Below are 72,089 nucleotides of genomic sequence, written 5' to 3' on the forward strand. Positions count from 1 at the left end.
CCCTCTCTGGTTTGTCACTGTCCATGTTGTGGGACTATTTATGTACTTCTAGCAAGTATTTGGTGGCTGCAAATATGACCTGAAGGTTTTTCAGGTTCGCCTGCCATTAACGGGAGTCTGTCACCTCCATATCGCCATATACAGTGCTTACATTGTCCTATAGCACACCTATACATGAATGTAATGGTATCTTTGTTATTTTCTTTACACTTGCAGAAGGTGGAAAAACAAAGCTTAATTTATATGCAAATGAGCACTCGCAAGTACCCGGGGGCGGCGTTCACTGTGTTGGAGCCCAGGCTGCTCTGCCTTATTTTATTGTTTCCCTGCCCACCCTCCTATTCCCTTGCATCATCCTTCCGAGATCCCGCGCCTGCGCACTGCCTCGCCGGGCCGGGGCATGCACACTGCGATGCCCATTGTTGGCACGGCATCGCTTTAACTACTGCACATGTGCCGGCGAACGCAATGTGGCGTTTGCCAGTGCATGCGCAGTAGTTAAAGCGATGCCGTGCCCACAATGGGCATCGCTGTGCGCATGCTCCAGCCCGGCGAGGCAGTGCACAGTGCAGAATCTCGGCCGGACCGAAGTATGACGCAAGGGAATAGGATGGCGGGCAGAGGCTGGGGCGAGGAAACAATGAAAAAAGGCAGAGCAGCCTGGGCTCCAACACACTGAACACCGCCCCCGGGCACTTGCGAGTCATCATTTGCATATGAATTAAACTTTTTTCCACCTAAACGTTTTTCCACCTTCTGCAAGTGTAAAGAAAATAACAAAGGTACCATTACATTCATGTATAGGTGTGCTATAGGACAATGTAAGCACTGTATATGGCCATATGGAGGTGACAGACTCCCTTTAAAGTGAATGGGGCCCACCGCCATTGCGCGGTTCGCGAACATTTGATCACGAAATGTCCCGGCTGATGTTCGTCCATCACTAGTGACTACCTCAACTACTTATACCGGTCTAGTGTTACGTGAGAAGAAAATGTTTATCCTGCCACCCCTGTGAAGGGAAAGGGTGAAAAATAAGTAAACGATGACTGGAAATTTGGAAGGATCCCACTAGGAGTCGCTCCTTTTTAGGAAGGTATACCCTATAAGTTACCGTTTTCCACGCCTCTCATTTATAACTCGAGTTACAGCGTGAACAGTAAAGCAAGAATATCGGGTTTGATGAAGATTATTCTACTGCATTATACTGAGACGTCTCCATTGCCTGGTAAGTTCTTCTGAGCTTAGAGCCGAGTTCTTCCCAGTCACCCCGTGTCGTGAAGTCGCCTAGAACCCAGTTAGTGGTTCGTCTCTTTCTGCTCTGATCATTTTTAGCTGCTGCTCTCATGTCTGGGAGCAGAAGTGAAGGATCTCTGCAGGTTCTTCATGACTCCTGGCATTATAAAGGTTTCTGCTCCCATCTGTCTGGGAGGGGGCGCAGGAGCTGTATTTTTAAGAACATGTACATGGCGTATCTTCATGTTCTTCCTTGTTAATCTTCTTCTTTAGGGGTTTCCGGAGTCCCCACTTGAGTGGACTTGAGCTCTAGACGAACACTTAATCTTTGAGGAGGAAATAAACATCTCTGAATTATTGAAGAAACTATTCATCCCCAGATTATGGCGGCCGGATCAATGAATGTAAATCCCGGCTTTTAAGTAAACAGCATTTAAAGACATTTCCAGCAGTACTGGGAATAAGTCACATCTATTACCTTCATGTATGAGCTCTACAAGAAAACGCAGACCGCTCACTGCTCTGCCATTGTGTTCTGTCCACGGAGACAGAGAACTAGGGTGATAAGGGACCGAACACCCAAAGGGGCCCAACTCCGCTCAGACATAACATGCAGTTAGAGATGACTAGTGATGACCTCAGTCCGAATTTCAGAATAAATTTCATTAGCCACAAAGCTGAATTTTTCTCGTGCTTCACGGTAGCGAATCTATTTAATCTGAAAAAGTGTAAAAAACAAAAAAAGAATACTTAGCTGATCCATTTGCTAGCAACGGGCCAGACATATGACACCACTACCACTCCGGCCGGCATCTCGGGACATACAGAATTTCTCACCAGATCTTCAAGCAAGATGGTGGCGGCCGGCTCATCGCAAACAAATGGAGCAGATAAGCATTATTTATTTATTTATGTTAATTTTCACTGTATTATTCCTATCAGATGCCGCTCTCTGTCATTGCACCCAATGAACTTTAGGACAAAGTAATTCATCACAAAGCGGATTTTCTTTTAAAATTCGGCAAAGCAGCCAAATCGAATTTTAAAAAACTTCACTCATCTCTAGAGATGACTATAAAAAAGGGAAAATGTCACAGGTAACCACCCATAAAACTTAACTTTTAATATCTATCTAAAATAGCTACAAATCCTCCAACACAAACCCCATAACAGTAAAATAAGAAAACAAGATGGAAGATATCATTAGGTTGATGCTTAGCTTTAGGGCTAGGAATGGCAGAGATTGGGCCGAATATATAGCTATGGGCTCTCTCCCTGTAGCTGACCCTCTCGCTATTTGTGCCCTGCCTACAAACGGAATGGCCACCCCCGATAGGGGGATCCCGTATCAGGAACCCCCTGAATGCCCGTGGATGGCCCTGAGTCGGGATGTCCCTGGTAGCTATTGTATGCTAACCTATTAGTTAATCGTTATTGTAATAGCTAACGACTAAGGTACAAAAAACTAATATACCATAAAAAGTAATGAAAGTTTAGAGACAGATCATGAGATGATTAGTCTATCTCCTGCTTATACCTGTAGATACATACTATTAGTTGTCAGATAGCACATAATCCGATTTTCTAGTTAAACAGAATGTTTGACATAACCTACAGTTGGTGGCATCAATATCCCTTTATTTCATAGATATTATGATTAGTGTTGAGCGAACTTCTGTTTTAAGTTCGGCGTCTAAAGTTCGGCTTCCGGTTAGCGGAGAATCCTGATATGGATTCCGAATTCCGTTGTGGTCCGTGGTAGCGGAATCAATAATCGGCCATTATTGATTCCGCTACCACGGACCAGAACGGAATTCGTAATCCATATCGGGATTCTTCGCTAACCGGAAGCCGAACTTTAGAAGCCGAACTTAAAACAGAAGTTCACTCAACACTAATTATAATGCCATCTAAGTTGATGACACCATTGTCCCGACGCGTTTCACCCTTACTGTACTCGGGTTCATCAGCAAACCAAATTGTATTCAGAAACAGGGGTATTAATAGTGCCTTATTATCTAAATGATATTTAAATTGGTAGTTATGACATTGATAAATATTTGTCTACTTGAGTATCACGGATGAGGGCGTTATACCTAATATCTCCATGTAGTAGCAGCCACCTGGTTATGGTTGGCTTTATGAGTTGTAACATGCAGAAAGATGTGTCTGTATTGCCGTGTGCAGTACTGACTAATTGCTGGGGTCCAGTAATCAGAAGGATTTAATAGTACTTCAGTGGTGTCTCCGCTGACCTTTTAGATGGTAAATCTACGGGGCCCAGTTCATGTATGATAACTCTTAACCAGTGACACTGCCGTCTTTAAAGCAGTGTTTTCTGTCAGCGTGCGGCGTCCGATGGCCTCCCGGCGTCTGCAACATTACAGAGGGAGCCAGGGGTGTAACTAGAAGTGACTGGGCCCCACAGCAAATATTTGTAAGGGCCCCTCCAGCGCGCTTCGCACCTCCCTCCTCCTGTGTAAACCCCACTCCTTTGGCACAGTGTAGCAGCGGTATACTGTATATTGTGTGGCACAGTGTAGAGGTATACTGTATATTGTGTGGCACAGTGTAGAGGTATACTGTATATTGTGTGGCACAGTGTAGAGGTATACTGTATATTGTGTGGCACAGTGTAGAGGTATACTGTATATTGTGTGGCACAGTGTAGAGGTATACTGTATATTGTGTGGCACAGTGTAGAGGTATACTGTATATTGTGGGGCACAGTGTAGAGGTATACTGTATATTGTGGGGCACAGTGTAGCGGTATACTGTATATTGTGGGGCACAGTGTAGAGGTATACTGTATATTGTGGGGCACAGTGTAGCGGTATACTGTATATTGTGGGGCACAGTGGATGCTATATGTGTATAACATAAACATATTTCATATGAAAACTTACAGTTACTTGACCCTTGGGGATCTCGGACACCACTTCAACACTTGGCCGGGGGCTCGGCGGAGCTGATGTTGTGCTTTATCCTAATGAGAAAGATTTCATAATAAGGATTTGGAGAAGGGGCAGAGGGATAGCAGAGCAGGGAGAGGCTGGTACTGCTACTAGGGGGTCATACCATGGGGGAGTAATAAAGCCCACCATAATGCCCCCCCCAGTAGTAATAATTCTCCTTATAATGTGACAGTGCAAAAATACTCCTTGTAATCCCCCCAGTTGAGCTAATGTCCCCATAGTGCCCCCATAATGTCCCAGTATAAAATACCCCAATATAGTGCCCCCAGTAAATTCCCCCATAGTGCTCCTCTCCCCCCTTCCTGCTAGTGCCCCCCATAATGTACCAGTATAAAATGCCATATATATAGTGCCCCAGTAGATGCCCCTCAGTGTCCGGCCTCTGATAGGCTGCCGGCCTAGTGTCCCCCATAATGCCCCCCAATAATGTGCCAGTAAGTGTCCCCATAGATGCCCCCCATCATGTGCCAGTATCAAGTGCCTCTCTCCCCCCCCCCACATGTCCCAGTATCATAGTGCCATCTCCCCCCCCCAATGTGCCAGTATCAATTGCCTCTCTCCTTCCCACCCCCCATGTGCCAGTATCATAGTGCCAAACCCCCCCATGTGCCAGTATCAAGTGCCTCTATCTCCCCTCCCATGTCCCAGTATCATAGTGCCATCCCCCCCCCCAAAAAAGTGCCAGTATCAAGTGCCTCTCTCCCCCCCATGTGCCAGTATCATAGTGCCAAACCCACCCATGTGCCAGTATCAAGTGCCAAACCCCCCCCCCCACATGCCAGTATCAAGTGCCTCTCTCCTCCCCCCCATGTCCCAGTATCATAGTGCCATCTCCCCCCCACAAAAAAAGTGCCAGTATCAAGTGCCTCTCTCCCTCCCCCCATGTGCCAGTATCAGGTGCCAACCCCTCTCCCCCCCATGTGCCAGTATCAGGTGCATCTCCCCCCCAGGTGCCAGTATCAGGTGCCAACCCCCCCCAGGTGCCAGTATCAGGTGCCTCTCTCCCCCCCATGGGCCAGTATCAGGTGCCAACCCCCCCTCCCCCCAGGTGTCAGTATCAAGTGCCTCTATCTCCCCTCCCATGTCCCAGTATCATAGTGCCATCTCCCCCCCACAAAAAAAGTGCCAGTATCAAGTGCCTCTCTCCCCCCCCCATGAGCCAGTATCAGGTGCCAACCCCCCTCCCCCCAGTTGCCAGTATCAGGTGCCAACCCCCCCTCCCCCCAAGTTGCCAGTATCAGGTGCCAACCCCTCTCCCCCCCCAAGTGCCAGTATCCGGTGCCTCTCTCCCCCCCTTGTGCCAGTATCAGGTGTCAACCCCCCCAGGTGCCAGTATCAGGTGCCAACCCCCCTCCCCCCATGTGCCAGTATCAAGTGTCCCCCGCTCCCCCCATGGCAGTAACAGTCGGGTATTAAAAAAAAATAATAAACACTTCTACTTACCTCCATGTCAGCGATGCGATGCAGCCTCTTCCTGTGTCCCGCCCTGTATGTCCATATATGGAGTCAGTGCTTGTATTTCAGAAAAGTTTCTGATGGGATTCGAACCCACGATCTTCTGTATCAGAGGCAAAGCACCTAACCACAAGACCATAAGAGCTGCCTTACTGCTGACTGAAAAAATATGAGACTTCTACTGTTATAGCTGGCTAAGTGTACATCTATACACATGACAGCTGCTCATATATAGAGATATAGCAGAGCTGAGTGTGCTGGAACAGCTGTCATATATAGATATAGCAGTGCTGGGTGTGTTGGGGCAGCTGTCATGTCTATAGATGTACACTTAGCCAGCTATAACAGTAGAAGTCTCATATTGTTTCAATCAGTTGCAATGCAGCCTTTATGGCTGTGAGGGTAAATGCTTTGCCTCTGATACATTGGAGGTTGTTGTGGGTTTAAATCCCAGACAAATCAGGAGACTTCAGGATACAGTAAGATTAGATCACATTAGCGAGGGGGCCTGGTCAGCCGTTGCTGCTGTGAAGGGGCCCTGAACAGTAAGACAAGAATCGATATTTAACTAACTTGAAAATAAACTGTCACACACGCTGCCGGGGCGCCGGGCCCCGAAGCCGCTGCTTCCCCGGTAGTTACGCCACTGCCTGGCTGCCTGTGTGTAGTGTCTGTGTGTGTTAATAAAAAATAAAAAAAAACTGAATGCGGTCCGGACTAGCCACTGCCATGGTTGCTATGGTGATCCCTACGCCACTGGAGGGAGCATTACCTTTTGGATTATCTGTTTTCTGTGACATCATGTGTCCATTATGCTGCATGGGGACATCATTTAACTTTTTTCTATTCTGTGCTATGATGTCAAAATACACACATTGTACTTTATATCTCTGTGACATCACTATGCTTATTATCCCTGTACTGTGACATCCTTGTGTTTATTATCCCTGTACTGTGACATCACTGTGTTTATTATCTCTGTACTGTGACATCACTGTGTTTATTATCCCTGTACTGTGACATCACTGTGTTTATTATACCTGTACTGTGACATCACTGTGTTTATTATCCCTGTACTGTGACATCACTGTGTTTATTACCTCTGTACTGTGACATCGCTGTGTTTATTATCCTTGTACTGTGACATCACTGTGTTTATTATCTCTGTACTGTGACATCACTGTGTTTTTTATCTTTTTGCTGTGACATCACTGTGTTTATTATCTCTGTACTGTGACATCACTGTGTTTATTATCCCTGTACTGTGACATCACTGTGCTTATTATCTCTGTACTGTGACATCACTGTGTTTATTATCTCTGTACTGTGACATCACTGTGTTTATTATCCCTGTACTGTGACATCACTGTGTTTATTACCTCTGCACTGTGACATCACTGTGTTTATTATCCCTGTACTGTGACATCACTGTGTTTATTACCTCTGTACTGTGACATCACTGTGTTTATTACCTCTGTACTGTGACATCACTGTGCTTATTATCCCTGTACTGTGACATCACTTTGTGTATTATCCTTGTACTGTGACATCACTGTGTGTATTATCTCTGTAATGTGACAGCATCTCTTGTATAGCATGCTCCATATCACTATATACAAGAAGATGTATAACTTATACCAGTACATGTACATATATAATTATATACTGGAGATACTCAGGTTATACTAGCTGTACATATATACAATGCCTTGCAAAAGTATTCACCCCCCTTGACTTTTTTTGTATTTTGGTGCCTCACAACCTGGAATTAACATGGATTGTTTGAGGATTTGCATAATGTAATTTACAGAACATGCACGCAACTTTGAAGATGCTTTGAAGAAGCAAACAACAAATATGACAAAATAACAGAAAAGTCAATGTGCAGAACTATTCACCCCCCTAAAGTCAATACTTTGTAGAGCCGCCTTTTGTGGCAATCACAGCTCCAAGTCGCTTTGGATAAGTCTCTATGAGCAGTTGCCACATCTTACCACTGGGATTTCTGCCCATTCCTCCTTGCAAATCTGCTCCAGCTCCTTCAGGTTGGATGTTTGTGCTTGTGAACAGCAATCTTTACGTCTGACCACAGATTTTCTATTGGATTGAGATCTGGGCTGTGACTCGGCCATTCCAACACATTTACATGTTTCCCCTTAAACCCCTCAAGTGTTGCTTTAGCCGTGTGTTTGGGGTCATTGTCCTGCTGGAAGGTGAGCCTCCGTCCTAGCCTCAGATCACGCACAGAGTGGGACAGGTTCTGCTGAAGGATATCCCTGTATTTAGCACCATCCATCTTTCCCTCAGCTCTGACCAGTTTCCCAGTCCCATCCCCCCAGCATGATGCCTCCACCACCATGTCTCACTGTGGGGATGGTGTTCTTTGGGAGATGTGGTGTGTTGGGTTTGCGCCAGACATAGCGTTTTCTTTGATGGCCAAAAAGTTCAATTTTAGGGCTCTTTCACACTTGCGTTGTTTTGTTCCGGCATAGAGTTCCGTCGTCGGGGCTCTATGCCGGAAGAATCCTGATCAGTTTTATCCTAATGCATTCTGAATGGAGAGAAATCCATTCAGGATGCATCAGGATGTCTTCAGTTCCGGACCGGAACGTTTTTTTGGCCGGAGAAAATACCGCAGCATGCTGCGCTTTTTGCTCCGGCCAAAAATCCTGAACACTTGCCGCAATTCCAGATCCGGAATTAATGCCCATTGAAAGGCATTAATCCGGATTCGGCCTTAAGCTAAACGTCGTTTCGGCGCATTACCGGATCCGACGTTTAGCTTTTTCTGAATGGTTACCATGGCTGCCAGGACGCTAAAGTCCTGTTTGCCATGGTAAAGTGTAGTGGGGAGCGGGGGAGCAGTGTACTTACCGTCTGTGTGGCTCCCGGGGCGCTTAAGAGTGACGTCAGGGCGCCCCACGCGCATGGATGGGTGATCACATGGATCACGTCATCCATGTGCATGGGGCGCTCTGACGTCATTCTGGAGCGCCCCGGGAGCCGCACGGACGGTAAGTATACCGCTCCCCCGCTCCCCACTACTACTATAGCAACCAGGACTTTAATAGCGTCCTGGCTGCCATAGTAACACTGAAAGCATTTTGAAGACGGATCCGTCTTCAAATGCTTTCAGTTCACTTGCGGTGTTACGGATCCGGCGGGCACCTCCAGCAAGTGGAGTACATGCCGGATCCGGACAACGCAAGTGTGAAAGAGGCCTTAGTCTCCTCAGACCAGAGCCCCTTCCTTCATACATTTTGGAAGTCTCCCACAGGCCTTTTCGCAAACTCACAACGTGCCTTTTTGTTTTTAGCTGAAAGTAATGGCTTTCTTCTGGCCGCTCTGCCATAAAGCCCAACTCTATGGAGCGTACGGCTTATTGTCGTCCTATGTACAGATCCTCCAGTCTCTGCTGTGAAACTCTGCAGCTCCTCCAGGGTTACCTCAGGTCTCTGCGCTGCCTCTCTGATTAATGCCCTCCTTGCCCGGTCCGTGAGTTTTGGTGGGCGGCCGTCTCTTGGCAGGTTTGCTGTTGTGCCATGTTCTTTCCATTTGGTTATGATAGATTTGATGGTGCTCCTGGGGATCATCAATTACTAGGATATTTTTTTATAACCTAACCCTGACTTGTACTTCTCAACAACATTGTCCCTTACTTGTTTGGAGAGTTCCTTGGTCTTCATGGCAGTGTTTGGTTAGTGATGCCTCTTGCTTAGGTGTTGCAGCCTCTGGGACCTTTCAAAAAAGGTGTGTATTTGTAATGACAGATCATGTCACACTTAGATTGCACACAGGTGACATCATGTCACTAATTATGTGACTTCTGAAGGTAATTGGTTGCACCAGAGCTTTTTATGGGCTTCCTAACAAAGGGGGTGAATACATACGCACGGGACAATTTTCTGTTTTCTATTTCAAACAATAGTTTTATTTATATATTTTCTCATTTCTCTTCACCGACTTAGACTGTTGTGTTCTGATCCATCACATGAAATTCTGATCAACAAAACATTGAATTTAAGGCTGTAATGTAACAAAGCACAAAAAAAAGTCAAGGGGGTGAATACTTTTGCAAGGCACTGTACACCAGTGATACTTTGAAGCATGGTGATATTACTGAGTATGGTCTCTGGAGCACACAAGAGGTTGAACACGTGTGTCGTCCGCCATTACCGCCAGGGTATTGGCATCATTAAAATTCTCCAATTAAATAAACGCTCTGTGTATATTTGGGAGATATATGTCGGGCTGCACATTGAGCAGGAGATTATCGGGGAGTGATGTGTGACTTCCCCGCTTTGTGTCAGATGTGCTTCGTTGGCATCCACTACACTGAGATGTTGCAGGGATTTTTTCCGTCCTTGCTGCCAGATGGACCCCTCTGTAGCTGCCAGTTTGAGAGATATTTCGGAGAGCCGGCTTTCCATTTACATCTGACAGAGATCCTTCAGGAAGAAAGAGTGGGAGGGATTCTGCAAACCTTGCACAGCGGGGCGCCCGACTCCCTAACTTGCATCTTTCTGTGCAGACAGTACCTGGTATTTATAGAGCTGAGAAAGTTTTAGAACACCTGAAACATAAAATACGACTGCGGAGCGTTGAGCGCTCAGCCCCGAATCTTCCATTCAACAGTTAATAGATGGGAATTTTGTGAGTTAGCGCTCGGATATCAGGAATGGGTAAGTACATAGAGATATAAGAAAGGACGGAGGCTCCGTGGGACTGACGCAATCCGATCCTCCATAGATTCTGACCCTTCAACCTCTTTTCCATTAATATCAGCAATGCTTTGTTTGTGCCCTATCCGTATGTCCTGTTAAAGGAGACATTATCTAGCTGATCGCAGTATCCAGGGACGGACTGGGAACTTAGGGCTCATGCACATGAGTATGTATTTTGCGGTCTGTAAAAAACAGATCCGCAAGAAATGCGGATGACGTCCGTATTCATTCAGTTTTTTGCTGAATGGAACAGCTGGCCCCTAATAGAACAGTCCTATCCTTGTCTGTAATGTGGACAATAATAGGACATGTTCTATTTTTTTGCTGAATGGACATAAGACAGAGTAACTTTGTTTTTTTTCCGTATCTCATTGAATGAATAGTTCGGCATACGGTCCAAAAAAAAACAAAAAAAACAGAACAGACACGAAAATAAAATAAGTTTTTGTGCATGAGCCCTTAAAGAAACCCTGGAAAAAATACTAAAGGTGGCCGTATTTTGTAGCGGGTCCAAATTAATGGAAGGCAGGGCAGGCAATATCATATTGTGGCACATTATACCCCCCAACACAGCCAAATACCACAGTCCATCACAATATACTGCCAGCAGCAAAAAATACATTGCCAAAAACTACTACTGGCCGCCTGAGAGGAGGACTCAGGCGGCCCCCTGGGCATCGACCAACCAGGAAATTTCCCTCTAAGGTCTATGGCCAATCCACCTCTGGCAATATCCTCATTTTATAGCATCCGCAGCCACAACAAGACAATCAGATGGGCAGTGGCCGGGGCTAAAAATAAGCTCCAGCACACAAACCCCACCATCCCACACAGGGGCGTAGCTATAGGCTCATGGGCCCTGGTGCAAGAGTTCAATTTGGGCCCCCCCTACTCCACAGCAGAAGTATATGCCAATCGTTCACCAGCAAGGCAGTTGGCACTGGGATCTCCATGTTATTGGTCAGTTAATACATCAGGGACCCCCTGGCATGGGGCCTGGGCATAGCTAAGTGCAAACTGGGTGATGCATAGGCAGGACCGGGTGGCTGCCCTCATCCACCAGCCCGTCCCTAGGAAATCTCTCATCAGATGTGAGAGCAGCAGCGATCGATCAGCAAGGATTAATGTGCACAGTGGGAGGCCCCCCCTTAGGCAAATCACAAACTGCCCCCCCCCCCTCATTCTTAGGCAAGTGACAAACTCAGCCTGCTACATCTACAATGAGCAACTACAACAAATGTAATGCCAAACTGCAGTTCCTCTATGTGATGCCTGGGATAGCTTCCACTGGACTCACAGGCTGTGGGTCCAGTGGAAGCTATCTGAGGCATCACAAGGAACTGCAGTTTGGCATTACATTTGTTGTAGTTGCTCATTGTAGATGTAGCAGAGATGAGTTTGTCACTTGCCTAAGATTGAGGGTGGGGGGGGGGGGCAGTTTGTCACTTGCCCAAGACTGAGGGGGGGCAGTTTGTCACTTGCCTAAGGGGGGCCTCCCAGGCTGTGCACATTAATCCTGGCTGATCGATCGCTGCCTGCTGCAGTCACATGATGCATGATGAGAATACTGAGATTTCCTAAAGGGTGTATTGACTGGTCTGGTCCTATTATCACAATCTCACCGGCGCTCCCACCAGGCGGGTCAGAGCCCGGATTCACTCAGGACAGACACAGAGTCGCAGTCACTCACTCACTGGACCGACCGGACCAGGACCCTCACCTCAGTAAGTCAGTCAGGTCAGTCAGTGTGTCTCGCAGTCACACTCACAGGATAGGAGAGCAGTGGCGTAGCGTGGTTTGCCTGCACCCGGGGCAAGCCAAAAATGGTGCCCCTACCCCGGGCACGCCCCTTTTAACAAATACTGTAGTAGATCACTAGCAGTCCTATGTAACACAGTGATAACTCTCTGAGTACAGATAATGTTGTAGATGGGTGTGAGGCCCCAGAATTCAGAACACAGTGTGACCTGAAGTCTGGGGCCGGATGCGGCAGTGTGGGTCAAATTCTATATACCCCTTACCCTACCGAGAAACAGATATGTGCATGGGTAATATTATTACAGGAGAATGCCGCACCATACCTGTTACATCCAGTGACGTCTCCTGTGATGTAGACTTTTCTCAACGTCCTTATCCAGAGATAAGACCGCCATGACACCTTCTTTCAGCCGCTTCTCATCTCTGCAGAGTTTCACAGATTATTTTTTAGGTTCCTGACTATACTATCATCCTCTCCTTCCTGATGTCTCAACAACTCCTCCTGCTGCCCCCCAATACTGTGCTAGAGCCAGACAGATAGCCCCCATTCCCCATAATATTATTCCCCCTGTATATTATAATGGCCCCACTTTATTATTAATATAATGTCCCCTCTATATTATTAATATAATGGTAGTCTCTCCACTCTTATTAATACTATGATGTCCACTGAGTACTGTCAGTGGTCCTCCTCTCGTGTCCCCAGTGCCTCTGCAATAAGAGTAGAACGTAGGGTACATTAAAAAAATATAATAATAAATACTTACCTCTCTCTCCTTCACAGCTTGTGGCATCCTGGTACAGGCGGTCACCAATGCCTCGCTCACTGTGCCTTCCCGCGCCGCGTCATCTCGCGAGATCCGACGCAGGAGGTCACAGTGAGGTACATGACTAAGTCCTGCGTCGCACCTCAATTGAAGCCGCTCCCCCGGCCCCTCCTCCTCACTTCGCCTGCACAGTGCGCGTCACGCAGGGCCTCTCCTCTCGGCCTCCGCTCCGCCCCCTGTAAATTTTATTTTAGTTATTCAGCTGCGGCTGCGTTCTTATGGCTTGAGGGGGCCCTGTGGGCCCCCCTGACTCAGGGGCCCGGTCGCAATTGCGACCGCTGCGACCCCTATAGCTACGCCACTGATCCCACAGACAAAGCTTCCGGATTTCAGTCGTTACAGTTCCATTAAATCAAAATGCAAAGCGTAAGATCTGGGGCAAATCCGCAACAAAATCCTCAAGTAACTCATACAGATTGTGGTGCAAAAAAATTCACTTAAATAACAAAGGCATGTGCATGTAGTCAGAAGCTGCATCAGTGCAGCGAGTTTCCCGCCTAAAAACTACTTTAAAGGGGTTGTTCACCCCTTTTGGGCACAGCCCCAATGTGACCAAACCCTAGGATGGAATCATGCTCACTTGATCCTCGGTGTTGGGTTTTGGCTCCTTCGCCACAACTGCAGATATCCGGTCTCCTCACATCAACACCCAGTTTGGTGTGGGTCATGTGGACTCTGCAGCCAATGACTGTCTGCAGTGGTGATGTGTATCCCATGCGTCAAGTGACCCAGTGAGATGACACATGGAGCAGGGGCATAGCTAAAGGCTCATTGGCCCTGGTGCAAGAGATCAGCTTGGGCCCCCTCTTCCCTCAGTGATTGGTGTGTCTTTTTTTGCGGCACAAGGGTCTTTGGGCCCCTTCAGGCTCCTGGGTCCAGTGACGACTACTACCTCTGCACCCCCTGTAGCTACGCCCCCGACATGTGGGTTACATCACGCTGCAGTAGCCAAGTGACCCATATAGATATTATTATTTACAAATAGTCATTTAGACTTAGAATTGCCTTGTTTTTACATATGCCTCTTGCTTAGTATACTAAAACGTAACTTTTAATAAATGATATGTAACATGTTTTTTGAGACCTAATAAATCAGTTAAAAACTCTTAGTTGTGTCGCATTCTTTTTTCTCATTAGTTAGGTATATTAGTTAGACCGCTACTTATAATCTTTAGAACGCGGCACTTCTATCCTTAACCTCTTAAGGACACATGACGTACCGGTACGTCATGATGTCCTGGTACTTAAGGACACATGACGTACCGGTACGTCATGTGTTGTTCCGATCACTGCCGCCCGGCCGGCAGTGATCGGAACCCGGTGCCTGCTCAAATCATTGAGCAGGCACCTAGGCTAAATGCGCGGGGGGGTCCCGTGACCCCCCCATGTCGGCGATCGCGGCAAACCGCAGGTCAATTCAGACCTGCGGTTTGCTGCGATTTCTGCAGTTTCTGGTCCCCGCGGTCCCTGACCGCGGGGATCAGAAACTTTTTATGCCTAAAAAAAGTTTTATTCACCCCCCCTGCACCCCCGAATGATTTTTATGGTGGCGGGAGGTGTAGGGGGAGGGTTGCGGGCGGTGTGGGCGGTGCGGGAGGCAGGCGGTGCGGCAGGCGGGATCGCGATCCCCCGCCCGCCTCCCCTTGAAAATTCATTGGTGTTCAGTGGGTATACCAGGGTGCCAGCACATTGCTGGCACCCTGGTATAAACGGCTGACATCTGCGATGCGATGTCAGCCTTTTAACCCTTTCCATACAGCGTCCGTACGGACCGCTGTATGGAAAAAGTTAACAGCGCAGGGAGCTCCCTCCCTCTCCCATCGGGGGGCTGCTGTGCCTTTGCAGCCCCCCGATGGAGAGGGAGAGAGCCCCCAGACAGCCCCCCGAGAGATCCCCTCCTTACCCTTCCCCGTCTGCGAAGTTCTGAGCAGACGGGGAAGGTTCCCATGGCAACAGGACGCCTTTCAGGCGTCCTGCTGTCCATGGTGCTGAACAGATCTGTGCTGAAAGGCATAGATCTGTTCAGTGTAAGTAAAATACAGTGCAGTACAATATATATTGTACTGTACTGTATTATACAGACATCAGACCCACTGGATCTTCAAGAACCAAGTGGGTCTGGGTCAAAAAAAAAGTGAATAAAAGTGAAAAAAAAGTAAAAATCAAAAAACACATTTATCACTGATAAAAAATGAAAAAAATAAAATTCCCTACACATGTTTGGTATCGCCGCGTCCGTAACGACCTGATCTATAAAACGGTCATGTTACTTTACCCGAACGGTGAACACCATAAAAATAAAAAATAAAAAACTATGATGAAATTAAAATTTTGCCCACCTTACTTCCCAAAAAAGGTAATAAAAGTGATCAAAAAGTCGCATGTACGCCAAAATTGTAACAATCAAACCGTCATCTCATCCCGCAAAAATCATACCCTACCCAAGATAATCGCCCAAAAACTGAAAAAACTATGGCTCTTAGACTATGGAGACACTAAAACATCATTTTTTTTGTTTCAAAAATGAAATCATTGTGTAAAACTTACATAAATAAAAAAAAAGTATACATATTAGGTATCGCCGCGTCCGTATCGCCCGGCTCTATAAAAATATCACATGATCTAACCCCTCAGATGACCACCGTAAAAAAATAAAAATAAAAACGGTGTAAAAAAAGCAATTTTTTGTCATCTTACGTCACAAAAAGTGTAATAGCAAGCAATCAAAAAGTCATATGCACCCCAAAATAGATGCCAATCAAACCGTCATCTCATCCCGCAAAAAATGAGACCCTACTTAAGATAATCGCCCAAAAACTGAAAAAACTATGGCTCTTAGACTATGGAGACACTAAAACATTTTTTTGGTTTTAAAAATGAAATCATTGTGTAAAACTTACATAAATAAAAAAAATTGTATACATATTAGGTATCGCCGCGACCGTGACAACCTGCTCTATAAAATTACCACATGATCTAACCTGTCAGATGAATGTTGTAAATAACAAAAAAAAAAAACGGTGCCAAAAAACCTATTTCTTGTTACCTTGCCGCACAAAAAGTGTAATATAGAGCAACCAAAAATCATATGTACCCTAAACTAGTACCAACAAAACTGCCACCCTATCCCGTAGTTTCTAAAATGGGGTCACTTTTTTGGAGTTTCTACTCTAGGGGTGCATCAGGGGGGCTTCAAATGGGACATGGTGTAAAAAAAAACAGTCCAGCAAAACCTGCCTTCCAAAAACCATATGGTGTTCCTTTCCTTCTGCGCCCTGCCGTGTGCCCGTACAGCGGTTTACGACCACATATGGGGTGTTTCTGTAAACTACAGAATTAGGGCCATAAATAATGAGTTTTGTTTGGCTGTTAACCCTTGCTTTGTAACTGGAAAAAAAAATATTAAAATGGAAAATCTGCCAAAAAAGTGAAATTTTGAAATTGTATCTCTATTTTCCATTAAATCTTGTGCAACACCTAAAGGGTTAACAAAGTTTGTAAAATCAGTTTTGAATACCTTGAGGGGTGTAGTTTCTTAGATGGGGTCACTTTTATGGAGTTTATAATCTAGGGGTGCATCAGGGGGGCTTCAAATGGGACATGGTGCCAAAAAAACAGTCCAGCAAAATCAGCCCTCCAAAAACCATACGGCTCACCTTTCACTCTACGCCCCGCTGTGTGCCCGTACAGTAGTTTACGGCCACATATTGGGTGTTTCTGTAAACAGCAGAGTCAGGGCAATAAAGATACAGTCTTGTTTGGCTGTTAACCCTTGCTTTGTTAGTGGAAAAAATGGGTTAAAATGGAAAATTAGGCAAAAAAATGAAATTCTCAAATTTCATCGCCATTTGCCAATAACTCTTGTGCAACACCTAAAGGGTTAACGACGTATGTAAAATCAGTTTTGAATACCTTGAGGGGTGTAGTTTCTTAGATGGGGTCACTTTTAGGGAGTTTCTCCTCTAGGGGTGCATCAGGGGGCTTCAAATGGGACATGGTGTAAATAAACCGGTCCATAAAAATCAGCCTTCCAAAAACCATACGGCGCACCTTTCCCTCTACGCCCCGCTGTGTGGCCGTACAGTAGTTTACGGCCACATATTGGGTGTTTCTGTAAACGGCAGAGTCAGGGCAATAAAGATACAGTCTTGTTTGGCTGTTAACCCTTGGTTTGTTAGTGGAAAAATGGGTTAAAATGAAAAATTAGACAAAAAAATGAAATTCTCAAATTTCCTCCCCATTTGCCAATAACTCTTGTGCAACACCTAAAGGGTTAACAACGTATGCAAAATCAGTTTTGAATACCTTGAGGGGTGTAGTTTCTTAGATGGGGTCATTTTTGGGTGGTTTCTATAATGTAAGCCTCGCAAAGTGACTTGAGACCTGAACTGGTCCCTAAAAATTGAGTTTTTGTAAATTTCTGAAAAATTTCAAGATTTGCTTCTAAACTTCTAAGCCTTATAACATCCCCAAAAAATAAAATATCATTCCCAAAACAATTCAAACATGAAGTAGACATATGGGGAATGTAAATTCATCACAATTTTTGGGGGTATTACAATGTATTACAGAAGTAGAGAAACTGAAACTTTGAAATTTGCAAATTTTTCCAAATTTTTGTTAAATTAGGTATTTTTTGGTGCAAAAAAAATTATTTTTTTGACTCCATTTTACCAGTGTCATGAAGTAAAATATGTGACGAAAAAACAATCTCAGAACGGCCTGGATAAGTCAAAGCGTTTTAAAGTTATCAGCACTTAAAGGGACTCTGGTCAGATTTTCAAAAAATGGCCTGGTCCTAAGGTGTAAAAAGGCTGTGTCCTTAAGGGGTTAAAATCCCTCAAACTCTAGGACAAAAGTGACGCATTCTGAAGATTATAAGTAGCGGTCTAAACTTTATAGTAGCAAGGGACAGAGATGAGGAAAATAAGAGGGCTGGTAGCAGCGAGCAGCAACCAGCCTGCCACGGCCCATTGCTACAATAAGAGCGCTGTGAAAACAATAGTACTATTCTACCTAACTGATTTATTAGGTCTCAAAAAACATGTTACATATCATTTATTAAAAGTTACTTTTTAGTATAAGAAGCAAGAGGCATATGTAAAAAAAAAGGCAATTATTAGTCTAACTGACTATTTCTAAATAACGATATAAAGTGCATGTTTGTGTGCCTTGGGTCTACTCTTGTAGCAGTTTCCATATAGATATCTACATGGAGACAGGAGACCTGCAGCTGTAGCAGGGGAGTGATGGACCCAGAACACAGTGGTCGGGAGCAGGTATGATTCCCTCCTCAGGGGTGACCGTGCTGCAGAGTCTGCCTAAAAGGCCCCCAAGGCTGAACAACCCCTTTAAGCTACTGCACTTATTCCGCTGTAAGCCGTGTACCGGGGTGGGCTCCCCAGGATACAGCGAAGTCACGAACAAGGAAAACGACTCTGACACCAGCTCTTGTAGAACAGACTTTGTTTTACTGTTACGGCATATCAAACACACTCCCAAATGCAGTGAACATAAAATTAGATTACATACACTCAGCCCGGAGGCTGAGACCCCTGTGTTGCACAGCACAGCGCCCTACGATGGTAGCCGGAAAACACTTGCGCAATTTACCTACTGCGAGCAGAGTTAATTCTGTCTCGCCATACCTGTTATAACCCTGAAGAACAAGAACAATCGTGTGTGTGCGATACAGGCTAGCCCGCGGTGCGATACAGCAGCTTACAATCTTCCTGGGCTATACAGTGATTTCCCCCTTCCTTTTCCCAAAAACTGGTAATGTGGCACGGTCCTAATATATATCACTCCCGATACACACGCTTGGGTAACTGGAAATTATGGTGAAGTCCTCTCTGTTCTCCGGAGCAAACCAAAATGTTTACTGATAAGTCTTTGTGATAAACAAGCAGCAATTCTTAGTAGCCTGCCACTCAGTAACACTAACTACCAGCAAGTTTGATCTCAGTCTCTAGTATTTAGGCGCCAATCTTATATTGAGGTGCGTGCATGCTCTGTCTTACCGACCCGGGTCTGCTGGTGACTGCGAACTGAACAAAGCCTGATCCGACACACGTGCAGTACGACAGGGTCCGTTGCTTTGCTCTTCAGCTCTCATCAGTGATCCTGGCCGCTGTACTCCTTCTCCTGGATGGGATCCGGGTCCTTGCCACGATCAGCTTCACTTGGCTGCATTCCTGGTCTCAAAAGGGTGATTCCACGCTAGGATGTTAATGGATTTTTTTCTCTCACAAACTTTTCCAGTCTGCAACTAAGATGGACGCCAGCTTCCTTCCTCTAGACACACAGCTCCACCCCCTATGGCAGTCTGTTTAGCTGTGTGGGGAAACAGCGGCCTCTTGTGCCCAAACAGCAAAATATCAGTGTTCATGCAATAAGAGCTGTTTGACAATCTCACACAGCCTTCATATTCTTGCCCTGAAAAAAACGACTAAACTACTGCCCTACTACAAACTTCAGCACTGGCATAGCTATTTGCTCCCCCTCCACAACTAGAAGCTGCTACAGCCAGCTTCTTCCTAACTTCCCAACTTCTCTCCTCTTCCCACAGTGTATGTCAGTCTTAATAGGATCAGCAGAAATGCATGGAGGCCTGGACAGGTAGACAGGGGATCTTGACTCCTGAAAGTGGGACTGGTGGTCGGTCTTTCTGGGTGGTGAAGGGCGGTGAAGGGTAGTGAAGGGCTCTTCATTTCTTTCAATCATTTAGTTGCAGCAGTCTGAGCGGGCTCTGAAGCTTAGGGTTGTGGTAGCTCTGGCTGCCCAGCATCAGGACAGGAGGAGCTGGAGCTAAATCCACACTGACAGAGTTACATGAGGTCTGAACAGAGCAGTGGTGATTAGATATTGCAGGGCGCAGGGCTGCATGCTGCAGGCAGCTGGAGCATGAGTTAAAGAGCAGCCCCAGCCGCAGCTAAACAGTCCAACTGCAGTCACACATCTTTTTTAAAAATATCAATTAAAGGGGCTGTCGGGATCAGTGTCCCACTTAAGCGCAAGAAGCCCTGGACAACTGTCATTTGCCCTGTAAGGCAGATGTTCCGCCTGAGCCTACAGATGGAAAAGTTTCATTCAGCTTCTGCATTGTTACACAACTCCTGCTTTGCTTCCTAGCACAGAATAGGGGAAGTAGGAGGGGTCAATGAACCATCCCTCCCCTGAGGGACAATATCACTCTGATACCAATGCTTGGCTGCTATGGTTTGGTGAGAAGCACATTTCTACTTGGGTCGTCATAAAATGCAGTAAGAGCATACAAAATGATTAGGGGTGATCTCCATAATAACACACAAAACCAGTCACCATCCAGAGAAGCTTATGCTGTAATGAAAACAAATAGCTTAAAACGTCTGAGCACAATTTAAAATTTATAATAGCATCCCCCCAACTATCATGTGTGCTTTGTAGTACTGACCTACTCATATGGGATCAAGGAACCTTTTAGACCCCTCCACAGCTCTGTTGCAACTGTGACCTCTACATCCCTTACAACTATACCTTACAAGCCTATAGTTTAGCTTTAATGAGGTGAATGAGAGATGTGGATCCAGTGGGTCACTATCATATTTGACTTAGAGTTAAACCAGGTAGTAGTGTCTAAGGAATCATGTGCTTTTCAACCTGAAGCCAAGCAAGAGAGTATGGACTTTCCTACAGGAACCCCCAGGTCACTACTCCAAGTGTGGTCTCTATTAGCATCGGCTGGCATATAGGAGGACTTCAGACATCTAATCGCGGTAACAAAGCAGCAGGCAGGAGTCATAGATACACATGGGTCGAGGCAGGTGCGGTTTGGTTATAAGCAGTAGAAAGGCAGAGGTCAGGACGGGCACCAGACATAAAGATTTGGTAAGGTCTAAAAGTCAGGTTCATGCCAAATGGAAAAGGAAGACATACACTTTTTAAGACTTCAGGAACCAAAACCACCTTAGTGCTCCGGCAAGAGCGATGTGGTAAAGGTCTTTAAAGAGGTTGTCCAGTTTTATTATAAATTTCTTTTTTATTTATGTTTTGCCTGGAATACGTGTGGAAAAATCCATACTCACTACCATTCCATTCTGGCTCTTTAGGTCACTGCCTCCCCTCAGGTGTCTTCCAGTCACCATCTGTCACCTTCTAGTGGGGTTATGTGTGTTACTGTGACCAATGACTGACCTCAGCGATGACATGTCCCTAAAAAACATGTAAAATAATTGGCTGCAGCGGCACATTTAACCATGTGCACAGGGAAAGTGACAGATGAGGGCCATAAAACACCTAAAGACAGGCAGGGAGCTAGAATGGAGTGGTGAGGGGCAGGTGTGTAAGGATTTCTTACAAGTATTCCAGGCTGGGGTGCACACATAAAAAAAAAAAAACTGATTACAGCATACTGACCCTTTCAGATACTTGCTGCCAATACATGCACAGTGACCTCTGCCAGAGTGGTCTGATACAGAAGAGCGCCATCTGGGAGAAGGACACCAGGCACCACCACGAGTAAGCCGCCAAGTCATACATTGGCTTTCAGGGGATCCTGGAAGAACAAAAGAAAGGGTTAACCTCTGAGCCATGGTCCCTTTTTTAGATCTTTAGACATTGCTGGAATCTTCATTCAGAGGTAAAAGTTTCACGTGTTTGAGGTGTACAGCATCTTCTTCTACTTCTTCTACTTGGTTGTCGTAAGACTTGGTGATTATAATAAAGAACATATTACAGAATATTCCAATGTAAAGGTAAAAAAAGAAAGAAAAAAAGAACACCTGTGAAGTTATTCAGCTCTGTCTTCTGTTCCCAGGACCAAATTATTCACCATGAAGTTATTATCGCTTGTAAATTTCAGAGGAGTAACTAATTACCTGTGACTGTGTGCTTATGTGAGTCAGTTTTCAGGAACCGCTGTTCACCTTAGATGTCTGTTCGATGTAAATATGTCCTGACGGATGAACGGTTCTCAAGCGGTGACTCTGGTGGTCTCCAAGAAAACATCTCTGCTTCTAGAAGTCCCTTTAAGAGTGAAAAAGTTACTTGTACTGTCGTGACGCCAGTTGCAATGAAGCAACAAGGGGACAGGGCCCCTTTGAGTGATATGGTGGTACCCAGGTGTAGGAATGCCAGAGTGGTGTATGGTGGCCTAAATATCCCTTAATGTTGGTGCACGTGTTACGGTGCTCTTACCTGGATACGATGGAACCCCAGGCGTTGGCTCTGATGCAGAAAAAGGGATAGTTGATGAAGGGGATGATGAAATAAATTGAGTCCAGGCCTTGTGATGAAGTTGATTTTTGGTAAACGTTCATCCAAATGATTTGCAGGCTTTGTCTTGGTTACCAGCAGGCTTTAGCTTTAACTGAACTGTGGCAGGCAAACTCCTCTCTGCTTCATCTGTTGCTCTTTGGCTCTGCTGTACTGATAGTATTAAATAGGAATCTTTTCTTTTCTGCTGTACTTAACTTGGTAGTCTGGTCTGTCTATAGCTTTGTCCAGGGAACTTTACTCCTGGTTGCGGAGGCTTTTAGCAATGGCCTCCAGATACACCCGAGCTCAAGGTGCTCTAGCTGGCCTAGGCATGGCTTGTCCAGCAGGGACAAGCTCTTGCTGCCTTCCCCTAGCAGGGGGTTTACTGAACTAACTCCTCACTAACTAGTCCCTCCCTCTCTTAGAGAGAGCTAGAATGGAAAGAAGGGTTACATTCTAGGTAAAATAGCTCTGCCATTTATGCAGCCACCTGCTGGTGAACCAGGCTTATTACACTTGAACAATTACAAAACAAGAATATTGTCACGGAACCATGAACCAGACGTACAACAAGAGATAAGAGAAAATAAGAAGGCTTTATTGAAAATAAAGCTGTAAAGCAAAAGTCCAAACGGATGGTGAAACCGAGCAGAGTCTTTGCGAAGCCAGAGGTCAGGAACCAGAAGGGTAGTCAGACGAAGCCAGGATCAGGAACCAGCAGGGTAGTCAGACGAAGCCAGGATCAGGAACCAGCAGGGTAGTCAGACGAAGCCAGGATCAGGAACCAGAAGCAGCAGCAGTCTTAGAAGCATGTGAACACAAGAGGACCAAGCAAGGAACTGAAGCCACAGACCTCCTATATATATGAGCTAGGCATCCAGCTCCTCCCAGTGGGAAGGAGGAGCCGCAGGGTGGAAGGCTACAAGAAACCCAGAAACCAAGATGGCCGCCAGCACATGTCAAACGAAGGAGAACAGCAAGAAGGTAAGACCATGACAAATATGAATACACATTTTGCAGGACCTGGAAATTAATACTTAGAATGACATTATGTTAGACCATAGGAGATAGTGGCAGGGTGCAAAAGTGGTAATGCACCTCTGGCGTGTAACATACCCCCTTACATAAAAGTCAAACCGCCCTTGGCTAAGACCTGTCCTAGGTTGCTAGTATAGCTTATATGTGTATACAGCTAAACCTGCCAATAGCCTTAATAAAGTTCCTATGTTTATGTGTTAAAGACAAAAGCAGAGTTATTTACTGTGAAGTCATATTTTGGATGTCATATAACTGTTATATATATATATATTGTGTTCACAGAAGCAGAAAAGATAATATGCCTTTAAGATTCATTTTGTAATGTAAGGTAAGCTCAGTGACACAGCAGAAACAACAGAAAGCATAGTGTTAATCTGTTGTTGCTGGGCAGAAGTCTAGACCAATCACAGCTAGCTTCTCACACAGCAAGAGTTTTCACCAATCACAGCCAGCCTCACACACAGCCTGTGTGGGGAATTCCCCTAGCTGGAATCATTACTCACCAGAGAAAGGAGCTGAACAGACACACAGTTCCAGTCAGAGTCCAGTTTTATTGGAACAAGAGGCCAAAATAGGTATTTAGAACAGTTATATAATGTTCATATTGTTAGTATTGTGATTAGAACTGTATACTGAACCAGTTATATGTGTGTTTACTTACAGTTCCAATTGCAAAAGCTACATTTGCAAACTACAAAGTTCACAATCCAAATTCAAATTCTATATTGCAATCCAAATTGCATACAACTAGAGTTGAGCGAACCTGAACTGTAAAGTCCCGAACCTGAACATTTATGTAAAAGTCCGGGTTCGGGTTCGGGGTTCAGCGATTTCTATGGCTCTTTTTGAAAGGCTGCAAAGCAGCCAATCAACAAGCGTCATACTACTTGCCCCAAGAGGCCGTCACAGCCATGCCTACTATTGGCATGGCTGTGATTGGCCAATTGCAGCATGTGACCCAGCCTCTATTTAAGCTGGAGTCACGTAGCGCCGCCCGTCACTCTGCTGTTACTAGTGTAGGGAGAGGCTGCAGCTGCTGTGAGGGAGAGATCAGGGAGAAATCTTATGAAGAACTGCTTCTTTACTCAGCGATCTACAGCAAATGTGTTTTGTGGGTGCAGTGCACAATTGTTTTAAGCCTGCCCTGAGCCAACTACTGCTGAAAACGAACTTTTTTCCTTCAGTTAGTCAATACATAATCGGCAGCCATTTTATGCAACGATAGTGCACCATCACAGGGTATCTGCATGTCTGCAAGTCCAGAAATTCTGCTTTGAGACACTGGTGTTAAAAAAAAACTCTATTTCATATAGTGCACATCTAGGATTATCGCTGCATAAGTTACTGTTTAATTTAGGCCAGAAATACGGCTTTCTCATACTGGGGCATACTGGGGTGAAAAAACCCCCACTGTTTTATATAGTGCACATCTGTGATTATAGGTGCATAAGGGACTGTTCATTTTAGGCCAGAAATACAGCTTTCGCATAACGGGGTGGAAAAAACACTGTTTTATATAGTGCACATCTGTGATTATAGGTGCATAAGTTACTGTGAAATTTAGGCCACAAATACGGCTTTGTGCTTACTGGGGTTAAAAAAAAACTTGGATATACTGCACATCTGGGATTAGAGGTGCATAAGTGACTGTTCAATTTAGGCCAGAAATACGGCTTTCTCATACTGGGGCATACTGGGGTTAAAAAAAAACTCTGATATACTGCACAGCTGGGATTATAGGTGCATAAGTGAGTGTTACATTTAGGTCAGAAACACGGCTTTGGCATATTGGGGTATACTGGGTGAAAAAAAAACCTCTGTTTCATATAGTGCACATCTAGGATTATAGGTGCATAAGGGACTGTTCATTTTAGGCCAGAAATACGGCTTTCGCATAACGGGGTGGAAAAAACTCTGTGTTTTATATACTGCACATCTGTGATTATAGGTGCATAAGTTACTGTGAAATTTAGTCCACGAATACCGCTGTCATAGAGTTAAAAAAATTTTTTTTAGTGCAATACCCTACATCAGGGTTTTTATTGGCGGATAATTATTTTTAACAGACTCAACCACTTTTTACTTTGCTTGGTGAATGCTAACTATGAGGCAAACATCTAATAAGGGACGCGGTCATGGTCGTGGTGTTGGTGGAGCCTCTGGTGCAGGGAGAGGACGTGGCAGTTTTGCTACAGCTACATGTCCTACTGAACCTACTACCTCAGGTCCCAGTAGCCGCCAGAAACTACAGCGATATTTGGTCAGGCCTAATGCCGTTCTAAGGATGGTAAGGCCTGAGCAAGTACAGGTGCTAGTCAATTGGGTGGCCGACAGTGGATCCAGCACGTTCACATTATCTCCCACCTAGTCTTCTGCAGAAAGCGCATAGGTGGCGCCTGAAACCCATGCCCATCAGTCTGTCACATCCCCCCCGTGCATATCGGGGAACCTGTCTGACCCTAAAGTCATGCAGCAGTCTCTTATGCTGTTTGAAGACTCTGTGTGCAGACCGAAAAGGAGGTCAGGGAGGAAGACTGGGTGGAAGATGATGCAGGGGACAATGAGGTCCTAGACCCCACATGGAATGAAGGTCGTGCCACTGACTTTCAGAGTTCAGAGGAAGAGGCAGTGGTGAGACCGAGCCAACAGCATAGCAAAAGAGGGAGCAGGGTGCAATAGTAGAGCAGCCGTCGCCAAAACAGTTCGCCTGCTACTGGCCACCGTCAACAGGGACTGAGCACACCAAAGGCAGCTTCAAGGAGTTCCCTGGCGTGGCACTTCTTCACACAATGTGCTGACGTCAAGGCCCGAGTGGTTTGCACGCTGTGCCATCAAAGCCTGAAGCGAGGCATTAACGTTCTGAACCTTAGCACAACCTGCATGACCAGGCATCTACATGCGAGACACGGGCTTCAGTGGAGTAAACACCTTCAAAACCAAGAAAGGGCTCAGGACCCTCCTGCTCCTTCTTCTGCTGCTGCCTCGGCCTCTTCCTCCGCCTCTGGAGGAACGTTGGCACCTGCCGCCCAGCAAACAGAGGATGTGCCACCAACAACACCACCTCCGTCACCAAGCATCTCCACCATGTCACACGGAAGCGTTCAGCTCTCCATCTCACAAACCTTGGAGAGAAAGTGTAAATTCCCACCTAGCCACCCTCGATCCCTGGCCCTGAATGCCAGCATTTCTAAACTACTGGCCTTTGAAATGCTGTCATTCAGGCTGGTGGAGACGGACAGCTTCAAACAGCTCATGTCGCTTGCTGTCCCACAGTACGTCGTTCCCAGCCACCACTACTTCTCCAGGAGAGCCGTGCCCTCCCTGCACAACCAAGTATTGGATAAAATCAAGTGTGCACTGCGCAACGCCATCTGTGGCAAGGTCCACCTAACCACAGATACGTGGACCAGTAAGCACGGCCAGGGACGCTATATCTCCCTAACTGCACACTGGGTAAATGTAGTGGCGGCTGGGCCGCAGGCGGAGAGCTGTTTGGCGCACGTCCTTCCGCCACCAAGGATCGCAGGGCATCATTCTTCGCCTCCTGTTGCCTCCTCTTCCTAATAGGCTTCCTCCTCCCCTTCTACCACCTCCTCATCCGGTCAGCGACAGACCTTCACCACCAACTTCAGCACAGCCAGGGGTAAATGTCAGCAGGCCGTTCTGAAACTGATGTGTTTGGGGGACAGGCCCCACACCGCGCAGGAGTTTTGGCGAGGTATAGAACAACAGACCGACGAGTGGTTGCTGCCAGTGAGCCTCAGGCCCGGCCTGGTGGTGTGCGATAATGGGCGAAATCTCGTTGCAGCTCTGGGACTAGTCGGTTTGATGCACATCCCTTGCTGGCGCTTGTGCTGAATTTGGTGGTGCAGAAATTCATTCATAACTACCCTGACATGTCTGAGCTGCTGCATAAAGTGCTTCCGGCGTTCTCATCCTGCCGCCACTCGGCTGTCTGCTCTACAGCGTAACTTCGGCCTTCCCGCTCACCGCCTCATATGCGACGTGCCCACCAGGTGGAACTCCACCTTGCACATGCTGGACAGACTGTGCGAGCAGCAGCAGGCCATAGTGGAGTTTCAGCTGCAGCATGCACGGGTGAGTCGCACTGAGGAACAGCATCACTTCACCACCAATGACTGGGCCTCCATGCGAGACCTGTGTGGCCAGTGGCGATGACGCCGTTATCAGCGTTACAATACCACTTCTATGTCTCCTTGAGAAAACACTTAGGGCGATGATGCAAGAGGATGTGGCCCAGGACGAGGAGGAGGAAGAGGGGTCATTTCTAAAACTTTCAGGCCAGTCTTTTAGAAGTGGCTCAGAAAGAGGAATTTTGCAACAGCAGAGGCCAGGTACAAATTTGGCCAGACAGGGCCCACTACTGGAGGACGAGGAGGAGGAGGATGAGGATAGGGAAGAAGCATGTTCACAGCGGGGTGGCATCCAACGCAGCTCGGGCCCATCACTGGTGCGTGGCTGGGGGGATACGGAGGACGCAGATCGATACGCCTCACACAGAGGACAGCTTGTCCTTACCTCTGGGCAGCCTGGCACACATGAGCGACTACATGCTGCAGTGCCTGCGCAACATTGCCCACATTTTAACGTGTGCTGACCACTGGGTGGCCACCCTGCTGGATCCCCGGTACAAAGACAATGTGTCGTCCTTAATTCCCTCACTGGAGCGTGATCGGAAGATGCGCGACTACAGGCGTAGGTTGGTAGATGCGCTCCTGAGAACATTCCCGACTGACGCCGGGGGACAAGTGGAAGCACAAGACGAGGCAGGGGAGGAGAAAGGTGTCACCAACGCAGCTGTCAGCGCCAGCACCTCAGAAGGCAGGGTTAGCATGGTCGACATGTGGAAAAGCTTTGTCACCTCGCCGCAACAACCGGCCCCAACTGCTGATATGGAGCGTGTTAGGAGGAGGCAGCATTTGAACAACATGGTGGAACAGTACCTGCGCACACGACTACATGTACTGACTGATGGTTCTGCCTCATTCAACTTCTGGGTCTCCAAATTGTCTACATGGCCAAAGCTTGCCCTGTATGCCTTGGAGGTGCTGGCCTGCCCTGCAGCCGGTGTACTCTCTGAACGTGTATTTAGCACGGCAGGAGGCGTCATTACAGACAGACGCAGCCGCCTGTCCACATCCAACGTGGACAAGCTGACGGTCATTAATAAAATGAACCAGGCTTGGATCCCTCAAGACTTGTCTGTACCTTGTGCAGAATAGACATTTATACCACCATCAAACATACATTCTTGTACTCAAGTCAAGTGCAATGATTCTTTGTTTTCTTTTTTTTTTATTTGTCCCAATATTTTGGGGGCTACCTACCCCAATAAAAAATAAAAAATAACATTGTTGGCTGCCTCCTCCTCCTCCATTGCTGCCTCCACCTACAACACCACATTCACCGCCTCCTCAACCGCCGACTCCATATCCACCTCCTTCTCTGAGTTGCAGGTTAATAATTTGTTATTTTTTTGTCATTTTATTTCATTTTAAGTATTTTCCCTATCCACATTTGTTTGCAGAGCAGTTGCCATGCTCTTAAGCACATTTTACTGCCTTTTACATCCCTCTAGCCTTTTCAAAGACCAAAAAGTGCCACTTTTAGTGCCCTAAATTGAAAAAAAATCTTATTTTCAATTGTCGGGTGACATTTTACCATTTTTGGCGTATACAAACCGCTGCTGTACCTGGGTGACAGGGGCCTAAATCTCTCAAAATCCTCTGTTGTATTGCTGGGTGACATGAATCCCCTTTTGCCGTAAATGAACCCCTGCTCTGTATTGCTGACAGGGAACTAAATTTAACACTGTACAAATATATGCTTTACTTTAACCAAATGGAGGATACCAGAATGTATAGCATTTTTATGGAACGAAAGACGCTTCTGAAGAACAGGTACAACTAGACATTTTCTTTTTATCCAAGTACAAGAAAGAGAATTTAATTTCTAAAGGTCTCAGACTTTCAAATCCAGTTCTAAACACCTACAATACTGGCTATGCACAGAACTTGTGCTTCAGGACTTCTGAGAGACTGAGGAATCACCTTGTACCTATCTTCTACAGCATCAAAAGTCAGGTCCAAACGTAAGCTGAAAAACAGAGAAACTTAGAACACAAAACAAAACTCCAACAGTACTACAACGTGCAGACATTTCCGATGCACAAGGAAAAGAAACTTCACAGACTAAGACTTAAAGCACAGCTCAACACAGAATGAAGCTAAACCCTGTCCATGTGGACCTCTGCTCCAATACAGCTCCTGAAGCATCTAAGCGTGTTATTTCTCTACGTACAAACATAATAAAGTAGAACTTCAGGTGCTTTCTAGAGGGCTTTCCTCCTGTCCCTCCAAGGCCCTGGATTGAACTGAATTTTGTAAATTGTTTCAGGAAAATATGCCTGAAGGAATATTTCCAAGATGCTGAGGAGACACATCCCATTCTGACAGAAGGAAATGGGAATGTGAAAGCTTAGAAGAGATCTGACTAGCCACCTCCAAGGGAACACAAGCCCCATCTGGATAGACATATAAAACCCTTCAGACAGATGACTCTGACTACTGTTTTGGGTATTGAACTTAAGTTCCCAGTAGAGGAGGGTCATAAAATCTATAAAAAACAATAAGGAAATAATTATTAAACCAGCAGACAAAGTGGGTGCTATAGTCATAATGAACACATTTGACTACATGCGAGAAGCAAACAGGCAACTGATGCAAGCTACGATACAAAACTGAAATCAGATCCAGCATAGGACTACTCTCAAGAACTCAAAACGATTACTCCTGGCCTACCTACAATACCATACAACATGTACCGGGACATTTTACATGCTTCCCCAGATTCAAAAACCTGGCAATCCAGGGAGACCGATAATCTCATGCGGGGGCACCCTACCTGAAAACATTTCTGGATGGGTAGAACGTGTCCAGTGGAGGATTGGCAATTTACCCTACCAGGAAAATTCCTAGTGGGCTGATTGTGTACAGTATGCTCTAGGCCGGAGGTGTCCTTCCATTAATACATTGTGGCACTTACAGGCCTCAGTCAGCTCTGCTGTGATCTCATTATCATACCACTGTCAAGATACTGAGATCACAGCAGGGCTGCTGGCAGCCGTAATGTGTATTGTACTAAGGTAGATGGCCGCCACTGGCCCTGCTGCCCGCCTTTGACACCGAACTGCAGGACAGAAATCCCTACTCTGTCCTCCAGGTGCCAAATGACCTGTGGCTCCTCCAAATCCCAGCGTCAATGCGACTCTGATGCTTTGCCATGCTCTATACCCCTTCTGCTCTGGGACACAGGCCGTAGAGCAGAAGAGGCTGCAGGATGTATGCGGGGAATGCCATATGACATACGGCAGAGAACGGCACTCAAGTGATTTTTTTTTTTTTACCAGCCACTTGACCATAAGGGGGGTGCATTACTGTGGCCACTATAGGGACATTACTGGGGACAGGGGGAATTACTGTGGGCACTATAGGGACATTACTGGGGACAGGGAGAATTACTGTGGACACTATAGGGACATTACTGGTGCAATGGGGGGCATTACTGTGGACACTATAGGGACATTACTGGTGCAATGGGGGGCATTACTGTGGACACTATAGGGACATTACTGGGGGAAAGGGAGAGGACATTATTGGGGGCACTATTATTATTGAGGGCACTGTGGGTCATCATTATTACTGGCAGCACAATACAATGCATAATTTTATTAACACTTGGGGGGCATTATTATTGCTTGAGGCACTATTATTGGGTGCATTATTATTATTGGGGACACTAAGGTGGCATTTTTAATACTGGAGCATTATTAATACTGGGAGTACTGTGGGGGCATTATTAATACATTGGGGGACATTATTATTATTGGGGCACTGTGGGAGCATTATTATTATTATTATTATTACTATTATCAGGGGAATTATAGGGGACACTGTAGCATTATTATCACTGAAGGCAAAATACATAATATAATTAATACTGGGGGGCTTTTTATTGCTTGAGGCACTATTATTGGGGCATTATTATTACTGGAGGCACTAAGGTGACATTTTTAATTCTGGGGCATTATTAATACTGGGAACCCTGTGAAGGCATTAAAATTACTGGGGGAATTATAGGGGCACAGAAGGGGCATTTCTATTACTGGAGGCACTGTCAGGGCATTAGTAATACTGGAAGCAGGGGCATTGTGATTGCTGGGGGAGGCCATTATTGTCATTGGGGCTACTATAGGGGGCATTATTATTACTGCAGTATATTATTGGGGAGCACAGCGGTCACAATATTGAAGGCAGCAGAAGGATGATAATGTTGGGGCACCAGGATGGGGAGGAAATTTGAGGCCTTTAAGATGTCTGTGTGTCAAACTCTGCAGAGACGGAACACGGCTAGCAGATGTCCTCATGTGTTGTCTGGAGAAGATGAGGAAAGAGAATGTCTACTGTACATCAGAGTGGTCATCACTGAAAGAAATCATCAAGACAGTTTGATCTAAATGGAGAAGATGAGGGAAAAGAACATCTACATGAGAGGAGACATCATTGGATGTAAGAGGCATGTGGGGCTGTATTCTCCTGTATATGGTAGCGCTAAAGACCAGGGCAGAATGCTGAAGGTAAGGCTGGCTCTCTGCTGTTGCCTACGTTTCAACTCCCCATGCCCTTTCTCCATATCTTAATTATAGACAAGTGGAGGAGGAGGACAGGACGTGGCAGTTGCACTGGCCAACACAGAGGGGCAGCTTCTAGTGAGGTTTTTGGTTCTTATGGAGCAGTATATTTTGCTGCACTGAGCCAAATAAAAAATTGCAGTACAATATACTGCTCTCTCTATGGTATTTCTGTCCCCGTCTACTTGAGTTGACCCTGCCTACTCATGTTGGCCGCACGTTCTGTCAATCTGGACCTTCCAACAACATAGGGCCACTTTAAGATTTTTTTTTTTCTAGAGCCACTTTAAATTCCAAATCCTCCTTGAAGCTGTACTTAAACCCTTGGTGAGAGATACAGCCATCTACCGCCAGGACACAGCTGACCTGCTAAATAAACTATCTGCAATAGGTCCCCTACCAGAGGGAACAATCCTGGCTACCATGGATGTGCAATCTTCATATTCCAATATTCTACACCAGGGTGGATTAAAGGCCTGAAAAAAAAATTTTATGAAAAATTAAGAAATTGCCACTGAATATGTGGTGAAACTTACAAAATTAATCCTCACCCAAGGTGATGCAAAAAAATAAACATTAAAGCTCAAAATAGAAGTGTCCTTAAAGGGGCTATCTGAATAAAGAGAAAAAAATAGGTATAGGTGGAAGGGTGTAAAAAAATAAATGAATAAGTACAAGTGCCTCACTTTTTGAAAGTCCCACTGTTCTAGTCGCCACTAAAATAGAAGTTAAGGAACAGGCCATTCCCATTAGGGCCCACATGTGTAAGAATAGCATGTGACTGCATATCCTCTGAAGGGGCATGCCTATCTTGCGCATATAACTGCTGAGGCCAGTGATTATCTGCAGCGTTCATGTGAAGGGACCGGAAATGCCGTCAACGGGATTTTCAGCGCTGAAATGTTGGGGCATTTTTTACACAGCCCCAGCTTTTACTATAAGAATATTGATCATTCATTGATATTATATAAATATTAGGTTGAGTTCACACTTCAGTTTTTTGATCAGTTGGTTCCATCAGTGATTTTGAGCCAAAACTTGGTGCGGGTCAAAAACACAGAACAGGGGCAATTCTTTCCATTATACCTGGTCTCTGAGTAGGTTTCACTACTGTTTTCGGCTCACAATTACTGATGAAAATAACTGACCAAATAACTGAAGTGTGAACTCAGTCTAACTGATTCGTTAAGTTATGACCCTTCTTACCTATAAATGGAGAATGTGACAATAATAAAACTTGACGTAAAAGTCAATATTGAACTGTTCAGATGAAGGACTCCTAATGGAATGAGCCATTACCGCTGCTGAATAGAATTCCTTCATCGCGTTGATCTTCAGCAGTAACTTCGTCATCCCTCCTATTGACCGTCCTTTGTTCCTGTTTCTTTGTACAGTAGGTGTCTCTTTACCAACATAAACTCTTATAAGTGCTTTAAAACTTGTAGCTAAGACATCATTCCCCTCATCGAGCCTCAGTTTAATGAGAGGATAAATATCGACAATAATAGACTGATAGGATTCTCAGTAGGTGACCTCTCAAAGTTTATATTTCCTTTGACTTCTCTGCTTGGTTCAAAACCAACATGAGGTATGTCTGTTAGTACATTAGCCGGAACCATGAAAAAACCTTGGAAGCTTTTAGAGCAAAGAATTTGTAGAATGCAACATCCTACACAAGCTACTAATGGAGATCAAACAGTAATATAACTACTTTTATCAACATAGCTCTTGGGGTGGGTGTAGGTTGTCATTGAAGAGATCCAGCAGTGTATAGAGATTTACTTCAGGCAATGATTCATGGGAATTCTACCTTCCGGAAGAGAGTGATTTTGTATACGTACTTCTTCTCCATGGAGCATTGCCAGCGAAGAAGAAGAGGATTGATACTTCTCCCCTCGGTGTGAGTGACGCCTTTGTTGTACTTTATGCTCTCAACCACAGTGCAGTATGTGATAGTTATTGTATTGCTTTCCTTCCTGTGTTGCATTGCATAATATTGCATTTGATAGCTGATTAAAATAAAGCTGTTTTCAATAAACCCAGATGTCTACAGATGGAAGTCTCTTCCTTTTGGAAGAGTCTCTGGTTTGGCTGTTCTGCGGTAGTTTTCTTCCTTCTGGAAGAGAGCAATTTTGCGTACTTACAGTACAGACCAAAAGTTTGGACACACCTTCTCATTCAAAGAGTTTTCTTTATTTTCATGACTATGAAAATTGTAGATTCACACTGAAGGCATCAAAACTATTAAATTAACACATGTGGAATTATATACATAACACACAAGTGTGAAACAACTGAAAATATGTCATATTCTAGGTTCTTCAAAGTAGCCACCTTTTGCTTTGATTACTGCTTTGCACACTCTTGGCATTCTCTTGATGAGCTTCAAGAGGTAGTCCCCTGAAATGGTTTTCACTTCACAGGTGTGCCCTGTCAGGTTTAATAAGTGGGATTTCTTGCCTTATAAATGGGGTTGGGACCATCAGTTGCGTTGAGGAGAAGTCAGGTGGATACACAGCTGATAGTCCTACTGAATAGACTGTTAGAATTTGTATTATGGCAAGAAAAAAGCAGCTAAGGAAAAAAAAACGAGTGGCCATCATTACTTTAAGAAATGAAGGTCAGTCAGTCAGCCGAAAAATTGGGAAAACTTTGAAAGTAAGGGCTATTTGACCATGAAGGAGAGTGATGGGGTGCTGCGCCAGATGACCTGGCCTCCACAGTCACCGGACCTGAACATGGTTTGGGGTGAGCTGGACGGCAGAGTGAAGGCAAAAGGGCCAACAAGTTCTAAGCATCTCCTTCAAGACTGTTGGAAGACCATTTCAGGTGACTACCTCTTGAAGCTCATCAAGAGAATGCCAAGAGTGTGCAAAGCAGTAATCAAAGCAAAAGGTGGCTACTTTGAAGAACCTAGAATATGACATATTTTCAGTTGTTTCACACTTGTTTGTTATGTATATAATTCCACATGTGTTAATTCATAGTTTTGATGCCTTCATAGTTATGAAAATAAAGAAAACTCTTTGAATGAGAAGGTGTGTTCAAACTTTTGGTCTGTACTGTATATAAACACAATAAGGCTTTCAATAGAATGGCTGCTCCTCTCCTCCACCATCATCTTTCCAATTTTAGAGGGGTTATCCAATTTCACAAACAGCGCCCCAACATGTGCTAGGCCCCTCAGAGGGAATATACTTACCCCACTCCCTGTGCCGCTCCTGGTCTTCACACCGCTGCTACTGCTTCTCTCTGTACATGGATGAAAACATCCGGTGTCGCGGGGGAGCAGCCAATGGCAGATGGGGATAGGGACGAGCCTCCCTAGCATCGTGGGTAGAAGGGGGAAAGTATCCAAGGAGGGCAGTTCCAATAGGCAGTAGATAGGGAGCAGTGCGACACAAGGTAGTTTTGGGGGGGGGGGGAGGCAGCAACACCCTGAAGCTACAACATGGATTGCTCCCTGGGTAGGCACAGTAACGTGCATTCTGCAGTACTTTATAGTTTCTACAGTTGCTACAGATTAAAGTCTTGAGAGAATCAAAGCATCCGAAGTTTAGTAAAAATTTTAATTGCCACAAATCCGAATTTCCTAACACTTCACTGTAATACATTTTTTTCTTCTAAAGTGGTGGCTGCATAGTGAAAGTAAGAAGCCCAGTGACACAAGATCACCTATAATGCCGGGCAGCCAGCCAATCTGCTGTTAGACATCCTCCTGTGATGTCACAGCCCTATAAAACCGTCATCCCGCGTGGTCTTCGCCATTTCACTGTGAGCTGAGCATACAGTAGGGCGAGATGTGACAAGTGCTCACGCACTAGGGACAGTGTTGCTGAAAACAGATTAGAAAAGAATGTTGGATAGGGAGAGTGCAGTGACAGTGCAGGGAGATCATAGGGAGAGTTTTTTGAGACTGTAAGGAGAGCATAGGGAGACAGCAGGGACACTGCAGGTTGAGTGTAATTGTCATGCGCATCTTGTTCAACTGCTGCCACGTTCATAGTTATTCTATTACTTTACTGATAGACTTACTGTGCCTCAAGGTACCTTTACACGAGGTACACACAATTACACCATGGAGGTGGTTAAGCATGCCACTCAAATTATGGATTTGTGTAAATGCAACTGTCTGCTTTACAAATGATGGAATATGTGATCGAAATTCTAATTTTGTGAACGATAATCGGCACGTCTAAAGGGTCATTGTTGAAACGTTCACTACACTAGGAAATGACTACTCCTATAAAGGTACCTTAACTTCCAAGTCTTCACACTGAGATTGGATCACCAAGTGGGAAGAATATGATTAGGCAGAGTGGCCTGGATATACCGGATTTATAGTGATTAGTGATTAATTAATTCAGAACAAATCAAATTTCTTGTCGAAGTTCAGCAATTCTGCCAAATCAAATTTTTCGCTCATTTCTAGATATGAAGTACTATGGAATTATTCATACAGCATGGCTGTCATTGCAGAGCAAAAACAATGCAAAAAGGATACGGTGCTGAACAATCATGCGTTCAACAGATATCATTTCTGAATGTTCAACTGGTGCTGGCTTCATCTGTAACCTGGCTCTATGCTGCTCGTCACTGCTCAGTACAAGACACATTGTCTGCCTCCCATGCTCCTTTGCTTAGCAGGCGATTCAATGTCATTGTCACATGCTTCGTCCTGGTGTCAGGTATTTGCATTACTTCAGCCCTTCGTCAAACACATTAATTGCAAATGTAAGTCAGGAAAAAGGACTACATGACATCTAATGTGACTGCTCAGCTCTGGCCATTGACACTTCGATACAAGGTGACACTTCCAGGTTGCTCATGCAAGTAATAGGTGTTTCTTCTCCTTCCCCAGTGTTGTACGGAAACAGTTTGTCCCTCCTAATTATAGCCAACCTAAGCCAGCTTGTTACAGAGCAAGAGCACAGAAGTTCCTACTCCTGTGCTGGAGTGCTGAAGGTTAGCCATGACTGTCCTACTCCTAAGTCCAGCATGGATCCCAGCACTGCATGAACAGTCTTCTCCTCAGCTGGCCCTATGAGAGATATTATGTCACCATGACTCTTAGGCTCTCTAGACCCAGGGCAAGATTGGCCATATACCTTACAGGGAAATTTCCCTGTGGGCCGATGTCCAGGGGGCCACACAAGCACTCTTCTCTGACGGCCAATGGTCATTTTTGGGGATGTATTTTGGGCCATTGGTGGCAGTATTTTGTGATGGACTGTGGTATTTGGGTCTGTTGTGGTGGTATAATGTGCCACAATATGGTATTGCTGGCCCTGCCTTCCATCAATTTGGACCTGACTACAAAACACAGCCACTTTTAGTATTTTTTCCAGGGCCAAGTTCCCAGTCCACCCCTGCTTAGACCAAAAAGCAGAAGAACTTAAAAACTATCACTGCAAATCGACATATTTAATTTACAGTGAAAGCATGCCATCTTCCTTCATGAATCCCATTTCATAGAGCTAAGTACTGTATACTGATACATATGTTACCTTACAAAGCAAATCAGTATAATTTTGTAAGATGTATAGAGTATTGAGTATAGAGTAATGTTTAAGAAACCTAATCATCTCACACCACAGATGTTTGGATAAGTTGAGCCAAGATACAGTCAGGTCCATAAATATTGGGACATCGACACAATTCTAACATATTTGGCTCTATACACCACCACAATGGATTTGAAATTAAACGAACAAGATGTGCTTTAACTTCAGACTGTCAGCTTTAATTTGAGGGTATTTACATCCAAATCAGGTGAACGGTGTAGGAAATACAACAGTTTGCATATGTGCCTCCGACTTGTTAAGGAACCAAAAGTAATGGGACAGTTGGCTTCTCAGCTGTTCCATGGCCAGGTGTGTGTTATTCCCTCATTATCCTAATTACAATGAGCAGATAAAAGGTCCAGAGTTCATTTCCAGTCTGCTATTTGCATTTGGAATCTGTTGCTGTCAACTCTCAAGATGAGATCCAAAGAGCTGTCACTATCAGTGAAGCCATCATTAGGCTGAAAAAACACAACAAACCCATCAGAGAGATAGCAGAAAACATTAGGCATGGCCGAAACAACTGTTTGGAACATTCTTAAAAAGAAGAAACGCATCGGTGAGCTCAGCAACACCAAAATACCCGGAAGACCACAGAAAACAACTGTGGTAGATGACCGAAGAATTCTTTCCCTGGTGAAGAAAACACCCTTCACAACAGTTGGCCAGATCAAGAACACTCTTCAGGAGGTAGGTGTATGTGTGTCAAAGTCAACAATCAAGAGAAGACTTCACCAGAGTGAATACAGAGGGTTCACCACAAGATGTAAACCATTGGTGAGCCTCAAAAACAGGAAGGCCAGATTACAGTTTGCCAAACGACATCTAAAAAAGCCTTCACAGTTCTGGAACAACATCCTATGGACAGATGAGACCAAGATCAACTTGTATCAGAGTGATGGGAAGAGAAGAGTATGGAGAAGGAAAGGAACTGCTCATGATCCTAAGCATACCACCTCATCAGTGAAGCATGGTGGTGGTAGTGTCATGGAGTGGGCATGTATGGCTGCCAATGGAACTGCTTCTCTTGTATTTAATGATGATGTGACTGCTGACAAAAGCAGCAGGATGAATTCTGAAGTGTTTCGGGCAATATTATCTGCTCATATTCAGCCAAATGCTTCAGAACGGACGACGCTTCACAGTGCAGATGGACAATGACCCAAAGCATACTGCAAAAGCAACCAGAGTTAAAAAAAAGAGTTTTTAAGGGAAAGAAGTGGAATGTTCTGCAATGGCCAAGTCAATCACCGGACCTGAATCCGATTGAGCATGCATTTCACTTGCTGAAGACAAAACTGAAGGGAAAATGCCCCAAGAACAAGCAGGAACTGAAGATAGTTGCAGTAGAGGCCTGGCAGAGCATCACCAGGGATGAAACCCAGTGTCTGGTGATGTCTATGCGTTCCAGACTTCAGGATGTAATTGACTGCAAAGGATTTGCAACTAAGTATTAAAAAGTGAAAGTTTGATTTATGATTATTATTATGTCCCATTACTTTTGGTCCCTTAACAAGTGGGAGGCACATATGCAAACTGTTGTAATTCCTGCACCGTTCACCTGATTTGGATGTAAATACCCTCAAATTAAAGCTGACAGTCTGCAGTTAAAGCACATCTTGTTAGTTTCATTTCAAATCCATGGTGGTGGTGTATAGAGCCAAAAATGTTAGAATTGTGTCCATGTCCTAATATTTATGGACCTGACTGTAAATGGTAAGGAAGTACAAATTTGTCTGCTGAGAACATAAGCAATTGCCTCAAGAAACCCGAATCGTACATGAGGCAGCTGTTATCATGGAACCCCATGTACCTCAGGTTTGGCCATCACACAAGGATTCTCTAATATGCGGGAAAACCTGGGTGTTGGTGATATCAAGTCCTTCCATTTTTTTAGAAGCTCCTCCTAGCGTGACCATGAAATCTAAATTGCCAGATGTTTTCTATTCTTAAAATCTCTATCAAATATACTGTATGTTCAAATTTATTAGATTTACATAAATAAACATGTGGTTGGTTAATTGAGATTGACTAATAGATTAACAAATTATCTTAGTGGTGATTTATTACAATTATTTTATTTTATACGTTTGAGACATGTTTTTTTAATGATTATTGTTTTTGATATTGTTATTTTAATATTACCAATGAATGTTTCAGATTAATTACAGAAAAAAATGAATAAAACATGAAATTTATACTGTAAGCATAAAAATCACCAGGATTGTTTCTGAATAACACACATCTTCTTTTTCCAGTATTATGATTGAGAAAATTGTGGCTGATTGTAGAGATCAAAGGCTAAAAATCATTAACATTGTAGACAGAATAATAATCTACTTTCACACTTGCGTTTTGTGCGGATCCGTTCAGATAATACAACCGTCAACATCCGTTTGTATTATCTTTACCAGGGGCGTAACGATCGCGGTCGCAGGGAGTGCGACTGCGACTGGGCCCGGCGGGGGGAGGGGGCCCGCTATACTAACATGTAATGAAGCGCTGTGACGGGGCCCGGCATGAAGTACAGTGACAATGCCGGGCCCCGTCAGGGCGCTCCATTACATGTTTAATATGAGGCAAGGTGGGGAGGTTTGTGCAGAGGGGGGGAGGAGGAAGAGGGGGGACGCGCGCACTCACTCACATACACTCGGCCCGGCAGTTCTTGTCACTGCCGAGCTGTCTGCAGATCATCAGTGAAGCAGGAGATCTAGCGCTCCCTCTGCTGGCCGCACATCGCGCTGCTGGCTGTGGGAGGAGCTCTGAAGGCCCGCGAAACTGCCTTCAGTACAGCCAGCAGTGCAATGTGAGTGTGGCAGCGCAACATCAGGGAAGAGGGTAAGTATGTGTTTGTTTTTTCTTTTCCTAACACTGCAGACTGGGGGCAAAGGGGAAGGGGGGGTTGATGGGCACAACTAGAGTGAGGGGGCACAAAAGTGGGCATCTCTACTGAGGGGGCACCTAATCTGCCATAACTACTGTGAGGGGGGCACATATAAAGGCATAACTATGAGGGGGCACATATATCAACTACTGTGAGGGGGGCACATAATCTGGCATAACCACTGTGAGGGGCACATGTGTGGGCATATCTAATGTGAGGGGCACATAATCTGGCATAACCACTGTAGGGGGGCACATATCTGGCATAACTATTGTGAGGGGGGCACATATAAAGGCATAACTATGAGAGGGCACATATGAAGGCATAACTACTGTGAGGGGGGGGACATAATCTGGCATAACCACTGTGAGGGGCACATGTGTGGGCATATTTAATGTGAGGGGCACATAATCTGGCATAACCACTGTAAGGGGGCACATATCTGGTCATAACTACTGTAAGGGGCACATAATCTGGCATAACTACTGTGAGCGGGCACATATCTGGGCATAACCACTGTGAGCGGGCACATATCTGGGCATATCCACTGTGAGGGGCACATATCTGGGCATAACTACTGTGAGGGGGCACATATCTGGCATAAATACCGTGAGGGGGCACATATTTGGCATAACTACTGTTAGGGGGCACATATTTGGCATAACTACTGTGAGGGGCACATATCTGGGCATAACTACTGTGACAGGAACAAAGGTGGGCATAACTGCTGTGAGGGGCCACAAGAAGGACATAACTTTTGTGAAGGGACCACAAGGTGGGCATTAGTACTGTGTGGTTGCACTTAGGGGAAATGTCCTAAATTACCCTGCTATACATTGGCATAGCTCAGTCTACCAGGCCAGCACAGCGCCCCCTGCTGATAGTTTCACAGGGGCAGTCACCATCCCTTCCTTGTGATTATGATTATGTGATTATTCTTTTTTTTCTCTATCACCACAGGGACCTTGTTCTGGATCCAGTGGACATCCCGCCGATGCCAGCGACACCCTGGATGAGGTAGGACCAGATTTTATTAGGACTGGGTGAGTCTAGCCATGCATTGGGCTTAGGGCTCTTTAACACGAGCGGATCCCGTGTGGCTAATCTGCTGTGTGAAAGAGAGCCGAGCCACGCTCTGGACAGCAGACACGAAGCATTAACATGATTGATAATGCTCTTTGCCTCTCTATGATCGTTTTGCTACAAAATCACGGCGACAACTGTATCTCACTGTGATTTTGTAGTAAAAAGGTCACAGAGGCAAAGAGCGTTATCAATCATGTTACTGCTCCGGGTCTCTGCTGTCCGGAATGGGGCTTGGCTCTCTTTCACGCAGCGGACTAGCCGCACGGGAAAGAGCCATTAGTAAGAAAATCTGCCGCTTCTTTGTAAAAATGGGGGGGCCCCGATCCAAAGTTTGCACTGGGGCCCATAACACTCTAGTTACGCCACTGATCTTTACCATAGCCAAGACAGATCCATCTTGAACACCATTAAAAGTTAACGGAGGACGGATCCGTTTTCTATTGTGCCAGATTGTGTCTGATGAAACTGAGCCAAACAGATCCATCCTGGCACACAATGTAAGTCAATGGGGGACGGATCCGTTTTGCTCAGTTGCATCAGACGGACAACAAAATGCTGCAAGCAGCATTTTGGTGTCCTTCTCCAAAGCGGAATGAAGACTGAACTGATGCAAACTGATGCATTCTGAGCGGATCCTTTTCCATTCAGAATATATTAGAATGCAAACTGATCCGTTTTTGGACCCTTGTGAGAACCCTGAACGGATCTCACAAACGGAAAGCCAAAACGCGAGTGTGAAAGTAGACTATATCTGACTGGTAATCAAGACGGCCGCATCCTGATTACTGTTTATTTTCATTACTTATCTTATGTTGGCAATTTCATTTTCCCGAAGGTTAAAGTAAATGGTTGTTAAACTCAAGAAATATATTATAATGATAGATAAAGTAATATTTGTGAGGTTTGTAAAGATCTCTCTTTCTTCTTTATTGTCTGGTAATGGTGTGAAGTGGAAGAATTATGAAAGATGTGTCCTTCTTTAGTTTTCTTCTTGCCTTGAGATATCCCAAGATAAAAGGCGTCCGATAAGCAGCTTCAGGGAAAAAATGCAACATCCAAAGTGCCCAACAGAGTACGGTAACACCATTTTTTCCCATCTCATTCTACTCATCTCAACATATATTGAGCTTTGGTTACTTACATGTCCCATGATGATCTCCCCAGAAACTACAAAGTGACGTATAGCCATATAGCATTAGAATCTACTGCTTTATAGATCATTTTATCTTGTGATCAAGATGCTAAAGAGAAAGATATGCAGGTCTAAGGCCCGGGAGAGGCAGCAGATGGTGCCAGTTAGTGATGGACGAACATCGACCGAAACTATTTGCGAACGCGCGTTTGCGATCAAATGTCCGCGAACAGCGCGTTCGCGGCTGGCCCCATTCACTTTAATATCAGGCAAACCTGAAAAACCCTCAGGTCATATTTGCAGCCAGCAAACACTTACTAAAAGTACACAAATAGTCCCCCAACATGGACAGTGACATACCAGAGGGGGATCAATGGCAAAAACTCCCACAAAAAAAATTGTATTTTAATCAGGGGCCATTTTTATGCGTCTTAAAAGGAAGCTCTCAAAAATGTGCCCTGCTGGAGGCTAGAAAATGTTTATTTCCTATAGGTTTGATGTATACAAATGTGCAGCACTCCACATTTTTGTATCCTGCAGAGTCCATTAAAAAAAATGCATACGTTAACGTAATTATTTTTTCTACCATGGAACTGTATGGTGAACGGACGCCACTGTACGGCATCAGTCTGAGGCATCTTTTAACGCATACATTTTTGGTATGCATTAAATGGATGGCAAAAATAGGATGTGAACCCAGCCCTAGTGTCAGAATAAGCACCAGTAGACAGCGGAGCAGCGTGGCGGAGAGGGGAGGCCGCCATGTGCTGACAGAGCGCTACCTGGTCCTGGTGGTCAGGGATGAGAACTGTGTTTCCCAAGGATAATTTTCTACTGGGAAATACAGTATTATACACTAGAATCTATATAATATAAAGCTATTAGCCCTACCCCCAAATAATAATACAATTAGGGGGTAATTTATTATATAGAAATAAGTCTATGTTAGGCGTAATTCTGACACAGATTGTGGCGCAAAAGTCCTTAGCACCGCAATCTGCATATTTTTCCCACTCATGTCAGGTCTAAAAAAGGATGGCGTGGGCAGGGAAAGGGATACAGTTATGGCCATCCAGTTATTGGATACCACCGCCATACATTGACCGGATAACACCTATGCACAGTGACCGGATAACACCGCTATACCATGACCGGATAACACCTCTGTACAGTGACCGGATAACACCGCTGTACAGTGACCGGATAACACCTATGCACAGTGACCGGATAACACCGCCATACCATGACCGGATAAGACCTCTGTACAGTGACCGGATAACACCGCTATACCATGACCGGATAAGACCTCTGTACAGTGACCGGATAACACAACCCCAAAAATTAGCCAATAGGCATTCACCTGACAGCCAAGAACTTTGTAGGATTCTGGAGGTATATTAGGCGATCACAAGAAAAAAAAAAAACACAGCGTCTCCACAGCTTCACTGTGAAGTGGAGGATAATCCACTCAGCTGAGACTGCTGGCTGGGTTTTTATACCCCAAACCAAAACCCAGCCTGGAACGTTGGAAGCAGCAACCCACCCTGCACTTTGGCTGCTCCCAGTAAGAGCCGGCTTGAATTGGCTTTACAGCCATACTAAATAACAAATAGTGTCAGTCAGCACTAACTGCCGCTGGCACTTAAAATTACCAGCTCTTACCTCACCGAGGCCAGGAATCTCGGTGACACATACCTTCCGTTAATGACGGACCCTTGCGCCTTCCTACAGTATGTTGCCACCCAGTACAGGTTCTTGACCTTTATGTTTTTTATACGGGGGTCCCTCTTCAAACACTAGAGCATGAAGGCCCTCACTAAACTGGAAGCGGTGGAGCGGCCTGTCTCCTGCTCATCGCCCAGGAGAATGTGGTCCTCGGTCTCCTCCCCCCAGTCACGGACAACACCAGGGATCCCAGAAAAGTTCTTCTTGCTCCTCCTTCTCCCCCCAGCCACCATCCTCCTCTGATTCCTCTTCAGACTCCTGCTGACTTGTCTCAGATGGAGTAGCCCCCCCTGGGATTTCATTCAGCATTGCGACTTCCTCATCTTCCAGCTCCTGCTCCTCGAGATGATGCAATGTGCACTCCAGAAAGGAGGCGTAAGGTATGATGTCACTGATGGCGCCCTGGCTGCGACTGACCAGTTTGGTGATCTCATCAAATGGCCGCAGAAGTCTGCATGCGTCGAGCATGAGCAGCCCCTGGCGCGGTGAAAGAAAACATGCTCCCCAGAACCTGTCCTGCTGCAGAGTTCGTACAGGTAGTCGTTAGCGGCACGTTGCTGCTGGAGCAGCCTATCAAGCATATACAAGGTGGAGTTCCAGTGCGTCGGGCAGTCACAAATCAGACGTCTGACGGGCAAGTGGTGTCCCATCTAAACATCAGCAAGGCGAGCCTTGGCCGTGTAAAGTCTCCTAAAATGGACAGAGATTTTTCTAGCCTGCCGCAAGACGTCCTGGACCCTGGGGTATTTGGCAACGAATCACTGCAAGACTAAGTTCAGGTCGTGTGTCATGCACGGCACATGTGTCATTTTGCGCTGTTTCAGCACGCTCAGCAGATTGGCACCGTTGTCGCACACCACTTTACCAACTGTCAAATTGAGCGGGGTTAGCCACTGATCGGCCTGTGACCGCAGAGCTGAAAGCAGTGCAGGATCGGTGTGGCTCTTGGCTTCCAGGTACAACAGCCGCAGCACAGCATGGCAACGTCTGACCTGGCACGTCGAATAGTTTCTGGGGAGCCTGGGGGGTGCAGCAGAACAGGCGGTAGCAGTGGGAAAGGAGGAGTCAGCCGAGGAGGAGACGGAGGGTGGAGGAGGAGAAGAAGAGGCTGGCCGGCATGCAATCTGTAGCGGTAACACCAAATCCAGACAGGTGTCACGGGTTACATGCTTGACGGCCGTGAGAAGGTTCATCCAGTGGGCAGTAAAAGTTATGTACCTTCCCTGCCCATGTTTGCTAGACCACATGTCTGTAGTCAGATGTATCTTGGCACCGACTCTGTGTGCCAGAGATATATCAACTTGCCTCTGAACGTGGCCATATAGCTCTGGGATGCCTTTCTGGGAGATATATTTCCTTCTGGGGACCTTCCATTGCGGTGTGCCAAAGGCCACAAATTTTCTAAAGGCCTCCGAGTCCACTAATTTATATGGCAGTAGTTGGCGGGCTAGCAGTTCCAACAAGCCAGTGGTCAGCCGTTGGGCAAGACGATTATCCGGCATCATCACTTTTTACGCTCGAACATTTGGGCCACTGAAGCCTGCCTTCTGCCAGATGAACGTGACGACGGTACAGTGGAAGGTGGAGTGGAGGACAAATGGGAGGAGAGAGGAGAAGAAGAGGCAGGACGTGGAGCGCGGGGAGTGTGGCTTTGTGGGTTCTTATGGAGTTGCTCCCACTGGGTTCGGTGATGGGAGGCCAGGTGCCTTCTTAAGGCGGTCGTCCCTAAGTGAGTGTTGGGCTTACCGCGACTTATGCATTAACAGCACAGGCTGCAGATGGCAACACTATTGTCAGCAGCTGACACGTAAAAAAAAAAAAAAAAAACACACTGTGGACCCATGTGTCGGTGTCCTGGAAGCGCCAGATGTGACCGTGCATGGTGGATGGTTCGCTCCAGATACATTAGCAGTCTGCTTTTTGCCTACTGTGCACTGTAAGTTCTGCCTGCTTCTCCTCCTTCTCCTCCCTCTCTGTTGCTCTGTCTCTCTCTCTGAACTCCCCTTCTCTTCCTCTCTTGTGGGCACCCACGTGACGTCCATCTACACGTCATCATCGTCACCTACTTGAATCATTATTTGGCTGAAACAGGTATATAGCACCCCACAATCACTATTTGGCGGAAACAGGTATATCGCACCCCTCAATCAGTATTTGGCGGAAACAGGTATATCGCACCCCTCAATCAGTATTTGGCGGAAACAGGTATATAGCACCCCTCAATCAGTATTTTGTGGAAGCAGGTGTATCACAGCCCTCAATCAGTATTTGGTGGAAGAAGGTATATAACAATAGCACCCCACAATCAGTATTTTGTTGAAAAAGGTATAAGGCACCCCTCAATCAGTATTTGGCAGAAACAGGTATATAGCACCCCTCAATCAGTATTTGGCGGAAACAGGTATATGGCACCCCTCAATCAGTATTTGGCAGAAACAGGTATATAGCACCCCTCAATCAGTATTTGGCAGAAACAGGTATATAGCACCCCTCAATCAGTATTTGGCGGAAACAGGTATATGGCACCCCTCAATCAGTATTTTGTGGAAGAAGGTATATGGCACACCTCAATCAGTATTTTGTGGAAGAAGGTATATGGCACACCTCAATCAGTATTTTGTGGATGCAGATGTATCGCAGCCCTTAATCAGTATTTGGTAGAAGAGGGTATATGACACCCCTCAATCAGTATTTGGCGGAAACAGGTATATAGCACCCCTCAATCAGGATTTTGTGGATGCAGATGTATCGCGGGCCCTTAATCAGTATTTAGTAGAAGAGGGTATATGGCACTCCTCAATCAGTATTTGGCGGAAACAGGTATAAAGCACTTCTTAATCAGGATTTTGTGGAATAAGATATATTGCAGCCCTCAAGCAGTTTTTTTGGGGGCAACAGGTATATCACACCCATTGCAATTAGTTACTCCAATAGCGTTTTTCCTTCTATCTAGCTGCGGTATCGCTGCACAATACAAATGCACTATAATATAATTTCTATGTTATAAAGTATATTCTAAGTATATTACACCCCTCAGTAAGTCACACATATCGATAGCACACCTATACCAGTCCTTAAAAGGACTTTTGTGGCCCTATTAGCTAGCGTTTGGTGTCCCTAACAGTCTGTCCCTGCTCCACACAGCAACCTCTCCCTACACTGGCAAAACACTGAATGTAAAATGGCTGCCAGATCGAGTTCTGTTATAGGGTTGGGGGTGTGTCCATGTGCTTAAACGTCTCAATTGGCTGCCCTGTACCACCTGAGGGATGTGTCATGAGTCAAAGTTTGGCGCTATGCAAAAAAAATGGCACTTGCAAATATCGACATATGTTTGCATGTTTGGCAAATCACGAACGAGCAAAGTTCGCCGCAAAACGACCGCCGGGCGACCCGCAAGGCCATCTCTAGTGCCTGTGCAGCAGCATGCAGCATTTCACAGGCACTGTGTAAACTCCACCATGTTGATTGGAGGCAGAGTAAACAGCAGAGTGCACAAGCTTTGTGGTTGTTACCAGAGCATTCAGGACTAATTCTTTAAGATATATCAGACCTCATATTTCACATTTATACTAAGGACTTCACTGGAATTTACCTTTAATTAAAGGGGTTGTCTGGGTTCAGAGGTGAACCCAGACATACCCATAATTTCACCCACGCAGCCCACCCTGACATGAGCATCGGAGCAGTTCATGCTCCAATGCTCTCCTTTGCCCTGCACAGGATCGTGCAGGGCAAGGGCTCTTTTATTTACTATAACACACTGCCGGGCGAAGACTCCCGCCCATCAGTGTGTTCGGTGACGTCACCGGCTCTGATGGGCAGGATTTAACGCTGCCCTAGCTGTTTTACAGGCTAGGGCAGCGCTAAAGCCCACCCATCAATGCTGGGCAGAAGCCTCCACCTGGCAGCCCGAAGGAGAGCCCGGTTCGTCACTGGAACTCCACAAAATGCCTTTGCCCTGCATGATTCAGCGCAGTGCAAAGGAGAGCATTGGAGCATGAGCTGCTCTGATACTCTTGTCAGGGGGGCTGCTTGGGTGAAATTCTGGTTATGTCCGGGTTCAGCTCTGTACCCGGACAACCCCTTAAAGATTATTTTCATATCCAGTTATCAAAGTTCCTGGACCTATAGGACCTTTTTCAAAATACAGCATATAAAATAAAAGATCTTTTCATGTATTTGTTGCCACTTGTTTTATCAAGTAAAGATCTGTCTTCTCTTCAAGAAGGAGTTTAGGACTCTAAATCTTGAATTTAATGCTACCTTATCTTTGTGCTTTCTTGGAAAACTGATTCATGAATATTATTCAAAAATTGCAGACCCACAAGAGCATCGGTGACACTTTACTAGGCAGAAGAGATGGATCTTGGTGATCATGGGTAATGGTTTCCCATACTGGTAGTCATTTATCATCTGAAATCCATAGAAAAAATGAACATAAATCAGAAATAACTGAATATAGTTTTAAAGGAGCATATCCCTAGAGTAAGATGGCTTCAATGGATGTAGTGTTCTTCACTGGATTGCATGAAAGGAAACGTTTGGACTTTAGGTGCAGTTGTCAATTAATTTGCCTTCTATGTTTATCCCCCTATCCATAAGGGTTAAAATACCAGGGGACGGGGCATTGAGCTACATTTACTAATCCTGCTTAATTGGTTAAAGCAGTCTACAAATGGGTGGAATTTATCACAGAGGTTGATGCCTGATGATCTGATGCATATTTAGATTGTCTGGTTTAGTTTATACTGTGTTCTGAAAATCTGTCTCAATGCACGAAAATTCTGTCTCCGAGCCAAAAATCTGTCCCAATGTGCTACAAATCTGGCTCCAAAAATGTTTCCCAATGTGCCAAAATTCTGTCCCAATGTGCTATGTCTTCTCTCCCAGCCAAAAATGTTCCCCAATATGCCAAATGTTTGTTGCTGAGTCAAAAATAGGTCCCAATGCAGCAAAATTCTCTCTCTGTTCTAAAGCACCAATATTCTCTCTCAGCAAAACATTCCACCCAATGCACCAAATTTCTCTCTCCCAGACAAAAATGTGTCCCAGTGTGCCAATCTTTAAATTTAAAAACAGTCTCAATGTGCCAAAATACTGTATCAGAAAATCTTTCCCAAAAAGTTTATATTACTTCATCACAAACTTTGGCCCATCTCTAGGTTGGTCTAATCTTTGGCACTTTTATGAGACACCAACTTTATAAATATATCTAAAAGGTAGACAAAAGCTGCCCCCCCCCCCCCCCCCCCAATCACGCCTTATAGTATAAGGCCAGTTTTACATGAGCATGTTCAGTCCGGAAAACATGCTCTGTGTGATGGCCCGGACCAAATAAGTCCAAGTGCAGGTCTACTGTACTCGCACAATACCATGAGTATTGTACATCATTCATAAGTCATTAGGTTCGGGTCAGAGGAAAGTATTCAGTCCTGGAAATGCTGCCATCACATGGAATGTGTTTCCTGGACAGAACACACGTGTGTGAAAGAGGCCTAACACTAGGGTTGAGCGAAGCGCACTTCGGATCATAGATATGAAGTCACTTCGTTCCAAACTTCACTTGACTACTGTATGGAGACCTGTCTCCGTGCAACATTCAAATGTAGATAAAGTTAATACAAGACACTTACTAATATGTTGTTATTGGCTAGATCCATTTTTCGATCACATTATACCCTGCTGGTTTCCATGGTTAAGACCACCCTGCAATCCATCAGTGGTGGCCGTGCTTTCACAATATAGGACAAAGTGCCAGCCTGTCTGGTGACCGGGACAGTGGGAGCTCACATAGGCTGCTGTTTTTTATTTCTATAGTGTACAAGCACGACCACCACTGATGGATTGCACAGTGGTCGTAACCATGGAAATGAGCCCTGTATAATGTGATGGGAAAAAAATTATCCAGCCAGCAAAGGAAGCAATATGGCTAATAACAATATATTAGTAAGTGCCTGGTATTAACTTTCTCTACATAATAAATGCTACCGTATATGCTAAAGTGACAAAACCCTTTCAAGTCCGAAGTCTTGCAGGACTTTGGTGAAGAACTTTGGACTTCAATCGTACAATTTGAAATCAATTTTTAAACATCAATCTGAAGTCGGCTTCGCTCGACCGTACCTAAAACCATGAAACGTTGAGGATGTCAGGAAAAGTCATTCTTTTTTGTGTATCCAAATAATATGAATGTGACTAAAATGAGGTCCAACAACATTTTGGCGCAAACAGTGCCAAGAAGGTGGCTCACATATCGCAGTAAATGTGGTGCGGTAGGCAATTCAGCAACAAATACAAAGTAACAATAATTTTACAAAGAAATAACACTTTTCTCAGGCAAGACAAAGCCTGAACCCACAGGTTCCTTGCACCAGAATCTGCTTCTCAGAACCAATATGAAATGAGACTTCCATGTTACTCCTTAGCGTAAACTAAGTTCAGTATCATGAGTCACTCCAGAAATTCTGAGAAACCTTCTGTTCCGTAAAAGAAACATCCTGAACATGATTTAACAGGCATTGTGAATGCTAATATATACACCGCTCAATTGGCTAGGCAGTGACAGCCCCTGACAAAACAAGCATAAAATATAGAAATTTGGGGCTTTGATTGACATCTGCCAGCGCGGTTGGAAACTTGTCTCCAAGTTGATATGTGTCTGTTTTTTGAGGCCTGTCCTTTATGCTATGATTGTGTTGGCTGTGTAACAATGATGTGGAGCAAAGAGAGAAAACCACCATCTATTATGCATAAAACGTCAGACTTTATCGTAGCACCCATTAAAATACATCATACCATGTATTCACAGCTTACGCGTTTCAAGCCGTGACTGGCTCTTGATCATAGCATATAGGTATAACACACACAGTAAATTAAAGCAACAAACTGCCAATCAGAAGCAGGATCATGTGATCGGCACCGACGGGCAGTAGAATCAATAAAAATAAACCTTAGAACTACATGAAAAGCTACACAAATAGATATAAACTGCGTAGGTTAAAGGGGCTGCGTCACTTCAGCAAATGGCATTTATCATGTAGAGAAAGTTAATGTATTTTTATTGTCCATATGGCTTCCTTTACTGGCTGGATTAATTTTCCATCAAATTGTATGCCTCCCTTTTCCATGGTTACGACCACCCTGCAATCCAGCAGCCATGGCCGTGCTTGCACACTATAGGAAAAAGCGATGTGTAGTTGCGGAACGATCTGTAGTTTTTGGTAATACCATTTTGGGATGTGTATGACTTTTTGATCGCTTTTTAAATTTTAAAATCACTTTAAATTTTTGGGGGAAATAAAGTGATGAAAAAACGGTGAATTGGCCATTTTTATTTTTTTCCCCTTGCACCATTCACCGTATGTGATAAGTTTTTGTTATGTTAATAGTACGGGCGTTTTTACACACAGCGATGCCTGTGATGTTATTTTTTTTTTACAGTTGAAACCAGAAGTTTACATAGACTATAGAAAAAGACAAATATGCTTGTTTTTCTCAATATCTGACATGAAATCAGAATAAACTATTCCTCTTTTTGGTAAATTAAGATTACCATAATTGTTATTATTTGCCAAATGCCAGAATAATGAGAGAGAGAGAATGTTTTAAGGCATTTTTATTACTTTCTGCAATGTCAAAAGTTTCCATACACCAAGATTACTATGCCTTTAAACCATTCTGGACTGCCCATATGATGATGTCATGTGTTTGGAAGCTTCTGTTTGGTGATTAGAGACACACCTGTGGATGTATTTAAATGCAGACCTGAAACCCACTGCTTCTTTGTGTAGTATCATGGGAAAGTCTAAGGGCCCTTTCACACGGGCGAGTATTCCGCGCGGGTGCAATGCGTGAGTTGAACGCATTGCACCCGCACTGAATCCGGACCCATTCATTTCTATGGGGCTGTGCACATGAGCTGTGATTTTCACGCATCACTTGTGCGTTGCGTGAAAATCACAGCATGCTCTATATTCTGTGTTTTTCACGCAACGCAGGCCCCGTAGAAGTGAATGGGGCCGCGTGAAAATCGCAAGCATCCGCAAGCAAGTGCAGATGCGGTGCGATTTTCACGCATGATTGCTAGGTGACGATCGGGCTTGGGACCCGATCTGTATTATTTTCCCTTATAACATGTTTATAAGGGTAAATAATAGCATTCTGAATACAGAATGCAAAGTAAAAAAGTGATGGAGGGGTTAAAAAAATAAATAAAATTAACTCACCGAGCCCACTTGATTGCGTAGTTGCCGATCTCTGTCTTCTTCTGTAATGTTGAGCTGCCAGCTAAGGACCTGTGGTGACATCACATCGCATGATCCAATCACATGGTCCCTCACCATGGTGATGAACCATGTGATTGGACCATGTGATGAGCACAGTGACGTCATCAAAGGTCCTATTCCTGTGCACAGCAAAGAAGAAGACAGAAGAGATGCCGGCTGCGCAATCAAGTGGATTAAGGTGAGTTAATTTTTTTTTTTTTTTAATTAACCCCTCCAGCCTTATTGTACTATGCATTCTGTATTAAGAATGCTATTATTTTCCCTTATAACCATGTTATAAGGGAAAATAATACAATCTACAGAACACCTAACCCAAACATGCCGATTTTTCTCACGCGCGTGCAAAACGCATTACAATGTTTTGCACTCACGCGGAAAAATCGTGCATTTTCCCGCAACGCACTCGCATCTTATCCGGTTAAAAAACATGACGCCCGTGTGAAAGAGGCCTAAAGAAATCAGCCAAGATATCAGGAGGAGAATTTTGGACTTGCACAAGTCTGGCTCCACCTTGGGTGCAATTTCAGGATACCTGAAGGCGCCTCGTTCATCTGTACAAACAGTTATACACAAGTACAAACAAGATGGGAATGTCCAGCCATCATACCGCTCAGGAAGGAGACGGGTTCTGTGTCCCAGAGATTAACGTGCTTTGGTCCAACATGTGCTTATCAACCCAAGAACAAAAGCAAAAGACCTTGTGAAGATTATGTCGGAAGCTGGTAAGATTGTGTCAATATCCACAGTGAAACGAGGACTGTATCAACATGGGCTGAAAGGCCACTCTGCCAGGAAGAAGCCATTACTCCAAAAGAAACATAAAAAGCCAGATTAATGTTTGCAAATGCACACAGGAACAAAGACGTACATTTTTGGAGACATGTCCTGTGGCCTGACGAAACAAAAATAGATTTTTTTGGCCATAATGAGGAAAAAGGGAGAAGCTTGGAAACCTAAGAACACCATCCCAACTGTGAAACACGGGGGCGGCAGCATCATGTTGTGGGGTTGTTCTGCTGCAGGAGGGACGGGTGAACTTCACAAAATAGATGGGGTCATGAGGAAAGAAGATTATGTGGAAATACTGAAGCAACATCTCAAGACATCAGACAGAAAGTTAAAGCTTTGGGGGAAATGGGTCTTCCAAATCAACAATGACCCGAAACATACTGCCAAACCGGTTACAAAGTGGCTTAAGAATAACAATGTTTTGGATCGGCGATCACAAAGCCCTGATCTCAACCCTATTGAAAATGTATGGGCAAAGCTGAAAAGGCAGGTGCGAGCAAGGCCACCAACCAACATGGCTCAGTTACACCAGTTTTCTCAGGAGGAATGGGCCCAAATTCCGACCAACCATTGTGAGAAGCTGGTGGAAGGATATCCAAAACGTTTGACTCAAGTCATACAGTCTAAGGGCAATGGTACCAAATAATAATGAAATGTATGTAAACTTTTGACTTTGCAGAAATTAATAAAAATGCCTTAAAACCATGGGCGTACCGTCAATATAGGCAGACCATGCCGTTGCTATGGGGCCTGTGAGGTTGAGGGGCCCGGCTAGGCTGCATGTCTCCTCCCCCCTTTCTGATTTAAATATATGTTGCACTTAATACAGAGATAAACACGGGCCCCTGTCCTCCTCTTGATTCCTACCCTCTTCCTTGCCACAGCTGCCTAATTCGCTGCTTATTGGCCAGCTGACACCTGACCTCCGGTCTGCTTCTGCCGGCATACAGCGTCACAGTCCAGCGCCTGAGCAATGTGAGAGCCCATCCATATTCAGTGCAACCTGCAGCAGATGCCCTGAGACCCTGCGATCTGACACCCTGGCTTCTAGACAGTATGTATGAGTGACTGACCAGCCAGAAGAGGCAACTGCAGCAGGACTGTTAAGAGGGTAAATAGTCACTCACACTGTGTGGCAATGTGGAGGGGGGATATGAGGAGGGTCTGTGTGGCTTGCACTACTAGTAATAGCTTACTATAAGTGCAAGGCACACAGCAGACATACAACACTTCCCTCATAGACACATCACCTTCCCCATAGAAATACAACTCCCACCCCCACACTTATGCTTCAAGTCCTAAAGGGCAATTCATGCCCTGCTTCTCATTGCCCTATTAGTAATATTCTATATTTAATAAGGCAAGGATGGGCAGGGGCTGGATTCCCTCTTGAAGCATACCATATCTTTATGTATGTGTGTATATACAGTGGATATAAAAAGTCTACACACCCCTGTTAAAATGTCAGGTTTCTGTGCTGTAAAAAAATGAGACAAAGATAAAACATTTCAGAACTTTTTCCGCCTTTAATGTGACCTATAAACTTTACAACTCAATAGAAAAACAAACTGAAATCTTTTAGGTGGAGGGAACAAAAAAAAACTAAAGTAATGTGGTTGCATAAGTGTGCACACCCTCTTATAACTGGGGATGTAGCTGTGTTCAGAATTAAGCAATCACATCCACAATCCTGTTACATAGGAGTCAGCATACACCGGCCATCATGTAAAGGGCCTCTGATTAACCCCAAATAAACTTCAGCTGCTCTAGTTGGTCTTTCCTGAAATGTTCTTAGTCACATCCCACAGCAGAAGCCATGGTCCACAGAGAGCTTCCAAAGCATCAGAGGGATCTCATTGTTAGAAGGTATCAGTCAGGAGAAGGGGACAAAAGAATTTCCAAGGCATTAGATATACCATGGAACACAGTGGAGACCGTCATCATCAAGTGGAGGAAATATGGCACAATAGTGACATTACCAAGAACTGGACGTCCCTCCAAAACTGATGAAAAGACGAGAAGAAAACTGGTCTGGGAGGCTACCAAGAGGCCTACAGCAACATTACAGGAGCTGCTGAAATATCTGGCAAGTACTGGCTGTGTGATACATGTGACAACAATCTCCCGTATTCTTCATATGTCTGGGCTATGGGGTAGAGTGGCAAGACGAAAGCCTTTTCTTACAATCTAAAACACCCAAGCAAGGCTAAATTTTGCAAAAACACATTTGAAGTCTCCCAAAAGCATGTGGGAAAAGGTGTTATGGTCTGATGAAACCAAGGTTGAATTTTTTGGCCATAATTCCAAAAGATATGTTTGGCCCACAAACAACACTGCACATCACCAGAAGAACCCCATACCCACAGTGAAGCATGGCGGTGGCAGCATCATGCCAAGCGGCTGTTCTTCTTCAGCTGGAACTGAGGCCTTAGTTAAGCTAGAGGGAATTAGGAACAGTTCCAAATACCAGTCAATATTGTCACAAAACCTTCAGGCTTCTGCTAGAAAGCTGAACATGAAGAGGGACTTCATCTTTCAGCAGGACAACAACCCAAAGCATACATCCAAATCAACAAAGCAATGGCTTCACCAGAAGAAGATTACAGTTTTGGAATGGCCCAGCCAGAGCCCAGACCTGAATCCGATTGAAAATCTTTGGGGTGATCTGAAGAGGGCTGTGCCCAGGAGATGCCCTCGCAGTCTGTGGGGTGATCTGAAGAGGGCTGTGCCCAGGAGATGCCCTTGCAATCTGACAGATTTGGAGTGTTTTTGCAAAGAAGAGTGGGCAAATCTTGTCAAGTCAAAATGTGCCATGCTGATAGACTCATACCCAAAAAGACTGAGTGCTGTAATAAAATCAAAAGGTGCTTCAACAAAGTATTAGTTTAACTTATGCAACCACATTATTTTATTTTTTATATTTTTTCTTCCCTCTACCTAAAAGATTTCAGTTTGTTTTTCAATTGAGTTGTACAGTTTATAGGTCACATTAAAGGTGGAAAAAGTTCTGAAATGATTTATCTTTGTCTAATTTTTTTACATAGCAGAAACCTGACATTTTAACAGGGGTGTGTAGACTTTTTATATCCACTGTGTGTGTGTGTGTATATATATATATATATATATATACAGTGCCTTGCAAAAGTATTCACCCCCCTTGACTTTTTTCGTGTTTTGTTACATTACAGCCTTAAGTTCAATGTTTTGTTAATCTGAATTTTAGGTGATGGATCAGAACACAATAGTCTAAGTCGGTGAAGTGAAATGAGAAAAATATATAAATAAAACTATTGTTTAGAAATAAAAAACAGAAAATTGTCATGTGCGTATGTATTCACCCCCTTTGTTAGGAAGCCCATAAAAAGCTCTGGTGCAACCAATTACCTTCAAAAGTCACATAATTAGTGAAATGATGTCACCTGTCTGCAATCTAAGTGTCAGATGATCTGTCATTACATATACACACCTTTTTTGAAAGGCCCCACAGGCTGCAACACCTAAGCAAGAGGCATCACTGACCAAACACTGCCATGAAGGGTTAGGTTATAAAAAAAATATCAAAATCTTTGATGATCCCCAGGAGCACCATCAAATCTATCATAACTAGAGGTGGGACGACGAATCCGTCGAATCCATGAATCCCTCAAATCTTGTTGGATTCGTGGGATTCGTGGACTCGAATCCAGACATAATTAAGTAAAATTCAAATCTGACGAATCCCATCGGGGACCGGTACAGTCCCTGTATTCTAATGCACCGGCCCCGCTCAATGTTGTATAATCTTATCTAACCTGTAGGCATTGTTAAGATATAATAATCATGTGTAATCCAGCTGTATTTCTTACAACATTAAGTTCCGTAGCAGAGAGGAGGGAAGAGGCAGGCCGGGAGGGCGGGCGGCGCGTCACTCACTACATCATGCGCCTGCGCCGCCCCCCTTATGAATGAAGCAGGCGGCACGGGCGTGTAACGTAGTGAGTGACGCGCCGCCCGCCCTCCCGGCCTGCCTCCTCCCTCCTCTCTGCTATGGAACTTAATGTTGTAAGTAATACAGCTGGATTACACATGATTATTATATCTTAACAATGTCTACAGGTTAGATACAATTATACAACAGTGAGCGGGGTCGGTGCATTAGAATACAGGGACTGCACCAGTCCCCACTGTCATTCCTAATCCAGATGCCGGCCCCCAGCCCCTGTATTGGGGGTCATTCACACTGCAGGGACACTGTTTTGGGGGGGATCTGTGGATGGCACATAGCATAAGATGCTATATATGTGCCATCCACAGATCCCCCCCATCACAGTACCATCCATAGATCCCCATAACAGTGCCATCCAGAGATCCCCCATAACAGTGCCATCCAGAGATCCCCCATAACAGTGCCATCCAGAGATCCCCCATAACAGTGCCATCCAGAGATCCCCCATAACAGTGCCATCTACAGATCCCCCATAACAGTGCCATCCACAGATCCCCCATAACAGTGTTATTTACAGATCCCCCCCATAACAGTGCCATCCAGAGATCCCCCCATAACAGTGCCATCCACAGATCCCCCCCATAGCAGTGTCATCCACAGATCCCCCCCCATAAGTGTTTGGATCACTTTGTTTCTTACACCGCTCACACAATTCATATGTACAGGATTCGTAAGATTCGAGATTCGAAAGATTCAATATATTCGAGAAACTTTTCGGATTCGGATTCGAAAAAAATGGTATTCGTCCCACCTCTAATCATAACCAAATGGAAAGAACATGGCACAACAGCAAACCTGCCAAGAGAAGGCTGCCCACCAAAACTCACAAACCGGGCAAGAAAGCATTAAAGGTAACCCTGGAGGAGCTGCAGAGTTCCACAGCAGAGACTGGAGTATCTGTACATAGGACGACAATAAGCCGTACGCTCCATAGAGTTGGGCTTTATGGCAGAGCGGCCAGAAGAAAGCCATTACTTTCAGCTAAAAACAAAAAGGCTCGTTGTGAGTTTGCGAAAAGGCCTGTGGGAAACTCCCAAAATGTATGGAGGAAGGTGCTCTGGTCTGATGAGACGAAAATGGAACTTTTTGGACATCAAAGAAAACGCTATGTCTGACGCAAACCCAACACATCACTTCACCCATAGATCACCATCCCCACAGTGAGACATGGTGGTGGCAGCATCATACTGGGGGGACGGGACTGGGAAACTGGTCAGAGTGGAGGGAAAGATGGATTGTGCTAAATACAGGGATATTCTTCAGCAGAACCTGCACCACTCTGTGCGTGATCTGAGGCTAGGACGGAGGCTCACCTTCCAGCAGGACGATGACCCCAAACACACGGCTAAGGCTACATTCACACCTGCGTTTAGGTCGGATCCGTCTGGTATGTGCCCAGACGGATCCGCACCTATAATGCAAACGCTTAGATCCATTCAGAACGGATACGTTTGCATTACCATGAACAAAAAAAAAAAATATATATATATTTTTTTTTGTTCATGATAATGCAAACGGATCCGTTTTGACTTTACATTGAAAGTCAATGGGAGACGGATCCGTTTGAAAATTGAGCCATACTGTGTCAACTTCAAACGGATCCGTCCCCATTGACTTCCATTATAAGTCTGGACGGATCCGTTTGCCTCCGCACGGCCAGGCGGACACCTGAACGCTGCAAGCTGCTTTCAGGTGTCCGCCTGCTGAGCGGAGGACAAACGGAGCCAGACTGATGCATTCTGAGCGGATCCGCATCCATTCAGAATGCATTAGGGCTGGACGGATCCGTTCGGGGCCGCTTGTGAGCCCCTTCAAACGGAACTCACAAGCGGAGCCCCAAACGCTAGTGTGAAAGTAGCCTAAAGCAACACTTGAGTGGTTTAAAGGGAAACATGTAAATGTGTTGGAATGGCCGAGTCACAGCCCAGATCTCAAACCAAAAGAAGATCTGTGGTCAGACTTAAATATTGCTGTTCACAAGCGTAAACATCCAACTTGAAGGAGCTGGAGCCGTTCTGCAAGGAGGAATGGGCAAAAATCCCAGTGGTAAGATGTGGCAACTGCTCATAGAGACTTATCCAAAGAGACTTGGAGCTGTGATTGCCGCAAAAGGGGCTCTACAAAGTATTGACTTTGGTGAATAGTTCTGCACATTGACCTTTTTTGTTATTTTGTCCTATTTGTTGTTTACTTCACAATAAAAAAAATAAAAAAACATCTTCAAAGTTGTCGGCATGTCCTGTAAATTACATGATGCAAATCTTTAAACAATCCATGTGAATTCCAGGTTGTGAGGCACCAAAATACGAAAAAAGTCAAGGGGGGTGAATACTTTTGCAAGGCACTGTATATATATATATACACACACACATATTTATTTTAACTGTTCCTGCTCTGCTATGTATTGTACTTGTACAGCACTGTGATGGCACAAGCTCAGAAATTAAGCATGAGCCATCAGCTGTTGGTGTACACTGCATCAGCTGTCAGGACTGGAGCTAGTTCCAATTCCACCATTTAAACCCTCACGATGCTCTGCGTAAACAATGCAAACATAATATACAATAAACATGAAATGTAAAAACAAAAAACACTAAATACACTTTTATTAATTAATGAGTCTTTCTTCTTCAATATCACCCCAATATCCCCCATCCCCACTAATCATCTGTAATGTACTTTTTGTTGGGGGGGTGGTGGCCCGATTCGGAGTTTTGCTATGGGGCCCCATTATTTGTATGTACGCCACGGCTTATAACATTCTCTCTCTCATTATTCTGGCATTTGTCAAATAATAATAATTATGGTAATCCTAATTGGCCAAAAACAGGAAAGGTTTATTCTGATTTCATGTCAGATATTAAGAAAAAACACGCATATGTGTCTATTTATATAGTGTATGTAAACTTCTGGTTTCAACTGTATATATGTATATAATATACACTGCTCAAAAAAATAAAGGGAACACTTAAACAACACAATGTAACTCCAAGTCAATCCCACTTCTGTGAAATCAAACTGTCCACTTAGGAAGCAACTCTAGTGACAATCAATTTCACATGCTGTTGTGCAAATGGGATAGACAACAGGTGGAAATTATAGGCAATTAGCAAGACACCCCCAATAAAGGAGTGGTTCTGCAGGTGGTGACCTCAGATCACTTCTCAGTTCCTATGCTTCCTGGCTGATGTTTTGGTCACTTTTGAATGCTGGCGGGGCTTTCACTCTAGTGGTAGCATGAGACGGAGTCTACAACCCACACAAGTGGCTCAGGTAGTGCAGCTTATGCAGGATGGCACATCAATGCGAGCTGTGGCAAGAAGGTTTGCTGTGTCTGTCAGCGTAGTGTCCAGAGCATGGAGGCGCTACCAGGAGACAGGCCAGTACATCAGGAGTCGTGGAGGAGGCCGTAGGAGGGCAACAACCCAGCAGCAGGACCGCTACCTCCGCCTTTGTGCAAGGAGGAACAGGAGGAGCACTGCCAGAGCCCTGCAAAATGACCTCCAGCAGGCCACAAATGTGCATGTGTCTGCTCAAACGGTCAGAAACAGACTCCATGAGGGTGATATGAGGGCCCGACGTCCACAGGTGGGGGTTGGGCTTACAGCCCAACACCGTGCAGGACATTTGGCATTTGCCAGAGAACACCAAGATTGGCAAATTCGCCAGTGGCACCCTGTGCTCTTCACAGATGAAAGCAGGTTCACACTGAGCACATGTGACAGACGTGACAGAGTCTTGAGACGCCGTGGAGAACATTCTGCTGCCTGCAACATCCTCCAGCATGACCGGTTTGGCATTGGGTCAGTAATGGTGTGGGGTGGCATTTCTTTGGAGGGCCGCACAGCCCTCCATGTGCTCGCCAGAGGTAGCCTGACTGCCATTAGGTACCAAGATGAGATCCTCAGACCCCTTGTGAGACCATATGCTGGTACGGTTGGCCCTGGGTTCCTCCAAATGCAAGACAATGCTAGACCTCATGTGGCTGGAGTGTGTCAGCAGTTAGTGCAAGACGAAGGCATTGATGCTATGGACTGGCCCGCCCGTTCCCCAGACCTGAATCCAATTGAGCACATCTGGGACATCATGTCTCGCTCTATCCACCAACGTCAAGTTGCACCACAGACTGTCCAGGAGTTGGCAGATGCTTTAGTCCAGGTCTGGGAGGAGGTCCCTCAGGAGACCGTCCGCCACCTCACCAGGAGCATGCACAGGCATTGTAGGGAGGTCATACAGGCACGTGGAGGCCACACACACTACTGAGCCTCATTTTGACTTGTTTTAAGGACATTACATCAAAGTTGGATCAGCCAGTAGTGTGTTTTTCCACTTTAATTTTGAGTGTGACTCCAAATCCAGACCTCCATGGGTTGAAAAATGTGATTAAAATTTTTTAATTTGTGTGTGATTTTGTTGTCAGCACATTCAACTATGTAAAGAACAAAGTATTTCAGAAGAATATTTAATTAATTCAGATCTAGGATGTGTTATTTTTGTGTTCCCTTTATTTTTTTGAGCAGTGTATATATGTGTTTTTTATATTTACATTTTTATTTTATTTTATTTTTTATTTTTTTTACTTTGTGTTAGGACCCCAATTGGAGCCCAACTTGCAATTATTAGATTGCAATTTGTATGAAATAATGGAATTTGCTCCATTATTCCATACATAAATCATTATATTACAGTTCAGTGCTGCTGGCCTGATCTGCAATATACAGTCCTGATCAAAAGTTTAAGACCACTTGAAAAATGGCAAAAAAATCATATTTTTTTTTTTTTTTTTTATAAATATTTTATTATTATAATACAAAAATTTAAATCCATATTACATACTTGATATTATAAATTCCATAGATCCGCCAATTCTGATCTGTAAACATAATTGACAATAATTTCATGCAGATATCCATAATATGTCAGTATTTGAAAATCAAAGGGAGGTCTCCTACTGGGGAGGGTGACAGGGCTCACCCGACATCCTAGGCTTGATAATGCAAGTGGAAAAAGCAACCCACTTAGCCCAGGTTCTCCATTCGCTACAGGGATAGGGGCCCGAAATCCAGACAGCCGCCCGGCAGCGAGCGCCGCTCGCGCACGCCCTCCCCCAGACACGGGCAAGTACGAGCGGAAGGACTGGCACTCATGTGGCCGATCGCTTTATGCTCACATGCTGCCTAAAGGCGAGCTTGCAGCGATCTTTAATCGCAGGCATTTGATAAAGCAAAAACCAGAGAGGGGAGTCCAGCAGTCTTTTACCACAGTGGTAGAAACCCACTCGTATATTTTACTGCCTCATCCCCATATGATTAAGTCAGCTATCGGTTGCATGGTTCACCATACTTTGCGTTTATTCGCATTGATATTTCATGCGACAGAGAACTCTTGTTGGATCTTAACAAGGTTCCAAGTAGAGCTTCAACATGCAACAAGAAGAAATGGGAGTGAGAAAAAACATTTTTTGAGCATTCAATTAATTGAAAATAACGATTAAACTGAAACAGGCTGTTTTTCAGCTGATCAAAATTTTAGGACCACATGCATTTAAAAGGCCAAATCTGTGCAAAGATGTGGATTCATTGTCATGTTCTGTCAGGTAGTCACACTTTGCGATTAGTGTTGATCACGAATATTCAAATTTAGAATTTTTATCGCGAATATAGGTAATTCGAAAATTTGCGAATATTTAGAATATAGTGATATATATTCGTAATTTCGAATATTCAAGATTTTTTAATTGCGAATTTTCATAATGCGAATTGTTATTGCAAATTTTTCAATTGCCGAGCAAAAACATGATTCCTCCCTGCTTCTTGCTTGTGGGCCAATGACACATTGGCCCACAAGCAAGAAGCAGGGAGGAATCATGACTTTAAATGGGAAAAATTATGAATATTCTAAAACACTAATATATAGCACTATATCGAATATATTAGTTTTTTTCGAATATTCGTAATATTCTAAAACAAGAATATATAGCAATATATCGAATATAAAAAAAAAAAATAATAATAATATAAAGCAATTTAGCCAATATAGTGCTATAATCTTCTTTGTCTAATAGTTATAATTTTTTTCTCATCTGAAGTTCAGATTGGAAAAAAATTACAACTATTAGACAAAGAAGATTATAGCACTATATTAGCTAAATTGCTATACATTAGTTTTTTTCGAATATTGGCTGTATTGCTATATATTCTTGTTTTAGAATATTACGAATATTCAAAAAAACAAATATATTCTATATAGTGCTATGACTCATTGGCCCACAAGCAAGAAGCAGGGAGGAATCATGTTTTTGCTCGGCAATTGAAAAATTTGCGATATTTATGAAAATTTGCATATTACGCGATGATTACCTTGTCAATTTTTCGAGTAAAAAGAATCGTAGAATATAACGAATATTCGAATTTGCGAATATTCGCGGAATATTCTACAAAATATTAACAAAATTTTGCAAATTCGAATATGACTACTGCCGCTCATCACTAGTTGCGATGGCAAAGGCATAAAAACTCTCCCTTTTTGAACGTGGTCGGGATGTTGAACTGCATAAGCAGGGTCTCTCACAGCGCGCCATCGCTGCTGAGGTGGGACGCAGTAAGACAGTCATTTGGAATTTCTTAAATGATCCTGAGGGTTATGGAACAAAAAAGTCAAGTGGAAGACCCAAAAAAATTTCATCAGCACTGAGCCGGAGGATCCAATTGGCTGTTCGTCAAGACACTGGATGATCCTCGACCCAAATTAATGCCCTTACTGGTGCTGACTGCAGCCCCATAACCATCAGACGGCATCAGAGACTGAAGGGCTTCAAAAACAAAAAACGTCTTCAAAGACCTCGTCTCCTTGAACGCCACAGAACTGCTCGTTTGGACTTTGCAAGAGAGCACCAAACATGGCACATTCAAAGAAAGTTTTATTCTCTGATGAGAAAAAATGTAGCCTTGATAGTCCTGATGGTTTCCAACGTTACTGGCATGACAAGCAGATCCCACCTGAGATGTTTTCTACGGTGCTTTTTCCTTCAGTGGAACAATGGAGCTTCAGGAAGTGCAGGGGCGTTAAACGGCCGCTGGCTATGTCCAGATGTTGCATAGAGCATTCCTCATGACTGACGGCCCTCGTGTGTGTGGTAAAAACTGGGTTTTTCAACAGGACAACGCTACAGTACACAATGCCCGCAGGACAAGGGACTTCTTCCAGGAGAATAACATCACTCTTTTGGCCCATCCTGCGTGTTCCTCTGATCTAAATCCAATTGAGAACCTTTGGGGATGGATGGCAAGGGAAGTTTACAAAAATGGACAACAGTTCCAGACAGTAGATGGTCTTCGTGCGGCCGTCTTCACCACTTGGAGAAATGTTCCCACTCACCTCATGGAAACGCTTGCATCAAGCATGCCAAAACAAATTTTGAAAGTGATAAACAATAACAGTGGAGCTACTCATTACTGAGTTCATGTTTGGAAGTTGGATTTCTGTTTTGGGGGGTTTCTTTTTTTTTGGAGGTCTGGTCCTAAACTTTTGATGAGCTGAAAAACAGCCTTTTTCAGTTTATTCGTTGTTTTCATTAAATTGAATGCTCAAAAAATGTTTTGTCTCATTCCCAATTTTTCTTGTTGCATGTTGAAGCTCTACTTGGAACCTTGTTAAGATCCAGCCATGCTAAATATGATTTTTTGCAATTTTTCAAGTGGTCTTAAACTTTTGATCAGGACTGTACAAGTAATGAGCCTGGAAACCTAGTACAGGCTCAGGCTCATTATCATGTATGAACACTTTCCCTGATCTCTGTTCACTATCTAGAAGTGCGCGTTTTAGGGTTTTAGCCCTCTCAGATGCCATGGTCACATTTGACCACAGCATCTGAGTGGTTAAATGTCCGCAGTTGGCATTACCGCCAATCGTGGACTTTAGCCTGGGGTGTATGAAAGAGCAGGCACCTGGCGGCTATGGCGCTTGCTCTGCTCTTGAGTAATCGCCATCTTTAAAGACCTGACATCTGCCGTACATGAACAGCGGATGTCAAGAAGGGCTTAAAATTATGTATATTTAATAAGAAATATACAGTCGTGGCCAAAAGTTTTGAGAATGACACAAATATTAGTTTTCACAACTGCTTTTAGATCTTAGTTTCAGTTGTTTCTGTGATGTAGTGAAATATAATTACACGCACTTCATACGTTTCAAAGGCTTTTATGCAAAGAGTCAGTATTTGCAGTGTTGGCCCTTCTTTTTCAGGACCTCTGCAATCCGACTGGGCATGCTCGCAATCAACTTCTGGGTCAATTCCTGACTGACAGCAACCCATTCTTTCATAATCACTTCTTGGAGTTTGTCAGAATTAGTGGGTTTTTGTTTGTCCACCCGCCTCTTGAGGATTGACCACAAGTTCTCAATGGGATTAAGATCTGGGGAGTTTCCAGGCCATGGACCCAAAATGTCAACGTTTTGGTCCCCGAGCCACTTAGTTATCACTTTTGCCTTATGGCACGGTGCTCCATCGTGCTGGAAAATGCATTGTTTTTCACCAAACTGTTGTTAGATTGTTGGAAGAAGTTGCTGTTGGAGGGTGTTTTGGTACCATTCTTTATTCATGGCTGTGTTTTTGGGCAAAATTGTGAGTGAGCCCACTCCCTTGGACGAGAAGCCACCCCACACATGAATGGTCTCAGAATGCTTTACTGTTGGCATGACACAGGACTGATGGTAGCGCTCACATTTTCTTCTCTGGACAAGCCTTTTTCCAGATGCCCCAAACAATCGGAAAGAGGCTTCATCGGAGAATATGACTTTGCCCCAGTCCTCAGCAGTCCATTCACCATACTTTCTGCAGAAGATCAATCTGTCCCTGATGGTTTTTTTTGGAGAGAAGTGGCTTCTTTGCTGCCCTTCTTGACACCAGGCCATCTTCCAAAAGTCTTCGCCTCACTGTGCGTGCAGATGCGCTCACACCTGCCTGCTGCCATTCCTGAGCAAGCTCTGCACTGGTGGCACTCCGATCCCGCAGCTGAATCCTCTTTACGAGACGATCCTGGCTCTTGCTGGACTTTCTTGGACGCCCTGAAGCCTTCTTAACAAGAATTGAACCTCTTTCCTTGAAGTTCTTGATGATCCTATAAATTGTTGATTGAGGTGCAATCTTAGTAGCCACAATATCCTTGCCTGTGAAGCCATATTTATGCAACGCAATGATGGCTGCACGCATTTCTTTGCAGGTCACCATGGTTAACAATGGAAGAACAATGATTTCAAGCATCACCCTCCTTTTAACAGGTCAAGTCTGCCATTTTAACCCAATCAGCCTGACATAATGATCTCCAGCCTTGTGCTCGTCAACATTCTCACCTGAGTTAACAAGACGATTACTGAAATGATCTCAGCAGGTCCTTTCATGACAGCAATGAAATGCAGTGGAAAGTTTTTTTGGGGATTAAGTTAATTTTCATGGCAAAGAAGGACTATGCAATTCATCTGATCACTCTTCATAACATTCTGGAGTATATGCAAATTGCTATTATAAAAACTTAAGCAGCAACTTTTCAAATTTCCAATATTTATGTAATTCTCAAAACTTTTGGCCACGACTGTACAAAACACCAGTTAACCTCCATGTGTACAGAAATGCAAATGTATGTCGTAGGTGCACTGGGAATGTATGGAACGAGCTCAGGATCGGAGCCCACTCCATACAGGGTGGATATACATCTGACACCGCCTGCAGCAGCTGGGATCAGAAACAACTCTTGCCCCAATTGATACCCTTACCGTGATGAAACGTAGGGTGCTAAGTGGTTGCCATGGTATCAGTTGTAAAGACCACCAGACCTACCATGTTAGGACTCCTATTATACTCTGCCTCGGCTAGTATGCCAGTAAAGTAACAATTCACTTCAATATAGAAGTATTACAGTGTATTGTAGATGTACAAAGAGGCTTGTTGGAAAGTTGGACCTTGACTCGAAGAGGGCCACTTCCAATAGGTGGCGCTAGCAAGATGTTTCTCTTTCTTGGGAGATACCTTTTTGCATATTTGTAATATGTTATTCCTTTTATTTCTCACTGCTTGTGTGGATGGCGTTATTGGGTTGAAAATTGTTCTCTTACTGGACTTGTTATTTGTCTTTACTTTTTCTGATATTGTTAAAATATCATTAATTAAAGAGAATTAAAAAATAAGTTTGCTTCTATATGCACTGTCTGTAAAGGTGGGATAACCTTTATAATGCTTTGTCCCAGGAACGGTGAACCATCTTCTTTATGCATTTCTGAAAAATGTGAAGACACCACTGACACATTTCAAGCCTTAATACATTTGACAGATGTCTTCTAATTCTGATTTTGAGATGAACTCCAACAGTGCTTCTGGGTCAATACAGCAAAGTTTTTTTGGCCTGAAAGACCAGAAGATCATGAGCTTCCATTATTCAAGTTGGAAATGCAATAAATTAATTTTATCCAGCACCAGTCTTCCTACAGTTATTAAAATTTAGAGCTTAACTCAGCTGTCCTAGCATCTTAATATGAGGGCTCATTATAGTCTTGAAATACTATGTGAGTTTATACAGTGAATAGCTGCAGAGTTATAAAACTCCTGTCACTCACACTAACTGTATATGGTGTCTGCTGTGTGCACAATCTCCAGTGTATTTTTTATTAAATGCTGCTTCACACTGCTTCTCCTTAAGTCACAATATTCATCTATACTATATGTGCTTGCCGTGTAGAATCTCCAGTTTATTTTTATGTGATGTAGCTTCACACTGCTGCTCCCTTACTCACACTAATAATGTAAACTATATGTGCCTGCTGTGTGCAGTCTTCAGTGTATTTTAAGATATAATTTCAAACTACTGCTCTCTAAATCACACTGTTCATCTACATTATATATTTGTGTATTTGATGTGATACATCTTCACTAGAGATGAGCGAATTAAAAAAAAAATTGGTTCGATACAAATTTATTTGCAGCGAATAGTGTAAAAAGACGGCTATTTCCTGGCCTTTCTAGTGGTGTAGAACCCTGTGTCTTGCAGTAACACGCATAGGGAGTCTGCTGTGGTAGTGAAATAATACTGTGAGTCAGTATGACATGCAGATGACAGGCGTCACTCTTAGAATCACTGCACACTTCACTTATTTAGGCAGTCACGGGGCCAAAACTGACCAAATAACTCAAGTATGAACTCAGACTTACAGGTCAATGTTAGCGGCAAGAAGAAGCGCACTCCTTTTACACCGTCATCAGCTGATTCCACATAGATGTCCACAGAACCTGTTCTATTAAACGCTTATACAAGTAGAGCCCCCCTTCCCCGACAGAGTGGAGAGGGTGTCAGCAGTAAGTTTGTGTTGATGTCACTGATTATTTTGCCCTTTCTCTGATCCGTCAAAACAATAACCACAAAAAAATGGATCCTGTCTGTGGAGCATGCACCTTCACTCGGTCAGCACTTGGTCAGTAATACATCAGTATTGCTAATACCAAAAAAAACGGAGTGGATCCAAAACAGAGATGACATGGAATATTTGCATGTCTTCTGTGTTTTGTACCCACTCCTGCTTTTGGCTACCAAATCACAAGCCAATTCTAATGGGACCTTACAGCTGCTACACAGACAGAATCTGTTGTGCGCCTAATTTTTCCTTCCTTCTGACAGACCAGAAGAAGGGTCAAATAAATGTCAGCCAGGCCAAAAGGCAAAATAGTGGCCCAGTAATGAAGTGGGGAGGGTGGGAACAGCATGATAAGTCCACAGAGTGGCCCTATGACATAGTGATGAGGCAGAAGCAGCATGAGGAGGCCACAGAGTGGCCCAATGACAGGGTCTGAAGGTGGAAGCAGTATGAGGAGGCCATAGAGTGGCCCAATAACAGAGTCTGGAGGTGGTGGCAGCATCAGGAGAAGGCCACAAAGCTGCAAACTGACAGTGTGGAGGTGGCGGCAGCATCCGGAGGCCACAGAGTGGCAGAATGACAGAGTGTGGAGGTGGCAGAGGCAGCTGTATCAAGAGGAGGCCACAAAGTGGCACAATGACAGTGTGGAGGTGGTTGCAGCATTAGGAGGCCACAGAGTGGCAAGGTGACATAGTGTGGAGGTGGCAGCAGGATGAGGAGTCCACAAAGTGGGAAAGTGACATAATGTGGAGGTGGCAGCAGCATCAGAAGACCAGAGAGTGGCAAGGTGACATAGTTTGGAGGTGACATCAGCATCAGAAGGCCACAGAGTGGCAAGGTGACATAGTGTGGAGGTGGCAGCAGCATCAGGAGACCACAGAGTGACCCGGTGACAGAGTGGGGAGGTGGGTGGCAATACCAGGACCAGCTGAAGATGGTGGGTGAAAGAAGGAGCACTTGGCATCAGATGTGTGGCATCAGGCGGGTGGCAGCATCAGAATAGTAGCTGAGGCAGGTAGCCAGAAGAAACCAGTCTCTTTTGTCAAAGTGTTGGTGTGGCACCATGGATGATCTAGTCTGATGCATAAGGCATTGGTGGGTGGAAATCCTGACTGATCCACTCCTGATTCATCTTGACAAAGGTAAGTCTCTCCACATTTTTGGTGGACAGGCGAGTTCTTCTTGGGGTAACTATGAACCCCGTCGCACTAAACACCCGCTCTGATGCCACACTACTGGCCAGGCAAGACATCTTTTCCAGGGCAAACTCGGCCAGTTGCAGTCATAAATCCAGTTTGGCTGCCCAGTAGTCCAGCGGATCTTCAATGACAGCTGGCAGGGTGCTGTCCAAGTATGCCACCACTTGCTGGTTCAGGTTCTGCTCCAGGTCTATTAACCTACAAAAAAGGCCAACTGCCAACTAGACAGCTACAATTTACCACTTGAAAAATATCATAGACCAGAACGAACAAGTGGAAATGATGTATCAAAATATAAGTTTATTATAAAATATAAAATGTGGAGAGACTACAGGATGATATGCAAAGATACGGAAAAGCACAGGGTAAATGACACCAATCAATCACCAGTACTACTGTGAAATATAACATACAGTAGGATACAGTCCATGAATCCAAATCAGAGCTCAAGGAGAACCAGGATGGTGAGTGCCACTGTTGGGCTATGCACTCACTGTACAAATGACCATACCTGATAGTCCATGAGCTGATTCACACCTGACACAGTACATAAATACCTAGACCGGCCAATATAATGGTAGATACTAAAGATAGAAATAAATATCTCTGTCAGAGAGAGGGGATGGTACCAATATGCACAGAAAAAATATATATATGGGAGACTCACTATGGATACAAGCAAAGATCCGATGCAAGATGTGATACAGTACTAGTGACAGGACGTACCTGAGGACATGGTGATGGATGGAAAGTCAAACCCTGAGCGCGAGACCTCGACGCGCGTTTCACCTCAACGGCTTCGTCAGGAGGTACAGAATTATATGTAGGCAGGGTATATATAGGCTGAAAATGAGGTGGGTGGGTGGGGAGAATTACCTTCATGAAACACACCTGTGGTCCACATGCTCGGGCGCGGAAAGCTCCATGGTACACGGCGACATCACTCAGCGCGTCCCCATCTGCTCACCGCGCATGCGCGGCGCTTACAGACGTCACGGAGCGCGCCGAGATGTCGTCGCGCAGCGCATGCGCAGTCCGCGGCCCAGTGGAACGCAGGTGACCCGCAACTCCCAGGAAGTAAATAAAGGACCAACGAACGCCGTAATCCCATAAGTGGCAATGGCGCTATTAGAGATCTACACTTCGCATATCCATATTGAGTCCCCCAACAAATAACACGGGCCTGAAACCAAAAGAATGACTTATATGTGAAAAAAAGTTAAATATATAAGAATAGAGTAGAATATAAATATGTGAGTGTATGGGACAGAGCCTATTCAAATACAAATCGTTGCTCTGGCCCACACATACACTGAAAAAACCAGTGAATACAAAAGGCTTATATAAGGGGACCATGATACATGGAACCAAAAGTGCCATAAATACATGTGAATATAATAAGATATTGTGACAAGACACAGATTGTTATATATATCTAGGTACATGCGCCATATATTAATGTCTATATATTGTAAATACAGAGATGGTATAATACACGATATGTAATAATGAGTCACATGATTAAAAACCAATCTATGTAAGATGCGCAAGTGGCTTATATAATTATTCGACAACACCTAATAATTCGAGACGCATCCTATATTCATAATTAAAAAAGGAAATACTATCATATGGGCATAGAAGATCTTGTCTATACATAAACAAAAAGTGACAGTTAATAAATAATTAATAAATTACAGGAAATAGCTTCCTGGTGAATAACAAGACTCAGTGCGCTAGTACTCATGGGGGTCACCTAATCGACCCATCCAAAGTGACTATATGACCAGAAGCGTGGGGTGGAAGTACCAAGAGCGGCACCACGGGTGGCAACGGCCGCTGATGGGGTCGACCGGGGAACTCCCAGCCCACCAAGGTCTAGGGAATACAGAATGTCGAATTTTTGGACATAATGATTATAAAGGGTCCTGATGGATATTTGTCCACCGATCTCTTTAGGAAGTCCACAGCTGTCAATGCCCTTCTCCACGCCTCCTCTGCTCACCATCCGAATACGATACAAGCAATACCCACAGGGCAATTCCTAAGAACTCGCAGGATCTGCTCTAATGATGAGCAT

The 72,089-nt window shown here is 44.6% G+C and overlaps 1 long non-coding RNA gene across 1 annotated transcript; it reads right to left on the bottom strand.

Moving 5' to 3' along the window:
- Positions 1-27,905: 27,905 nt before the first annotated feature.
- LOC120977116 lies at positions 27,906-53,363 on the bottom strand. Its single transcript, XR_005773824.1, has 5 exons — positions 53,218-53,363; positions 49,498-49,509; positions 45,104-45,109; positions 29,820-29,825; positions 27,906-27,916 (listed from the first exon to the last, which is right to left on the bottom strand). It is a non-coding gene; the product is annotated as an uncharacterized LOC120977116 (long non-coding RNA).
- Between the last annotated feature and the right edge of the window lie 18,726 nt (positions 53,364-72,089).

This window comes from Bufo bufo, chromosome 8 (genome assembly GCF_905171765.1).
Source record: "Bufo bufo chromosome 8, aBufBuf1.1, whole genome shotgun sequence".
NCBI classification, from domain to species: domain Eukaryota; kingdom Metazoa; phylum Chordata; class Amphibia; order Anura; family Bufonidae; genus Bufo; species Bufo bufo.